At 31.1% G+C, this 72,089-nt stretch overlaps 1 protein-coding gene across 1 annotated transcript; it reads left to right on the forward strand.

Moving 5' to 3' along the window:
- Positions 1 to 251: 251 nt before the first annotated feature.
- LOC115884884 (protein artichoke) lies at positions 252 to 40,434 on the forward strand. The gene is made up of 16 exons (XM_030903596.1): positions 252 to 625; positions 2,157 to 2,451; positions 5,178 to 5,347; positions 18,512 to 18,672; positions 20,444 to 20,638; positions 20,928 to 21,174; positions 24,009 to 24,263; positions 25,405 to 25,537; positions 25,715 to 25,883; positions 29,260 to 29,569; positions 31,492 to 31,675; positions 33,851 to 33,951; positions 38,665 to 38,860; positions 38,968 to 39,234; positions 39,344 to 39,590; positions 39,666 to 40,434. The coding sequence occupies exons 2-16, from the start codon at positions 2,178 to 2,180 to the stop codon at positions 40,021 to 40,023; spliced, it is 3,267 nt and encodes a 1,088-aa protein (XP_030759456.1). The 5' UTR covers positions 252 to 625; positions 2,157 to 2,177; the 3' UTR covers positions 40,024 to 40,434.
- The last annotated feature ends 31,655 nt before the right edge of the window (positions 40,435 to 72,089 follow it).

The following is a 72,089-nucleotide window of genomic DNA, read 5'->3' on the forward strand; positions in this document are numbered from 1 at the left end:
AAAGAATACGAAATAAATATAAAAAAACTGTAAAAATTGCAACAATAATAATTCAAACTGACGAAAAGATTAAAGAAATTGCTTTTATTGCCAATTTTTTTTATTAGTCAATTTTATAACTGTTATAAAAATGTTCTAAATTAATTGAAAGTGACCGCACGTAACAAGAAGGAGTTTTTGAATTATTATACCTTAAAAATATTAATTTTTAATAAAAATACGGCACTTTTTAATAACATACATATAATACTAAACAATTTAAAGCAAAATAAAGTTAATTTTAGGTTTACTTTGTGAGAAATCCGTTTAAAATAAAAGAAACATTAATTTTAAACGGGTTTTTACGAAAACTCTCCTTTCTTAAGCGTTTCTTGCAGGCTGGGTTCTTCAAGAACCTTGATAGGTAAAAGTGGGTTCAGTTGTTTGACGTTTTGTCCGATTTCAATGCGAGGTTCTTGTAAAATATCCGGAATTTCCGTGTTTATAGTGAAATAGTAAAAGATCTGATGACAATGTAAAGGTTTTTTAATTATTGTTTTATTTAATTTGCGTGCAATATAGGATAGTGTAATAATTTAGTGCAAAAATTAGTGAAATTTATGCTGTGATCCAAAGAAATTATTTGGTAAGTAGTATTTATAGAAAGTTATTAATTTGTTGTGAAAATAAAGACATATTTTAAATGGGTTTATTATCATGAATTTCTAGAAAATCTTGTTATAATAGTTTTTCGTGTTTTAGTAATATTTATAAACATTTCTGAATAATTTGAAGTATTTTTAAGATTTTTAATAAAGGTCTGTATAAATTATACAGTGTGATCAGGAATTGTTTTAATATATTTGCCTTGTTTTATGTATTTTAAGCTAAGAAAATAATGCTTTTTGAAAATTTCTACTGAATATTTTCAGGGTTGGTAGATCTCGCTAAGATAAACACTACTTTCTTTTTAGAATTTTCTGAATAGGTCTAAAATAAACAAGTTATTTTACTTTGTAAATTAAAAATTTAGTTATACAGTGTGGTCCAAACTGTATTCCAGAAACTTTGACAGCATATTCTGCAGATAAAAATAAGTAAGAAAGTTCGTATAAAGTATAAATGTATGTCCTAAATGCTTCATTTCGGAGATACAGGGTGTAGAAGTTTCATTTTTATTTCGATTTTTTCCAAATAATTTATGAAGTAACGTCAATATTTTGATGAAAATTGGTGTGTGGGAGTTTTTTTCACATGAGAATTTTGATTTTGATGTTAATATGACTCCTATTTGTAGTGAGCGCCACCTAAATGTGTTTTAACTGTTTTGAAGAGTAATAGCTTTTCATCCGTACCCGTATAATACTACTGGGTAAAAAAATATATTCCATTTCCGTGATTTTTTATGTAAAAAATATCTCTTGGTAAAAATCGCTACGAGCAACCGTTCTTAAGATATTTAGAATGGAAATAATCAATACATGTCAATATTGGCAAAAAATAAATATATGTCGAGTAGATAGTTATTTGACTGAAATGAAAAATGTCGAAACTTTTCTTCGAAAAAATGATGATAAAACAGTTTCTGTTGAACTTTTGGCACAAAAACACTTCAAATTCATAATTTCAGTCTTATAACTATTTAGTCAACATGTTTAGTTTATGTCAATGATGACAGGTATTGATAATTTAGATTCCAAATATTTCGAGAACCATTACTCGTAGCGATTTTTAAAATTGTAAAAAATGTCGGAAATGTATATTTTTTGACTCAGTAGTTTTATACAGGTACAAACGAAAAGTTATTACTCTTCAAAACAGTTAAAAGGTTAAAACCATAGACTTAAAATAAAATATAGACTACACTATTTACATCTCAACGCGGACAAACAACCTTTTTTGTACACATGTTTACTTCTGGGTACAGTCGACCGAGCCTTCCTCATCCAGCCTATGTTGTCACGTCTTTAATATTATCAATATTTTTTTTCTTGTTATACACATATATCGAAATAAAAATGAAACTTCAACACCCTGTATCTCCGAAACTAAGCGTTTTGGGGCATAGATTTATATGAAATGTTTTACTTATTTTTATCAGCAGAATATGCTGCCGAAGTTTCCGGAATATAGTTTGGACTACCTTCTATATTAATTTTTATATTTTAAAATTTCAGAATTAATGGAAACCGACCAAAATGAAACTCACCCAACCACTCATTTCTGTCTGTCTATTCATTCTACTCACCGTTCTCCGTAACATCCAAGGAGCATATGTCCCTCCAGGACCTCAATACGCCTGTCCCAAGGAGAAGCTTCTGTTACATCCTTGCAGCTGTGATATAGAGAGCGACCAGGGCATCTACGTCAGTTGCAACAACACCAATCTGGCCAGCATGAGCCTGGCCCTGAACAATCTGGCAACGTTTCAACTGCCTATCGAAAGATTGACACTTAACACTTGTCACGTTGGTAAGATTCGCACATTTATTCAGTCATATTATGTAAAAGATACAGGGTGTCCCAGGCTGAGCGTGCATTAGAAGCTTCTAGAGATCTACAATATTTAGATCGGAGATTTTTTGCACATCATTGTTTCACAACGAGATCTATCGATTAAAAATATTTTCAATATGACGGCACTTCCGGAAATACCGGGAGTTAACAGCAACTTTCTTATTTTAAATGGATCCCCCCCATTTTTTATTACATAGTTAAATTCTCTGTAAAATTTTATGAATTTTGATATTAAACACACTATATCTAACATTAACTGTTTATTAGAAAAAACTATTTAAAATTTTTGGACAAAAAAAAACTGTCTAGAAGCTAGGGGACAGCTTTTATTGAAAAATTTGCCTTACCTTTTCGTCGACTATAAATTTTAAAGAAAACTAGTAAAAACACAGTAAAATCGTATTCTAACAATGCAAATGATCAATCTAACCCGCTTACAGTGCCTCTGGTATCAAACCGAGAAACTTGCTTTAAAGTAGGGACAGAAATTTCAAATATGCCCATTGTCGATTCGCCTCCTCCTTCTAGCCTCCATAGGCATTTATATATCTTCAAAATATTATTAAGGTTGCCTACCTCTCAGACAAAGATTTTCCGAGATATTTAAATTTTTATGATTTTGCGTCAATAGATCTTTATTATTTGAAAAATTTAGGTGGCTATGATATAATAGTTGTTAATTTAACAAAAATTAAAGGATGTAGAGTAAAATACTCAACGGTAATAAAAATTTTCACATTTAAAACATATTTTAATTATTACAGAATTAAACTAGATATAAACCCATAATTATATGACAAAAATTAGCTAGATGAAATCAAATGCTCAAAAAACTACCTTTCCTGCTAACTGCATAAAATGATTGTCTTTTCAAAAGATCTTTTCATTTTACAAGGCATATGTGGAGTTCTACTTCGGAAAGCAGCTACATGTTGTCGACAATAATTGGTCGAGTTTTGAAACACTGTCTTTAACATATCCCCATAAAAAAAGCTCAGACTAGATAAAATCAAGAACATTTAAGTATTCTATTAATTGGTGAATGCAGTGCGCATATCAGGCACTAAAACATAAATTAATCCATATGCCTGCAAACATGTACTAATAGAATCATATCAATTCTCTCTGATGTAGGTTAAGTTTGCATTTTCGGCAAATTTCTGAGAAATTTTTGTTTTTGTTTTAACTGATACAAAATGATAACTAGTTGTTAAAGTTGAACTAATTAGACAGCTATGTTGAAGTAACGTCAGACATATCACCAGCCATCTAGATTTTATCAAATAATAAAGGTCTAATCAGATCAAATCATGTAAATGACAATATCTAGGAAAATCCTTGCTTGAGGGGTAGGCAACTTTAATAGTATATTGAAGAGACATTAATTCTCTATTGAATATCGGAATAATATATTGGGTGTTCCATTTAAAATAAAAGAGTAACATGCTTTTAAAGGTGGCCAATGTTCAATATTAATTTTTTCTCACCCTGTATAACTTTTTGGATCAAGTGATTTGATTTGAAGTACAATAGTTAATTTAATTATATATTAGGCTATACCGGGTAAATTCCAATTTAGGTAGCTTTTATTGTAATTTAAAAATTGTTCTTTATTTTAAGAAAATGTTAAATATGTCAAAAACCTTATATTTTAGTCATATACTTCTCTTATAAAACTCACCTTTATTTTTCTCCCAGAATCCGAAAATCAATTAATATAGAGAGTGTTCCGTTACAAAAAACACAACTTTGATTTGTAACTTTTTTTGGGGACACCCTGTAGAACTCTTTATATTTTTAAAAAGTGCTTTAAATTAACCTACATATGCTCACAAAATTTCATTTCAATACAAACTGTCGTTCTCCTTGGAGCCTCCGCGGCGTATGAGAGGCGCCACCCTGTATATGAATCTTCCAGCAACTTATATTTTTTTAAATTTTTTACTATCATCCCCTAGCTTCTAGCCACCATATCTCGGTTAATTTTGATTTGAGCAAAAAAGTATAGATATTATTTCTATGTAAAATTTGCCATTCCACAACTTTTATTTGAACATTTTTTTTCTAGTACTTACGAAATTTTGAAAAAATAACTTTATTTATTTCTTTCACCCTTTCTCGGGGGCGAATTTAAAAAAAATATTACACAATTCGGTTGTAGATCTTTCAAAGTAACTCATATCAAAAATTCAAGTTTTTACCAAAACTTCGTTTTTGATGGCCTATTTTCTTGAACTATACAGTCTTAAATAAGTGCAAATATTTTCAGGGTTGGTAGATCTCGATAAAAGAAACATATTTTTTCTTTACAGGTTTTCAAATAAATCCAAAAAAAATGAGTTATTTTACTTTGAAATTTTTCCAAGAAAATAATTTTTTGCTTAAATTTTTCTAAACCACTGGATCTTTTCTGGGTTGTCTTTCTTGTAAATTTAATCTACTACCTATGTCACCATATCATCAAAAATTTATGTTTTTTTAATTAAAAATTAAAAAAAATCAAAAAATTCCAAATTTTCCGAAAAAAAATTTGTGAAAAAAATATTGGCATTTATTTAAGACTCACCCTATTACCCCTCTCCACTGGACTTAACTAATACTTTTTTCTTTTTAACTAATAATCCCACTGCACATACACACCAGCACACCGGAATTAAACAATGACATGTTTTGTGTTGCAGCCCGATTGTTCGGCAGCCTTTTGTACAAGCTCAAACTGAGGATTTTAAGGATAGAGGACACCCCCTTGGAAGCGGTGGAGGATTTTACCTTCCTGGGGGTGAACAACAGCCTCAACGAGCTCCACATCGTCAATTCCAGTTTGGCCGAGTTTCCAACAGAGGCTTTTAAGGTAAGAGAAAAGACAAGGGGAGCCGTGTTTGTTTTTTGTTTAAAACTAACTGGAATAGTAGATTTTACTTTAGAATTGTTGTGAAGGGGGTATTTTTAAGACCGTTTTAAGCCTAGATCATATATTATACTTACATGGATAAATCAACGCCATAAGTTTAGCATTAAAAAAATATGTCTCCAACATCCCGACATGCCATTGTCAAACCTTCTTTATTGTACTTCAATTACTATACTCTGTTTTTTTTCTCAGGTAAGATTTCGACAGACGATGACAGAAGAAAAGCAGATGACGTCCCATACCAATCAATTTATTTTACTAAAAAAAGTTTCTAATAATTTTCAAGTTAACTATGGATGGGTTTAAATATAAATCCGTCATGCGTCGTCTCTTGTTGTTTTTAACCAGTTTTATTGATTTATTTCAAAAATGACAGATCGTATTTCAATTTTATTGGTTTGCCCTTGGTTTGCCGGAACGATGAACGACAAACGGACGCCGATGCGTATGAACTCGCCTTTAGATTTTTGACGCTTGTCAAAGTCTTGCCAAATTAGAGGTTATAATTTTGTGTCAACTTTTGTCAGTTTTGTCAAATACCCTGCGTTTTGGAAGATGATGCATTTTGATTCGTGTTATTACGTATGTTTTGTGTCTTTTGAGTTAAGTGGAGGAAAAATCAAGTGAAAATTAACTGTAGACCCAGAGCACAGTTCATGGTTAATACTCGCTGCCCAGGCAAAAAGTCTTATACACCAATAAAGTTACCATCTTAAAAATTCGTATACCATCTCGTCGTAGATAAGTGCATCTCGAATATGGTAGAAGGACCATACTAAACACATACTAAAAACTGGAGTAGCTGTAAAATATCGACATCAAACGATAGGTAAATAATGGATTTTAGTATTGCACAAGAAATATAATGCCAAAGGTACTGGTTTAAAAAAATTAAGATTAAAGTTAATTAATCAACCTTTAAGGTACCTATAAAATTTGGTAAGTGTTATTAATAATAAAATAGCTTGTTTTATTTATGTTGTTTTATTTATTCCTTCGGATCACATTATTTTGTTACTTTTTTATGAAACTAAATATACTACAGATAGCCCAGATAGGTTTGTCCTAGACTCCTTAGTTCCTGAAATACAGGGCGAATTAGTGATGGATAAACGCGCATTTTTCATCCAAAGATATTTTCAAGTCACATCAAACGTATCACACCGTCTTCGATATGCCTTCGCTGGCCGAATTAGAGAAAATAAGTAAGTGTTTTATACGTTGACCGCAGAACGTATGTGTCTCCACCTTACAGCACTTGAGACGTAAGGGAAAATCAAATCAGCAATTTCACGAATTCGCCTATTAGGTTGCGTATCTTCCCAATTCTTTCAATCAACGGTACCATTTAAAATTCAAAGGATTTAGTCATTTCCGGTGAAACAAAAAAATTATAATTATCAATTAATAATTGAATATGTCAATCAACCCCGATTTATGTTATAAACTAACCTACAAAATTTCGTTTTATTATCTGAAAAAATAATAAAGTTATATGAATGAGCCACTTCTGAAAAACACCCGGTAGATGCCCGGTTTAAATTAATGAAAATTTAAAAAATTAATAACTATAAATAACACAATAAGGCGGCAGTATTTTATTATTAAAGGCGATCATAAATTTAATAATTGAAATATTTCGCGTAAACTGCTTAAGTCGAAACGATGAAGTTTGAAAGATGAGAAAGGGAAAAGCCAAACGGGTGGAGGGAACAGATCGGGGCCCTTCCGAAGGCGGAAATTTGAAAGATATTGCGAAAGTTGGAATAAATTTGCCGATAAACCGGCCGAAATAAGCGTAGGAACAAGGTCCGGAACCTTTAGAAACTTAGTTATCCGGAATTTTTTACTTTTATTGGATTTTTGGCACAAGCCATATTGATTTCGTTCAATACAATTGGTATTTTTTGTTTTATAAATTAAAAAAAAACTCCAGAATTGGACGTCGACCATGAAGTAAATGTCAGATTGTCAGATCAGGAGCTTGGAACCACTTCTCCAACTCTCAGTAGATGTCTACCAAGAATCTATAATACAACTTTGAGAAACACTTCACGGTATAGAATGTACAGCCATCGATCAACATCACGTCATATATTGTCGAACTCTCTCAATCACTTGCCAATCAGATGAAAGAGATTGGTAACGTCATTACGGCATTTCGTAAATTACTGCATATTCTTTTTAGTAATTATCCCTAGATCATATTTTATACTTACGTGGATAAGTAAATCACTATGGAAACTGTCGCAAATCATATCAGCGACTTCCATTTATCTTCTTTTTTTGTTGCACACGTGGTGCTTCTACTCTATCTGTCCTTGTCGAGGACCTATCGTCCGGGCGCCAAATTTGAACATTAATTTTAAAAATTTAATTTGTTAAATGCTTATGTTTGAACAATAAATAGAATGGTTACTGTCACAAAAATTAAATTATATGAAAAATACATTTAGCCACTCCGTACTAGTGATAAGCCAAACCGTGATTTTCTGTTCACAGGCTTACCTGTGACAGCGACTTTGTATTATCTGTGACTCTTAACTGTGACTGCGACTTTATGATTATGAATCCGAAAGCACAATCACGGCTAAAATATAAGATACGATACGAATGATACGATTCTGTTGTTGTTGTTATACTAATTTTTTTTTGTCCTTTATCCAAGGCCGCTGAAATAGAAAACACTAAACAGTGGGTAAAAGGTATATTAAAAAATAAAAATAAAACAATTTTTTTATTTAAAGAAACCAACGGGTAAAGAATAAAATATGCAATATGCTCATAACCATAACGAACGAAACTTAACAACACGAGATAAGTAATACATTAAACAACAAATATTTTCCTTTGTATTAAAATAAACGAAATATATAAAAAATAAAGCTTCTAAAAAAAATAAACAGTATAAAGGTAAAACTTTATGTTTGCCTTTAAAAAAACCTGCTAAACTAAAAAGGGACCAAACCGATTCGTAGTGATAGAAAATAGTAATAAAATATAAAATACATAAAAAATTAAATCACTTCTAACAGTCACCGTCTTTAGATCACTTTCTCAGATATCTATCCTATGAGACGTACAGCTGGTTCCAAAAAAATGAATACGACTACACATTTTTTTTCGAATATTTGAGCAGTGTATATTTATGTGTCAAGTATTTTGACATGTTAAGGTAATTGTGATATTGTGTAAAACAACTTTGCTTCTGACAAAGTGGCAAATAAATTTTTCAGAATGTCAGAATCATAGATACTGCCCGAAATAATAAAAATGTGTAAAGAGTCGTATTCATTTTTTTTGGAACCAGCTGTACGTCGTGACTCGTGACTGTGAACTGAGTCACGACCGGCGCCATCGGCAGCTGCGTTCGCGACGCGCGACGTCCCGCTCTGTGAAGTATTTTCTCGTCACCAGAGAAATTACAATTAACTGTGATCGTCACGCTTTAGCAAGTCACCGTTTATTTTCAAATCAGTCACAGGCCGTGACTGTGATTATAGAATATCAGTGACAAAGTCACAGTTACCGATAACTGCTCATCACTACTCCGCACGAATATCAATATTCTTAGGAAATCTAACCAGAAAGTATGCATGTGGTTTAATATAAATAAAAGAACAACTGAATACTCTACTTGCCTATGAAAAGATAATTCGGGGACCTTTATATTAGAACTTCTACACACCAAACACTTTCTAGTCATTTTTACGAGTATTTAGAAAGTCAAACGAAAAAAAAAATAGAAATATAATTGCACAAACTTAAAATTAACTTCTCAATGAATACACTTGCATCCTTGGTTATATAAAAGTGGTCGATAAAAGAGTAATTAATACAATTTTTAAAATAAAAAAAAACGCAAAAAACAAGCGTCGTTACACAATGGAAATAAGATTATGACATATAATTATGACAAGATTATGACAATATGATGACAATGAAAAGTTGGTTTCCATAACAATGTATAATTTGTACTAAGAATTTGAACTTTCTAAACCGTATAAAATTGTGATTATTTTGGAAAGATGTGCAACCAGAGAATAGGTACATTAAAGAAATGCTAACTTCATGTTAAAAAATGGAAACAGACGCCACCTGGTGTCGCCTGGCAGTACTAGCTAAATTGAGGGGAATTGGAGGGGCGGGGTTTAAAAGAGGGGAATTGGAGGGGCGGGGTTTAAAAGAGGGGAAATTTTTAAAAACATATTTTTATAAGTACCACTCACTTACTGTTTAAAGTTAATAAACATATTTTTTATTACTTTAATATAATTTAATGTATTAAAAAATATGTCTATTAACTTTACACAGCAAATCATTGATAATATTAAAGACTTATTATTTTCAGAGAAAATTCATAGTAAATAAATTACACATTATTATAGTAAACAATATCATTTATTTTTTAGAGCTGCGATTTATATTACAATAATATTGAAATATATATATTTTTTTAACAATGAAAAAGAATATCCCGGAACCTGAAAAAGAAAGATGATCAATTAATGACTTAAATTAGTTCAAAATACATTTTGCAAATAACTAGTGAACTGGAAAGATAAACATACTATTAAAAAGACATTTTAGTAGTATGTTATCATTTATTTACTGATAATACATAAGTATATAATAGGTAAATAACATGCATAAGGCACTATGATACAACTACCTGTATCATGATAACACACTAATACCACAAAAAATATATGCTAATTTAAATTCCTTTAATGATCTAATGAAACACTATCTAGCCTCAATGCATGCCATTCCAAAGGCAAAAAAAACTGTTATACCAAATAAATATAAGCTGAATAAAACATAAACCAAGCCAACGTGCATAAACAACCAAAAAATGCATCAAAAAATACTTTTTTGTCATACGCTCCCAAAAACAGCTATTTTACGGACTCATTTCAGTCCGTAAAATGTTTCTTTTTCGGCCTAGGCCGTAAAGGTCGTCATGGCAACCTTTATGGACTAAAATGTCTAAATTCGTTATTTGGTTGTTTTATTTTGTCATTCGAAATTTGTCACAAAATCACATAAAATTATACATATATTTATAATTAAATTATTAAATACTAACAATATCAAAAGCTAAGTTATTTGTTTAAAGTAAGTACCTAGGTACCTATTTAAAAAGAGGCTTTTAAATTAAAATATTCTTAAATTACAGTCACAAACATTCAAACCATCGTCAATTTGGTCGAAATATTCCATGCTGAGAGCAGTGTTAAGTGTTAAAGAAGATATTTATATTGACAAATTTCCAAAACTTTTGCTTTTTTGAAGAGGAATTCGGTTGGTTACGAGCCTAAAAAGTCTAAGGTTTTGTCCATAAAAGAGATCGGTGATTTTTTGGCCACGGCTAGTGATGAAACTTATTTACTTACTAAGGTAAGTTTGCGATAATGATTTTTAAAATATATAGATGGTTTCTTATTCCATTGTATTTGATTTTTAAATTATTAAATACTAACAATATCAAAAGCTAAGTTATTTGGAAAAATAAAAATGAAATGAACAATTTTGTGCATTTTGAAAACTTGCATCTGCAATCGAAACGACTCCTCCATTGGCAGGTAAATTTACTTTCTGATGAGGTGGAGTAAATGCGAACGATGATGTACTTGGTAATACATCCGTGGAAGTGGTCGCGATTTTCTTTTCCCCCATTAGCAGTTTGCAAACTTTCTTCTTTTTCTCAATAGATTCTTCTATGTAACCTTCGGCCACTGTGGACGACCTAAATAATTATTGTTGTTTAGAACAAGATCGGAAAATATTAAAATTTTTACCTCCAACCTCCTAGGCGTTTCAGCGATGTAAAATCCACATCTGCATCTGCAGCAAGAGTAGCAGAACTACGTCGGAAACAATGACCTGTATATTCGTTTGGGTTCGACAACTTTAAAAATGCTGCTACAATCGATGGCATCTTCCCAAATGAATGAATGCCGACTCGTTGCACGGTGCATTTTCCTTTACGATAAGAGATGAAGACATAATCATGTGGTACATTTTTTGGCCTAAGACAAGCATATTTTCTATACAACTCAACTGGATTGACAACGTTCCCTTCGTTCACCACCGGAAACACTCTTTTGATATTAGTTTTTGTATCCGCAAGGGTAACTAAAAGGCAGCTGTTGTCTTTTTCTATGATGTCTTGCACTCGTAGAGAGTACAATTCTTCTCTTCTACATGCTCCACAAAGGCCAATGACAAGAGCTACCTAAAAATCAAATACAATGGAATAAGAAACCATCTATATATTTTAAAAAATCATTATCGCAAACTTACCTTAGTAAGTAAATAAGTTTCATCACTAGCCGTGGCCAAAAATCACCGATCTCTTTTATGGACAAAACCTTAGACTTTTTAGGCTCGTAACCAACCGAATTCCTCTTCAAAAAAGCAATAAGTTTTGGAAATTTGTCAATATAAATATCTTCTTTAACACTTAACACTGCTCTCAGCATGGAATATTTCGACCAAATTGACGATGGTTTGAATGTTTGTGACTGTAATTTAAGAATATTTTAATTTAAAAGCCTCTTTTAAATAGGTACCTAGGTACTTACTTTTTTCGTGGAAATAATTTAGCAATACATCTTCATTTACAACGAATACGCCATTTTTGTCTTTCCATTCATTAAAAACATCATATTCTTTCTGGTAAATGGCACGAGACTTCACAGGAAGTAAATCCAACACGATTTCTTTGGCCTTATTAGCAATATGTTCGGGATTTTGGAACATTTTAAAATTGTTGATGAATTTGTGTGATTTTGTGACAAATTTCGAATGACATGTCAAAATGCGATGAAATAAACAAACTCGTTACTAAGATATGAATTTATAAGCCAACTTTTTCAAACATTATAATTTCAAATATGGAAAATTTGCAAATATGCGTTCTAAAAACTGTAAAAGCGTATGACAAAAATAGTGTATGTAACACGTACCTAAATTATGTTTTTTAGGACTCATCTACTATTTCGGACTCGGCTAACGCCTCGTCCGCAAACAGTAATGATTCGTCCTAAAAAACATCATTTTAGGTACTAGTTACATAAATAGCTATTATCAGATCATACCCTTGGATATATTATGTATTTTATATATCGCACATCCCGTTCAAAAGTTTACTAACTCAAAATAGAGAATATAGAGAACATTGTCAGGAGAAGTAAAAGAAAATTTAAGTTAAGGCAATATGCTCCTTTTTGCATATTAATGGCCAAATAATATAATGTTGATTTAATAAAATTTTACTGGCATCCTTCTGAAGTATAAATCAGATTAAAAGGACATTGTTTTTGTAATAATTGTTTGTTTTGTAAACATTTTTTGAAGACAATACAGTTTTGAACGGGCTGTGCGATATAAACAAGGATCTTACTATTATTTGAGGTTAGAAAGTATTTAAATAATATAAAACATAATCAAAATCACTTTTCATCATAAATTATAGAGGTACTTACGTGTTTTGATATTATTATCAGGAAATAATACGTTTAGTTAAACAGGTACGCTGCCAGGCAAGTTCTATCGGCGGGTCTTTGCAAGAGTTGAAATCTAAAAATACAAAAATACGTTTACATCTTAATTGTATTTACGAATAAAGTATTTGTGTGTAATTTCTGACTTACCAGTTAACTGAATAATCGCATTAAATACATCCAAATGGTAATTTAATATTGTAAAAAAGCAAAATTGTTTTAAATCACTTGCCAGGACAGCCCGGCCAGCTTCTTTGTTGGCAAAATGGCCGCGGTATCATGATTTAAGCAATGTGAGTAACAAAGAAAGCCAATGCCTGGCAGATGTAGCTTTCTTTGTCGTTGGTCCTGGCACGTTTAAATTTGACTGTTGCCTGTTTTCCCATACAAGTGACACACCCGTGTGTGCAACTTTTAATGCGCATGGGGGGAGGGGGGGGCGCGTAAAGTAAGATCCTCGGAAAAGACAAACTATTGAACCTTTCATAAGTGCAATAAAGAAGGTTTGTAAATGGCATGTCGTGATGTTGGAGACATATTTTTTAATGCTAAACTTATGGCGTTGATTTATCCACGTAAGTATATAGGTATGATCTATGGTAACAAACTATTAGCTGTTGACATTGATGACGTCACTTAGGAAGTGGATGTCGACACCATAGTTGAGGTGACATTCCTCATTTTCAGGTGTCTTTATAACTTAATAAAATACATCACAGTTCTATATGGGGACCAAGTTAAAAGCATAAAAGAAAAAAAGCATTTTTTCTGACATAAAATAGCATATAAAAGGCTGACAGATATGCGAATATATGAAAAAATTACATGATAATACATTTTCTAATATTTTTTATCACTACAATAAAAAGGGGAGCGAACATGGTAAACAATGTCGTTGCCAAAAGACAAAATTGGGTACAGAAGGGAGAAAACAGTTAAGTTTAATGGAGACTACTATATTCGTAGTAGGTGAAACGGTGTAGAGATAGGGAACTGTAATTTGCAATTTACGGTAATTGCCTATGTTTGTGTTTGCGTGGGAAGTATTTTGAGGTAAGGATAGGTTACGGCAGGCTATAATTTGAAAGTTAGATGAAATTTGTAAGAAACTAAGCGAAAGATGTAAGAGGTTTGGCTAAGAAATAGATCTAATGGTAATATGGAGAAAAATAGATTACAGGATTGATTGAAATAATTGGGAAGATACGCAACCTAATGGGCGAATTCGTGACAAGGCTGATTTGATTTCCTCTTACGTCTCAAGAGATGTACGATGGAGACACCAACCATTCTGCGACCAACGCATAAAACACTTATTTTCTCTAATTTGGCCAGCGAATGCATATCGAAGGCAATATCTAAGGAACAGTGATGGCGCATTACGATTCTTTTCAGTGAATCGAATCACACGATTCAATTTCGAAGAGTACGAAAGAATCGTAACTGGCACCAGCGGCGATAATTTGGTCGGACGTCGGACAATTACTTAAGGGACCAGAAAAAAAAATAATTTTCATTTGTTTTTCAACACTTTATGACACTGGCGTAATTGGATTGATTATTTTACCAGTAATATTAAATTATCAATCCAATTCACATATACAGGGTTGTCCACCACATACGACACGGAGTATTGTAGCTAAACGATTAGATCTTTACAAATTGTAAGTTTTGGGTTCGTTGAAGGACTATTAGAGCTACAATTTAAAAATATTTTTACAAGATACAGAGTGTCACAAATAAATAAAAAATATCAAAGTTGTATTTTTTTAAATGAAACACCCTATATATTATTACATTTTTAGTTTCTACGATTAAAATAAAGGTAAATTTGATTAAGGTTTATTACACTTAAACCTTACCGTTTTTGAAATATTTTCAATTTTATGAAATTGCATAAATTTTAAGGCTTCATTTCTCCGAGGATATCAAAGATTTTAATACTAAATATTTACTGAAGTTTATTTATTGATCAGTTATTGTGTTGCAATAATAAAAATTATACTACCTTATACAGAGTGTCTAAAAATTTATTTTAAATAATTACTAGCTTTAAACGGCAATAACTTATTTACTTTAAATAGAACACTCTGTATATTTTATGAGAATCAAATGCACAATTTAATTGTCTATCAAATTGTATTATACCATTTCTTACCTATACCTTCAAGTTTTCGTAGAAAATGCATTTTCTTATAATTTAGACCTCATTTATCAATATACCCATGGAATATTGACATTTTAGATTGTTTTTATAATAACAAATGTACAAAATGTACAGACTAGTAATATTATCGTTTTTACTAAAACGATAATATTACTAGCCCATTTGTATGCTAAAAGAAAACTATTTAAATCTTTATAAAAGAGTATACCATTAATTAAATATACCACCAGTATTTCCGCCCAAATACTAATTAACTACATACTTAATTGTGTTCGTTAATAAATTATTCTAAATAAATGTGGATTTGAATCAGAAATCAATATAATAATAAGTTATGAAAATGAAAGTCTCTGTTGTTATAAATAAGCATTTGTCAACAAATTAAATATAATTTTTAAGATGTTACTTTTTACCACACTGTCTAATACACATACATAATTCAGTTTTTTAGTATTTGGAGCAATTATTATTAATCAACGCAAACAGTCAATTAATGTAGTTTGAATACTGAAATCATATTAATTGGTCCTCTTTAACAAATATTTAAACAGTTTTTTTTATTTTTTAATGAAATAAACGAACTATATCGACAATATTAATATCTGTACTCTTTAAAAATTTGGTACATCTTTAAAAATAATCTAAAATGTCAGTATTCCATGGGTATATTGATAAATGAGTTCTAAATTACAAGAAAATGCATTTTCTACGGAAACTTGAAGAGATAGGTAAAAAAATTTATAATACAATTTGATAGACAATTAAATTATGCATCTGATTCGCATAAAATATACAGGGTGTTCCATTTAAATTAAACAAGTTATTGCCGTTTTAAGCTAGTAATTATTTAAAATAAATTTTTAGACACTCTGTATAAGGTAGTAAAGTTTTTATTATTGCAATACAATAACTGATCAATAAATAAATTTCAGTAAATATTTAGTATTAAAAACTTTGATACCCTCGGAGAAATAAAGCCTTAAAATTTATACTGCAATTTCACAAAATTGAAGATATTTCAAAAACGGTAAGGTTTAAGTGTAATAAACCTTAATCAAATTTACCTTTATTTTAATCGTAGAAACTAAAAATGTAATAATATATAGGGTGTTCATAATAATCGAAAAAAAAATGGCTTCCAGTTGGCTTGGAAATGAACATCGATGACATTCCCCATATAATTATACATATAAAATGACAGCGATCGTCGTTTTATAACCATCGCTGATGCCATTTTTTTATCATACTGAGTAGAGGCCAACATTTATTTGCAGTTGCATAAAAATACGATTTTGTCTTTTAGTCCAACATTTAATGGTTTATAGTCGGTAATATTATTTTAAAAAAACATTAACGTGAAAATTAAATACCTTAATAGATAATCCCCTACTGAATACAGTATAAATTAGTTTTTTTTCTTGTAAATAACTTTTTTATCGTTTGCATTTTATGCCCATGCTGTTTGTTTAAGGCTTTTGTTCAAATCTAAATATTAGTGCCTGACTCTATGCCTATATCACCGTCACGCTCGCATTCTGATCCGATTTAATTCCCACGACTCTTTTTTACGGCTCATCGTTCAAATCTTATGGATCCATGCTGGCCACGATTCAATTAAACGAATAACCCTATGGTAAGCAATGCATCAATTCTCACGACTCTTTGTACGAACGATCGCATTGTGATCCGATTCAATTCTTACGATTCTTTTTTACGGCTCATCGTTCAAATCTTATGGATCCATGCTGGCCACGATTCAATTAAACGAATAACCCTATGGTAAGCAATGAATCAATTCTCACGACTCTTTGTACGAACGATCGCATTGTGATCCGATTCAATTCTTACGATTCTTTTTTACGGCTCATCGTTCAAATCTTATGGATTCATGCTGGCCACGATTCAATTAAACGAATAACCCTATGGTAAGCAATGCATCAATTCTCACGACTCTTTGTACGAACGATCGCATTGTGATCCGATTCAATTCTTACGATTCTTTTTTACGGCTCATCGTTCAAATCTTATGGATCCATGCTGGCCACGATTCAATTAAACGAATAACCCTATGGTAAGCAATGAATCAATTCTCACGACTCTTTGTACGAACGATCGCATTGTGATCCGATTCAATTCTTACGATTCTTTTTTACGGCTCATCGTTCAAATCTTATGGATCCATGCTGGCCACGATTCAATTAAACAAATAACCCTATGGTAAGCAATGAATCAATTCTCACGACTCTTTGTACGAACGATCGCATTGTGATCCGATTCAATTCTTACGATTCTTTTTTACGGCTCATCGTTCAAATGTTATGGATCCGTGCTAGCTACGATTCAATTGAACGAATCGTATTCTAAGCAGTGAAGCGAATCTCACGATTCATTTTTAATACTCGTTGAAATGAACGACTCGTTCAATCTTTGCCCACCTCTACTAAGGAACCACTGGTAATTTCCGACTTCAGTGTGGTTGATTTATAATTACATATTATAAACATTGTTTGTATTTATAGCTATAGGTGCCTGACGTATATTTGCAATACCATTTATACTATTTTTTTGATTTTAAAAAGAAAATAAATCTTAATTGCACAGAGAAATCAAAATAAATTATTGAAGTCTAAGAGCTTTGTTGTTTTTTGGGGCTGATGGGCTCATGTTTTTAACTTCCTGATATAGCAAACTTTTCAGCTTGATCGATTTGATAGCGATCCAGAACAAAACTTTCCTTAATCTCGTTCCAGCGAGCGATTTAATATTGAAAATTAATTAGAATTTTACTTTAATTTTCCATCAAATTAGAAAGTTTTGAAGAAAACAGTACCTATCAAATAAACTTTTAGTCATAAAAATAAATTAATTATAAATATATAAACAGTTATTATTTACATCAACAAAACTCACCTCCTTAACAGCACTTAAGGGACATAAAGAACCTTTACTACCGCTTTCTGTTCAAAATATTCTAATAAAGTTGCTATGAGTTTTTTACGGCTATTAAGCTATCTTGTACACTTCGCACTAAAAGAGGTTCTAAAAAGAACAATGTTCGACTGCAAGGTCTGCTAGTAAATATATTTAAGCTTAAAGTAGCACAACACAATTTATTTAAACGAAAAACTCGCAATAGAAAACTAAAGTGTCAAAACGAATGACAATGTCAGGAAATATATAAATAAATGTGACAACTTGACATTTTTTACAGCAGGGCTACCAGCTGAATCCCCAACGGGAAATTTAAATTCCAGTTAGTCAGCCCGGCGCCGAATATGTCCATGGTTGGCAACAATGAATTTAAAAATCTCGCCCTTGATTATGTAACTAAAAGTTTAATTGGTATCGAATATATTTGAAAATATTTTAAAAATTTTTGGTCTTTCCTGGTTAGGTAGCTGTAATTATATTAGATTCGTTTTTTTTCAGATTTTGGGAAATTTAACAATATTAAATATAGACGGCCACAACTTGACTGAATTACCGAAAAATGCCTTTGTTGACAGCGATATGACAGGAAAATTGCTGAGACTGCATATAGTAAATGGCAAATTGAATACGCCACCCATAGAAGCTTTACAGCATCTTAGGTAAATATTTAAATAGCCATTAATAGAGAATCTAAGATCTAATTTTACATAACTGTTTAAACCATTTTATGAGATTACAGTTGAAGGTTGGAACCTTTGGTGTTACACAGCAAAATAAAACACTAAATCACCACAATGCACCAAAACGCTTAGTTTATAATCATCTGCTGATGATGCTAACATGGTTAGCGAAACGCTCGTCCAGTGTAAAAGTAAAGGTGTTTTGGTGTATTTAGGGATGGGTAAATTTCATTTTTCACCTTATGTTGAAATTTCATAATGAAATTTTCACTGAAAGATTGAAATTTTGGAAATTTCAGTGAAAATTTCAAAATTTCAAATTTTCAGTGAAAATTTCATAAATTTCCTGAAATACTGACAATTGAATATTTCACCTTGGAAATTTCATGCAAATTACAATTTTGTTTTAAAATTACAAAAATGTTTTTTTTATTAACGAATTGCATTTTTATAATGAATTTCGTTACAAATAATGCACTTTACTTTTTTGGTATTATTTTGATCATTAGAGAAATATTTCCAAATACTATTTTTGGGCTTAACCATTATTTCTTTAAAAATTGGAATCAACACAGAACACAGGTCACAGGTAGGTAAACAGGTCACAGAATAAACTTTATGAAGTGTGAAGCACAAAAAATGCACAAAAATAACAAATCTAAAAATACATCAACATTTTCAACGAAAATCATAACCTCTATCTATCTACATCTACTGCGGTTTTTCATTTGTCAATGTCAAGCGCCGCGCGCCGGTCCTCTTCAGACACGCAAGTAAATCGAGCAAATCAACGATCGATACTTACGTCGATACGGTCCAAGGTTATTAAAAGGTAAGGTTGTCTCGTAACTTTTGAACCAATAAGAGCGAAGCGGAATAGCATCCCTGTGACGTAGATAGAACGTATAAAATCATAGATAAAAGGAATAGAAAATAAAATGCAACCGACAAAGAGAGATAAATGGACAATACAATAAAGAAAACACACATCAAACAACTGAAAACTATTGACGCCATACACTCTAAACAATAAAGTTCACAATGAATATCGATTCGGAAATGCACTGTCGGACTGTGGGCAGTTTTTATCCCTTTATCTATGAACGGTATCATCCCTATGACGTAGTAGATGACGTTTTCCATAATGGCGGATCGAGTTACGAGACAACCTTACCTTTTAATAACCTTGGATACGGTCGACATACGAACAGGATAAAGGAGTTCGCGAGGTTTATGAAAATTTCACTTGAAATTTCACCTGTAAGTTGAAATTTCACGATACATTTCTGAAAATTTAACCTCTATGCTGAAAAATTCGAATTGAAACTTTCACTTAAAATTTCAATGAAATTTCACTTTTTTAAAATATGAAAATTTTACATTGGAAAAGTTGCCGACATGAAAATTTCATTTGAAATTTTCAAGTGGCACATCCCTAGGTGTATTGCGGTGATTTAGTGTTTTATTTTGCCATTTTATGAGAAAAAATAATATCAAAATTATGTCCAGACAACTAAAAATCTTACCCTATACAGTGGACCAAAGTTAAGATTTAAAAATGCATCGACTTTAGAGAAAAATATTGCACGATCGAAAAAAAACGGCGTCAGAGTTGGCTTGGAAATGGACATCGGTGTCATCGATCGTCATTCCCAAGTCATTTTGACGCCTCTTATTTTCGAAACAAAATTTTCTGTATATTTTAGTCACTTATATATCTACATATTTCCTTCATGGCTATTTGTTTTAGAAAACTGAAAACTCTAGATTTGCATGGCAACCAACTGAAGGATCTGAAAAGGAACCAGTTCAAGGGACTTAGAGATGTTGAAGTTTTGGATTTAAGTTTTAACAACTTGACGAAAATTGATGGCACGCATTTGGGAGATTTAACCAAGATGTCTTGGTTAAATATTTCTCACAACAGTATAACAGAGCTCACAAGGTATAGTTATTTAAAGAAAAACATATATTAGTGTTATTCTATGACAATATTCTAACATAGAATCTTATTTCCTGATAAATAATTTTATTATACCTATTAAAACATAAAATATATTCAAGAAATGGCGATCGAAAAAAAAACGGCGTCATAGACAGCCGATGAGAGATCTAGAGCCGTCTAGAGATTGACCTCACCAAAATTATTATCGATTGTCATTACCCAGCCGTCTTTGACGCCGTTTTTTCTATTTTATGGTATTTTATATATATGATTTTTTTCTATATTTTAGAGGAGCGTTTGCTAGAAATACAGTCCTTAGAGTTCTAAACATGTCATCCAACAAAATAAAAAAGCTAGATTCAAACTCCTTCAGAGGAATGAGGTTCTTGAGACGTTTATTTCTGGCTGACAATCTGCTTACTGACGTTGGTAGAGGTACCTTTTCAGCATTGCAGAGGATAGGAACTATAGATTTAGCCAGAAATTTCTTGAAAAAAATTGACTACCAGATGTTCTTCCAGTTAAACTTTGCTGAGGTAGATATCTATAAAATATAGAGCCATTTATACAGGGTGGTCCGAACTGTATTCCGGAAACGTATTCTGCTGATAAAAATAAGTATAAAAGTTCATATAAATGTATGTCCTAAAATGCTTAGTTTCGGAGATACAGGGTGTAGAAGTTTCATTTTTATTTCGATTTTTCCAAATAATCTCTGAATTAACGTCAATATCTGGATTAAATTTGTGATTTGAGTCTGTTAGTCTTTTGAAATGGGAAATTTGATTGGCATTTTTTACGTAGAAAATCACCTAAATGTATATTTTTTCAGTAAGTAGTTTTATACAGGTACGGACGAAAAGTTATTACTCTTCAAAACAGTTAAAACACATGTATGTGGTGCCCCCTACAAATAGGAGTCATATTGACATCGAAATCAAATTTCTCATATCAAAAAAACTTCCAGACACCAATTTTCATCCAAATATTGACGTTACTTCAGAAATTATTTGGAAAAAAATCGAAATAAAAATGAAACTTCTACACCCTGTATCTCCGAAACTAAGCATTTTGGGACATACATTTATACGAACTTTTTTCCTTATTTTTATCTGCAGAATATGCTGCTGAAGTTTCCGGAGTACAGATCAGACCACCCTGTATAAAAAGTGTCTCTTGAGTATTTTAACCCCAGAAATACACCTATGATGTTTTTCGAAAATATTATTTATTAAAAATATATAATATATATTTTTAATAAAAAAAATATATATATTATTACTAAAAATAAACATTAAGCGGGCCACTCACGATACTGCGGCGCCGCACAGTAGTTCCCTCCCTTATAAAAATTTGGCCAAAACTCAATATATCGAAAAAAATTATTTTGATCATATATGATCAAATATTTTATAATATATATTTAAAAACATGAAAGGTTTGTTATAAAAATATATTTTGGAAATTCATGCACTTTAGAGCACTTATGTGATAACATTTTATATGCAATAGTCTAAAAAAGCATATATAACTGTTTTTGTATCGACAATGAATAAATTACTCACTTAGTGTTTTCAAAATAATATTAAATAGTGCATTTTATAATTAGACCATACTGCACGTATACTTTCCTCATATAATATCAGTTTTTGACAGATAAAATGAAAAAAAATAGTACTAACCATTTGAAAATATCAAAATTATATTGTACCTGTGAAATATATTTTATATACATAACTAAATCAAGGATATCGCAGCTGAACTAAGTGATTGTTTTTAACTTAAATGAAACTTCATAATGTCTTTTTTGAGAACCATGTCAAATTAGCTGCTAATATCTGCTATTCAGCATAAATTGTCTTGTAAACAAATGTCTTATATAAATGTTGCATGGTTTATAAATGTGCATTTAAAAAATTGAAGTAGAGCATTTTAAATATTTGATTGTTAGCCACGCCACAAAAAATGACCGGTATAAGATAATGTGAGTTTTTCTTCACAAATTTATTCTATTTTCTTTGGCGTTAAGAAAATATTGGTAAAGTACAGGGTATTAACATAGTATAGCATTAGATATTAACAAATATAAATTAACCTCAGATTTTAACCAATTTTCGGATATACCTACTATTATTAATGAAAATTTTAATAAATAAGAAATAGCATGGTAACACCGCATAGTCTTTCAAATAAAAATAGTGTCATATATCCACAATTTTATGCTGAATCAAATTATGTACAGAAAAAAGGGAGTTATGATTTAAAAAAGCCCAGGATTTTATCATTACTTTGGGACACCCTTTATACAACAAAATATTTTTAGTATATGCACCTTATATTTTCGTCTACGCAACGACGATATTGAACTTTCTCACACTTATGGGCTACCCTGTATCTTTATTAGCTTATCAACGATTTACCGCATATCTTCTAACCATTGTTCATTCTGTTTGTTGTTTTTTAATTTTTCCTAAATACCTTTATAAAGTAATACTTATTAATATTGGTAAATAAATTGCGCTTTTAAATTCTAATGAATCATCGTTACTTTACCTGTATAATTGAAAACGTCTAACGATAAAGAACTTTTTTTATATGTTTGGCAACTCCAAACGCCTAAATATTTATAGATTTACTAAAAAATATTAACTGATACATTAATTTTCCCCGATATAATAATATACAGGTTTTGGCCACGTACGTCCATAAGAGCGAACCAGTGTGCGCCGTACAACAGAATCGTACAACAAAATTGAACAATTTTGCAGCAAATTGACAACGCTCACTCACGATCAAACATAGTTTAAAAGTGTTGTTCAAGCAAAAATGTCGGAAAGCGAAGAAGATATTTTGTTAGCAACAGCTGCAGTATGTGCAGTGCAAATAATTGAAATGGTTACTAAAAAGATCCACATATTCACATATTAATTTACTCGAAGAATTACGGCTGTACCCAGATGATTGGCGTAATTATCTACGAATGGACGAAGACCATATTTACAGTTACTTAATTTAGTTGCACCCTTCATTAGAAGAAAAGATATAAGTAGATTGCTACACGATCATGATACTCTGGGGCTTTAACTTTCGAAAGACCCGTAAAACTTCGGTAGATTTCAAAAAAACTTAGTTAAAAATTGCTGGGAATATTTAGACATCTTTACAGAAATCGGCACGATTTTACTGCTGCAGTTAAAAGTTTCGAACTGCGATCCAATACAATTCAACTTGGTCGGTTGTGCACACACACGATACAATATTGTCAATTGCCGTCCGATTTTGTCGTATCCAACATAACCGTACTGCGGCGTAGTATCGTGAGTGGCCCGCTTTATTCAACAGATGTTAAATTAATTTTTTAACATTTTAGTTGGTAGATGTATCAGAAAACAACGTGACAGAAGTTCAAAAACTGGCATTCAAAGACTTATACCTGACTACCATCAACCTATCGAAAAACAACATCAGCAAAATTGAAAGTGGAGCTTTTGAAAATTGTGCCAACATGACCAAACTTGATCTGTCATTTAATAGTCTGAAAACACTACCAAAGAAGGCTTTTGATGAAACTACCTATGCTACTGAATTGCAGTTTTCTTATAATTATTTCACCAGTTTTGATCAGGTGAGTTTTTTCATTATAGAATCTTTTTCATTATAAATATATTCTCTATGAGTACAGGGTGTATACATTTTCTTGCGTTTTACAGGGTTTCTCGTTTATGTTTATTTGTACATACATACCTACTGCCATTACTCGCTGACGAGTATTTGACACGCATCAGAAGATGGTCACGCAAAGCGTTTTCTTTCATGAGCTTTTCTGTGACTGAAAAGCCCGATACGTGATGTTATCTGTCTACCGCACTCCGGACATTCAAAAATCTCATTGCTTTGTTACCTTTTTACATTTTGGTTGTCGCTGTTAACTGAGTTTACAATTCTTCTCCATTGCCATCTGCTTCTTCCCAATCATGCTGCATGTTAATCCCCTTTAAGTTTTCACGGTTACTCATAAGTGACTAATCATTTGAGTTTATTTGTAGAGGTACAAAGATATGCGGATTTCACATCACTGTGTTACATTTTTATGAAACTAAAGATGCTACGTACAGATTCGTCCTAGCCCTCTTAGTTTCTGAAATGCAGTGCGAATTTGAAATTGTTGCATTATATTAACTTCCTTTCGTATCTTGGTTATTTTTTTAGAATTTTGTAAGTTATCGAAAAGGTGAAAGTTAAAAAATACATTTTTACCTTATTTGTCGACATAATATACAGATTATAGAGTATATTTTATTTTAAGAAAGCTCATATCAAGACAAATACAATAGAAAAAGTTTGAGTCATATTTAGAAAATGACAGCTTCCAGCGAAATATTTGTTACGCCACTGGATTCTACGTGAATAACTTTAACAATAACTATGGGACACAATTTTTACCTTTTCGATAAGTTATAAGATAACTGAAAAATGCAACGTTTTAAAATTCGCCCTGTATTTCAGCAACTAAGAAGACCTGGACAAATCTGTGTGTAGCATTTTTAGTTTCATAACAAAGTAGGAGTGATGATAATCGCATCTTTGTATATTTCCTCATAAATGAAAAATGAAAAAAAAAATACGATCGAAAAAGGTCGTCACAGATGGCTTTGAAATTAAGATCGCTGTCGTTTTATATGTAAATTTATGCGGGTAATGTAATCGATCGTCATTTTTAAATCCACAGATCATATGATACATTTTAGTAATACAATATTTTTCAGATTCCTCTACATAATATGACAGGTCTGAAAATCTTGAACGTGTCCCATAATCTTATAGAAAACGTACCAAAGAAGACTTTCCCTAAACTGTACGAACTACACACAATAGACATATCCTACAACAACCTTTCAGGTAATCAATTTCCCCTTCTGGTTTTAAAAAATTTCAGGTTTTTCTATTTTTTTTTCAAGAAATATAAATTATAAAAATATTGTATTTTTCATTGTTCCGATTAACAAGGGTCCACTGTATTTCTGAATTCAATATTCTTAACAATTAACAGAGACTAATTTGTACATTTTTTGTCAGATATCTTCAATGCAGTGTTCCAGACATTATTCTCTTTAAGAACTCTGGATTTAAGTCACAACTCTATGACTTCGATCAAGCCAAGTACCTTTGGACCACTACCTACTTTATTGAAACTGGATATGAGTTATAACCAGTTAGAAAACATTGCAAAGAGTGCTTTCACAAGGTTAGTATTCTTGAAATAACAAACTTTAAAAAAAACTGTCAAAATAAAGTAGCAAAATAAGCGTTCTTCATTTAACGTTTTATGTAAAACTGGCTAGGTATTTTTACACAAATGAAGAAGGAAATGAAAGATAAAGGATGTAGAATGTAGAATGTAGAATGTAGAATGTTTAGAAGGGGAGTTAATCACCGCGACCTTATAGATCTATTGTGTGTTCCCCTTTCTTGAGTTATAACGAGTTATAACTCATCATACAGTCTCAGGGCTTTAAGAAAAGCCAGTATCTGAGACGGCTCCACAGAGGCCAGCTCTCCATCCTCGACATCAGACGTGCCAAGGTTCATGGCACGAATGGTCGTCGTCTCGGCACTCAGTGATAAGGTGTTCTGGTGTTTCCCCATTTTCCCCACAAAATCTGCATTCGCCGTTGTTTCTCAGTTTCAGCCTACTGAGGTGTTCGTAGAGGAGACAGTGTCCTGTTAGAAACCCCGTGACAATCCGAAGATTGTTTTTACTTAAATCAAGGAAAACCTTTGATTTTTCTCGGTCATAAGTTCTAAGGAACTTTTTCGAGTGTCTTAGACCGTTGGAGGACACCCATTCCAAGTTACGGATGGAGTCTTCCAGATTCTTCAGTTCCGCTTTCAGTTGGTTCCCGTTTGGAAAACAGAACGGTTCTGGTCCAGTTAGTGGAGTGTTCGCTCCTTTCCTACTAGATCATTTGCTTTTTCATTGCCTTCTATCCCTTGGTGAGCAGGCACCCAGAGTAGGAGGACTTTATTTTCTTTGCCTAATTTGTTGAGCTTCTCTAGGCATTCTTTGACCAACTTCGAATTGATGGTTACTGAGTTGATCGCGTTAAGTGCTGCTTGACTATCGGATAGGATGGCAATTTCCTGTTTTCGATAGTTCCTATCCAAGATAAATTGTACGCATCTTTCGATAGCGCAAATTTCTGCCTGAAGGATACTGGGGTAGGTGCCCATTGGTTCGGAGTATTCAGTTTTCGGCCCAAATACTCCTATCCCTGTCCCTGCTTTGGTTTTGGAAGCATCAGTATACCACGTGATGGTATGGTCTTTTATATGCTGAGTAAGCGTTTCTTTCTTCCAATCCTTTTTATTACTCAATACTACAGTGAGGTGTTTCTCAAAGTTGTAAATTCTTGGTATGTCATCCACTGGGAGTTGGAGAAGTGGAATTTTCTTTTTGAGGGTGTTCCAAGCCCCTGACCTGAAAATTCTCCCAGTACTGTTTCCGTCAATGACCATTCTAATCATTGTCGCATTGGCATAACTACCGACGACAATATGCAGTGGTGTTAGGTCTAGAATGACCTCCATTGCTGCTGTTGGACATGTTCTCATGGCACCTGTGATGCAGATACATGCCAGTCTCTGTACTTTGCACAGGGTTTGCCTTGCTGTACGTTGCTCTAGTTTTGTATACCAAGCAACTGCTCCATAAGTAATCATGGGTCTTACTATCATGGTATACATCCAGCGCAAAATGTTAGGGGCGCAGCCCCACCTATTTCCCGCCAGTCTTCTGCATATCATGAGAGCCTTTGTGGCTTTGCTGGTAATGTTCTTAATATGCCTGTTCCAGAGAAGTTTACTATCCAGGGTTATTCCCAGATATTTCACTTCCTGTGATGGCAGTATTTCCTTTCCATCTAGATGGATTCTTTTCAAGTTTTTCAAACTTCGCTTTCTGGTGAATGGCACTACTGCGGTTTTATCTGAGTTAATACTCAGCCCGACAGTCCTGCACCATCTCTCAGCGATGCGGAATCCTCTTTGGATAATATCACACAGGGTGCCTTCATGTTTCCCCTGTGCAATGATGACTATGTCATCTGCGTACCCTATGCAGTGTATTCCAGCTAGAGTTAATTCTTCCAGTAGTTCATCCACTACCAAGCTCCACAGTAGGGGGGAGGTCACTCCACCTTGTGGAGTTCCTTGCGTTGTTTAAGATAAAGGATTATACTATATCCGTATAGCAGCACATTTTTAGACAACTTCTTCATTTTTAAGATTTTGATGGTTAAACAACAACAAAATATTTCTTATGTTTGGACTAAATTTTCTCAAAAATAAAGAAAAAATTTAAAATTTCGTTACAATACGGAAATAGATTGAAGTTTTGTGATTACAGTGATATATAATTTATATGGTTTTGTAACAAATTTCTCGCTATTTTATGGCAAATGCTGAAGCTCTGCAAACCTTAATCAAACCTTAATCAAAGCACGTGTGTTTGGAATTTTGGGAAAATCAGTTTTATTGTTTTAAGGCTGATTCATGGTACACCGGGCCGTACCCGAGCCGGGCACGTTCCGTAAAGTAGACACCGAGCCACGTCCGGGCCTTCAATATATGCTACACCGAGTTGACAACGGGGATCATGTCCGTGCCGATTATATTCTAGAAAACAGTGTTGCCGCAGTGGTACATTTGTACCAAATTTGATACTTTTAATTCTATTTGGTACAGTAGTACTACATTTTCAAATCCAGGATGATTTGGTACAATAATTATTTCCCACGCGCACCGAAATTGAATAGATATTTAATAATTATTGTCGTTGATATTGCATTAAACGCGCTTACCGATACCATTCGGAGAAAATCCGCATTAATTAACGACGTATTATAAACGTTGTAATGTCTATAGCGTTGCCTATATTAAATAACCCGAAGAAAAAACTTGAAAATTTACTGTTTCTAACATGCTTCTATATTTGCGTTTTTTTTAAATAAAATTTAAGTTTTCCAAGTATTGTGTGTAGTATTAGAATTACTTAGAATTCTTCAACCTATACATACTTATAATTGGGTTTTCTGAATTTCTATTTCATGTTTTTCGTCTCGATTTGTGTCTTTCTCCAGGAAGTTTTTTTATGTAGAAATTTATGAAGAAATTCACAGCGACCAAACCGGTTAAAGTCATTTGCAGATGTATTTTGTTGTGCTTTAAAAAATTGTACCAAAGTGGTACATTTTTAGTTTATAATGTGGTACGCGCTAAAAGTTGGGTGCGGCAACACTGCTAGAAAACAGTCGCTATAGGCCCGTAGACGAACGAAGTATTTAGCCCGGGCGACTCATTTATGTTTGCCGCAACGGGGCCGGACCGTAGCGGATCCGAGGAAAAATGTACACCGACATTTCTCGGACGGGGCACGGACGGGTTCCGGCGAAGCTCGGCCCGTGCTCGGCTTAGCATGAATGCATAGGTATAAATAACATTTGACAATGTTTGGCCGTGCTTTCACCGTCGCACGGCCCCGGCCCGTCACGGTGTACCATGAATCAGCCTTTAATCTTATATTGTTTAGCTATTCGCCTTATAATTTCTGTTTTTTTTTTCAGATTGGCTAGTACCAGGGAGTTGATTCTACACCACAATAATATCAGTTCCTTGTTTATCCTTCCAATATCAACCTCCCATTTGGATCTATCCCACAATAACTTTGAAGAACTGCCTTCAAAATTATGGCCTTCGATGAACTCACTGTTAAATCTGGACTTGAGTTTTAATAATCTCGGGGATAGCTTGGAGCCGGGCAGTTTTATGAACTTGCTAACGTTGCAGAGGTTGAATTTGAGTTACAACGGTATGACCCAACCACCTTGGGCTGCCATAAGTGAGATGACGTCTTTGCAGTACTTGTATATGCAGGTAAAATAGGCTATTGGTATAAACTTAGACAATCAAAATTATTTTAGGGTATAATTTCAGGGTAAAGTAACAAGATTATTAATTTTAACAATTCTTTTAGCTAACAGAATTTCTTTATAATTAATTTCAGGGTACTTCAACTTAACAAAATTATTTAAGGGTAACAAATTTTACAGCATTTCAAGGGAACGAAACTATTTCATGGCATATTAAGGTAAAAACATACCAGGCCAACAATTTTTTAGATAACATTGAAAAAAAAATTTCAAGATAAATAATGTACGGCATTTGAAACTGACAAAACAATTTAGGGTAACCATTTTAGGGTATTTCAATATAACAAAGCAATTTTAGGATAAAAATTTTATTTCAGGTTAACAATTTCTTTAGATAATATAATTTTTCAAGATAAAAATTTCAGGGCATTTTATGGTCACATCTTTATTTTAGGGTATCAATTTTTTAGATAACAGAGTTTTTCCAAGAAGAAAATTTTTATCTATTGTATAATATAATATTTAAAACAAAAAAATGTACAAAAAATGGCTCACAAATGGCTTATATGACATAAATTAGGTTTGATTGACGAATTCAATTGTTTTTGGTCACTTCCTGTTTCATCGGAAATGACTAGAACTTTTGATTTGTAAATGGCACCCTTGGTATTTCTTTACTTTATTCTATAGAAAATGACACTAATGACACTCTGAATAGAACGGCATATCATATGTCAACTTTTAACATTTTCGCTTTAAAAAAATCGAATTTTTAATTTCAATCTAGAGTGCCTGTACTAAAAACACTAATTTTTAATTAAGGAGCCTTGGAAAAATAGTTTTGATCGTCTAATGTTTTTCGTGTCTTGTTCTGGCCGGTTAAAAGATACTCAAATCGTATTTTTGATCATATCTCAATATTTTCAAATGGTACGATGGTGGTTCATTAGCATATTTGGAAAAAAAAATTAGGAATAATTTGGTACCACACACTTGGTATTTCGAGTCAAGTTGTTATGAACCACATGTTACAAAAATTTCAAATAAACCATATGTAAAAATGTCAAAAGTTGATATATGAAATGTCATTCTATTCAGAGTGTCATTTTCTATAGAATAAAGTAGAAATATAGTGCCATTTACCGGGAGTGCCATTTAAAAATCAAAAGTTGGCGGTCAAAAATCCGGTGAAACAGGAAGTAGCTAAAATCAATTGAATACTCCTAGATTAAAAATTAGTGTTTTTAGTACAGGCACTCTAGATTGAAATTAAAAATTCGATTTTTTAAAGCGAAAATGTTAAAAGTTGACATATGATATTTTATGCCGTTTTATTCAGAGTGTCATTTTCTATCGAATAAAGTAAAAAATACCAAGGGTGCCATTTAAAAATGAAAAATTGTAGTAATTTCCGGTGAAACAGGAAGTGACCAAAAACAATTGAATTCGTCAATCAATCCTATTTTATGTCAAATACTAACATACCAAATCTCGTTTTTTTATCTGAAAAAATAAAAAAGTTATAGGGGGGTGAGCCACTTTTGAGACGCACCCGGTATTAAAACTATTTTAGGGTAACAATTTTACGGCATTTTCGTTACAACATTATTTCAGGGTAACCATTTTTTTAGATAACATAATTTTTTCATAATAGACATTTCGAGGTATTTGAAGGCAATAAAACTATTTTAGGGTATTATAAGGTAAAAAAATCAGGATAACACATTTTTTGGGGCAACAATTTCAGGGTAATAAAATATTTGAGGGTAACACTTTTTTAGATAATCACAGAATATTTTAGGGCAACAATTTTAGGGTATTTTAAGGTAACAAAATTATTTTAGGGTAACATTTTTTAGAGAACAAAATATTTTTTAGAAGCAAAAATTTCAGTTGATTTTAAGGTAACAATATACTATATTTCAGGGTAACAATTTGACGAAACTGAACCGCAACGCTTTCGGCAAGATGCCCGTCATGTTCGAGCTGGATCTATCGGACAATAGCATCGACAACGTGACCGCCAAGGCGTTCGAGGGCTTGCTGCAACTGATAAAGTTGAAATTGAGTCGTAACGATATTACGGCCATTCCGAACGGAGCGTTCCAAGGTAAGTTTCCGCCGTATTAAATAATATTTCCAGGGTTCTGGAAGGAAATTGGCCACAGATTCGGGCGATTGCGAAGTTATAATAGGGGCGGTAATTTTGTATACGACCTAAATAGAAACTTTAGTCAATGTGGTGAATATGGTGAACATAGGAATATTATATTATCCAAGAGAGGAAAAAAAAGCATTTAAGCTTTATTCAGGACCTTAAAATTATGGTTTCAATTAGCGTAGAAGTATGTTCTTCTAATTTCAACGTGAGCAATTGGGACGTCAAAATTAGTGGTATTACTAGGTTTAGTAGGGTTCAGAACCGGGACTCGAAATTATTAATTCCCGGTTCTTTCGGTACTTTTGGGAGAGAATAAAATTTTCTATAAAAAAGGTTTTATGAAAATTTTGGCTAAAGTCAACCGTTTAGGCACAAAATCCCTGGAAATTTTACAATTTTGATATTTTATAATAATTTTGATATTTTACAATATGATATATTATGTATAGTCGATTTTCCGAAATCAAATGTCGATTAGAGTTCACTAAAACTAGTTTTAGTTTAGTTTCTTCAATTTTGTCATGAAACAGTGGCGTATCATTAATTCGCTTATTAATTTATGAATAATTAATTGTCGTGCTGGACAGCATTCATTGCGAACTTACATACCACCAGGTTCAGCATTGGTCTGGTTGTACCAAAGATGCCGAAGAATGGGGTTGGAAGAAAGGATTAAAATGTTCAATAATTTGTGCATACTGCAATGAAAAATCCTGTGACAACGTCACTGAAGTGTCACTCGACGTATCCGATGAAGAGGAGTTGGACTTGTCTGTAGATATCCCTCTGGTGGCTGAAGATGAAGAGTTAGACGTATTGAGAGACCACCCTGATGAGCCCAACACAGCAGATACGATCGACTTTGACATCAATGAGCCAGATCCGTCGGGCTTGTGCAGATAAGATTTTAATTTATCTAGTGGAGTAGGCCTCCGGGGAGACAACGTTAAAATAAACGCGTCATATACTTTACCTCTTGGGTGGTGTGGAAACAAGTACACATTTTCAATAATTAAAATTAATTATTCATAAATTAATGAGCGAATTAATGATACGCCATTGTTTTATGACAAAATTGAAGAAACTAAACTTAAACTAGTTTTAGTGAACTCTAATCGACATTTGATTTCGGAAAATCGACTATACATAATATATCATATTTTACGCAAAATTGTAAAATTTCTAGGGATTTTGTGCCTAAACGGTCAACTTTAGCGAAAATTATCATGAAACCTTTTTTATAGGAAATTTTATTCTCTTTAATTTTACTCTTCTCAAATTTTTGCGAAAAACGCATAGTTTTCGAGATATTCACAAAATACCGATTTTGGGCGCCATCTTGGCAAGATGGCGGCGCCGGCGGCAAGTCTGGAAATGTGCGTTTTATGGATTTTAGGTAGGGACCCCAAAACCTATAAACCTGCAAAGTTGCAAAACTTCCGGACTTTGTTCCAAGCAAAAATCCCCAATGACTGAACTATATACCTTTTTCTTTACTTGTGTTCATGTTTGTGTCCATGTTATATTTTTCATGACTGATTACGTAATAGTTTGATATTATTTTTATTAAAAATTTCAATTTTTTATTCGTTTTACTTTGAAAAACCATCTCTTGTTTTCTGATTGATGAACTGCACCACCACTGACCAAAAATTAGTCAGTACCGACAGTAGCGAAAAAAACGGGAAATCCCGGTTTCTAAGAGGCGCGGTACCGAAATTTCCGGTTCCGAAAAACAGCTCCGGTTCCGGAAACCCATGGTAGTACTTTTCAAATAATAAAAAAAATTAACAAACTATTAACTTTTTCTGAACGGAGGTGTTTTATCTTTAGGATTACCTAGTAGCTGTTGAAAGTTGTTACAAAAGTTTTAGCAACATAAAAATTGAACTAAACGGTATATTATGATTTGAAATACATCACTAGAGCGTTTCGTACTTGAGCTTTCCAACCGAACAAATCCAAACAAAAGACTATTCTCTCTCTACTTTCGCACAGTGTATATCCCGGATGGATGTGGCTAATCTTCCAGAAGAGACGGGTCGATATGCGCGTATAACGAACGATACGGGATACGGGAATGGGAATAAACGGGAATAAAAGACGAATTTATCCGTTTTTCAGGCTTGGTCGCACTCACCGATCTGGATCTGTCCGGTAACAGACTGGTCAAGCTGGACAACAAAACGAACGGGGTGTTCGAGGAGTGTCTGTCTCTGGAAAGGGTGAGTTATTGGATATAAATAGACGTGAAATCTGGATAAATAATACTATACAGGGCGTATAATAGAATAATGCATACTACAGAGATCTCGTAAATCGTCACCCTAGAATAAGATTGTTCTATAGACCATTTCGATGAAACTGAGAAAACAAAGTTTAAAGTTTAAACTGGATATCCGTGAAGACTATATACCAGAATGGTTCTATTAAACATATAAATTAAAGGTAATATAAAAACCTATCAAACATATGTATTTATTTTACTTTTAGAAGCTTTATTTAAAAAATATTAGTGATTTTAGATTTGGATATAGAACAAATGTGTCTATTAGCTGTGCATTGAGCCGATTTTAGGGATATAGAACAAAATAAGGGGATATAGAATAATATAATACTCATTTTAAGCTGATTTATTTGTATTTCAAAATATTACTTCAACACAAAATAACTGAAGTGGGGACCTTTCTATTAAAATTAAGAGCTCATACTTGGAGATAATTTTTTTGAGATGCCTACTAACCTTTTTCTTATATACAGGGTTGTTCACCACATACGACACGGAGTATTGTAGCTAAACGATTAGATTCTTACAAATTTTAAGTTTTGGGTTCGTTGAAGGACTATTAGAGCTACAATTTAGAAATAATTTTAGAAGATACAGAGTGTCCCAAATAAGTAAAAAATGCTATAGTTGTATTTTTTTAAATGGAACACCCTGTATATTATTCTATTTTTAGATTCTACGATTGAAATAAAGGTAAATTTTATTAAGATCTATCACACTTAAACCTTACCGTTTTTGAAATATTTTCAATTTTGTGAAATTGCAGTAAAAATTTTAAGGCTTCATTTCTCCAAGGGTATCAAAGTTTTTAATACTAAATATTTACTGAAGTTTATTTATTGATCAGTTATTGTGTAGCAATAATAAAAATGATACTACCTTATACAGAGTGTCTAAAATTTTATTTTAAATAATTACTAGCTTTAAACGGCAATAACTTGTTTAATTTAAATAGAACGCCCTGTATATTTTCGGAAAATCAGATGCATAATTTAATTGTCTATCAAACTGTATTATACCACTTTTTACCTATCCCTTCAAGTTTTTGTAGAAAATGCATTTTCTTATAATTTAGACCTCATTTATCAATATACCCATGGAATATTGACATTTTAGATTGTTTTTAAAGCAGCAAATGTACAAAATGTACAGGCTAGTAATATTATCGTTTTTAACAAAATGATAATATTACTAGCCCATTTGTATGCAAAAAAAACTATTTAAATCTTCATAAAAGAGTATACCATTAATTAAATATACCACCATTATTTCCGCCCAAATACTAATTAATTACATACTTAAATATGTTCGTGAATAAATTATTCTAAATAAATGTGGATTTGAACCAGAAATCAATATAATAATAATAAGTTATAAAAATGAATGTCTCTGTTGTTACAACTAAGCATTTGTCAAAAAATGAAATATCATTTTTAAGGTGTTACTTTTTACCACACTGTCTAATACACATAAAAAAATCAGTTTTTTACTTTTTGGAGCAATTATTATTAATCAACGCAAACAGTCAATTCATGTAGTTTGAATACTGGAATCATATTAATTGGTCCTCTTTAACAAATATTTAAACAGTTTTTTTTTATTTTTTAATGAAATAAACAAACTATATCGACAATATTAGTATCTGTACTCTTTAAAAATTTGGTACATCTTTGAAAATAATCTAAAATGTCAGTATTCCATGGGTATATTGATAAATGAATTTAAAATTACAAGAAAATGCATTTTCTACGGAAACTTGAAGCTATAGGTAAAAAAATGGTATAATACAATTTAAGAGACAATTAAATTGTGCATCTGATTCTCATAAAATATACAGGGTGTACCATTTAAATTAAACAAGTTATTGCCGTTTAAAGCTAGTAATTATTTAAAATAAAATTTTAGACACTCTGTATAAGGTAGTATAATTTTTATTATTGCAACACAATAACTGATCAATAAATAAACTTCAGTAAATATTTAGTATTAAAAACTTTGATACCCTTGGAGAAATGAAGCCTTAAAATTTTGACTGCAATTTCACAAAAATTGAAAATATTTCAAGAACGGTAAGGTTTAAGTGTAATAAACCTTTATCAAATTTACCTTTATTTTAATCGTAGAAACTAAAATGTAATAATATACAGGGTGTTCCATTTAAAAAAATACAACTTTGATATTTTTTATTTATTTGGGACACTCTGTATCTTGTAAAAATATTTTTAAATTGTAGCTCTAATAGTCCTTCAACGAACCCAAAACTTACAATTTGTAAAAATCTAATCGTTTAGCTACAATACTCCGTGTCGTATGTGGTGAACAACCCTGTATAGTCGATTTTTTTGACCCACCCTAATGAACAGTGAGTGGAATGACGCTTCTTTCTTAATCACTTTACGTATTTGTAAGATATTAATTATTAAATTTATTTTCATAATTGCAGATATATAAATATACAGAGATATACAGAGCGAGTCTTAAATAAGTGCAAATATTTTTAGAGGTGGTATATTTCGACCCCAGGAACACGTCTACGAGTTTTTTTTTCGCGAAAAAAACGTTGAAAATCGTGCATTTTCTTTTAAATTTTTCTGTATGTTTTATAAACCTTTTTAGTACTGCCTGTTCCTCGCAAATTTTCCCACGGTATAATTTCTTAATGTCTGTTATTACCATGGTTACGGCACTAAAAGGGATGTAAATACAAAAAAAAATCCGGTGGTTTTCAAATTTTTTTAAAAATAAATCTGTTTTTGTAAGTTTTCAAACTTGAATAACTCGGTTATTTTGCACTTATAATAATTGAAAAATATGTTTCTTTTAGCGAGATCTACTAGCCCTGAAAATATTTGCACTTATTTAAGATTCACCCTGTATAATAATAAATGATAAAAATATGTTTTTCAGTTTTTTTAATAAAATTATTAGAAATATAAGATGCGTCTTGAAATCAAAACTATGCTAGGTACTTACTACTTATTCTTGGTCTGTATTTGCTTTATGATAAACATCGTAAATTACGATTCGTAATCTTAAGTCATACAGGGTGGTCAAAATTCCATTCCAAACTTTCTGAAATATAAAATAATTTTTCTTAGTATTTTTGATTAAAGAGGTAAGAAAATTAATAAAGATATTAATTTAATTTAAAGAGATAATAAAACAAAAGTCTTGCTATGTACGGTACCCTCTTTTTTCTTAAAATTATCTAATTTTCAACCAATACGTTCCAATTTTCAAAGGTTTCCTTTATAAGAAAAAAGAGCAGGAAAAGGTTTTTCGATAAGAACGATACGGTTTTAGGCCCTATCTCGTCTGGAAAATTGCTTTTATGAGATAAGAAATAAGATGTTTCGGAAAAAATGCCCGTGGGTACGGGAAAATAACCCTATAAGTGAAAAGAAAGAAAAAATAAGAAGGAAACTTGGGCTAATCTTTAATTTTCTAATACAACACACTCTGGTCTGTGAGGTATTTGGTAAATATAAACAAAAATTAAAAAATATTACTAGAGACTAACAGAATTATCGTATTTTTGAAGCATCTTAAAACAAGAACAAATTATAAATAAATGAAATTTATAAAAATTTATCAAAAGTTTATTTTTTTATTGGGATCGAAACATACTACCCCTAAAACCCCTTTATCTTAGATAGGAACTATCGAAAACAGGAAATTGCCATCCTATCCGATAGTCATGCAGCACTAAACGCGCTCTACTCAGTAACCATCAATTCGAAGTTGGTCAAAGAATGCCTAGAGAAGCTCAACAAGTTGGGCAAAGAAAATAAAGTCCTCCTACTCTGGGTGCCTGCTCACCAAGGGATAGAAGGCAATGAAAAAGCAAATGATCTAGCTAGGAAAGGAGCGAACACTCCACTAACTGGACCAGAACCGTTCTGTTTTCCAAGCGGAAACCGACTGAAAGCGGAACTGAAGAATCTGGAAGACTACAAACGCAACTTGGAATGGGTGTCCTCCAACGGTCTAAGACACTTGAAAAAGTTCCTTAGAACCTACGACCGAGAAAAATCAAAGGTTTTCCTTGATTTAAGTAAAAACAATCTTCGGATTGTCACGGGGTTCCTAACAGGACACTGTCTCCTCAACGAACACCTCAGTAGGCTGAAGCTGAGAAACAACGGCGAATGCAGATTCTGTGGGGAATATGGGGAAACACCTCATCACTGAGTGCGCCGAGACGACGACCATTCGTGCCATGAACTTTGGTACGGCTGATGTCAAGGATGGAGAGCTGGCCTCTATGGAGCCGTCTCAGATACTGGCTTTTGTTAAAGCCTTGAGACTGTATGATGAGTTATAACTGGTTATAGCTCAAGAAAGGGGAACACACAATAGATCTTTAAGGTCGCGGTGACTAACTCCCCTCCTAAACATTCTACATTCTACTACCCCTGAAAATATTTGCACTTATTAAAGACTCACCCTGTATATATACCTGTGTATACTTTTTACTGAGTATACTTCAGATTTTTTTCTAATTCTCAAATCAAATTCAAATATTTCAAATGAAAGAGTACTGTCAAAAATGGAGGTTCATGATATTGATTTCTCTTCTAATGCATGAATACATGTATGGCATTATACTCCTTCCTTAATCTGTTTATTCAAAGGTTTTTAATATTTTCAGCTGAATCTCAGTCATAACAAGATCACTTTCATCACGAGGAAGATGTTTCCAAGCAACCCCTACTACCCCTACAAATTAAACGTCATAGATTTGTCCTACAACTCTATTCCAGTGATTACTCATGATCTAACATTCGGTACTGGAAAACTGGAAGTACTCAATATGAGCCACAATGCTATAGCGGATATCAGAAAAAGTAAGGCAATATTTTTAATTTTCTCCTAATTAAAGTTTTTTTTATACCAATCATATTTTTTATCAAGATGTTGTCAAGACCTAGTATAATTATTCCTTTTATTTTAGGTGTTATTGGTAATTTAACAAGACTTAGGACACTAGATCTGTCTTACAACAAGCTCCATGACATAACATCAGATGTTGAATTCTTCCGGTTACCAAAAAATGTGTCTACATTATTTTTGGCCATGAATGAGTTAACTGAACTGCCATGGAATCACATTAAAAACGTCTCAAAGATGGATTATCTGGATGTCAGCAATAACCAGCTTCAAAATATTGTTCCTGAGATGACTGAAATGATTATAAAGGGTGCTAAAGTGAATTTTGAAGGTTGGTATGGCTATATTTTAAGCTTTGCTGCCTACTTAGTTCCTTGTAGTTTTTGCTAAATTCATTTTGAAACCTACTGTATTGCTTATTGCTTTATTTGTGATTTTAGGGAATCCATTGTATTGTGACTGCTTCCTTCGGCCACTCTTACGTCATTTCAAAAGTCAATTGACCCTAGATCCGGTATTCAAGACTGTCAAATGTGTATCACCACCATATTTGGACTCGAAGAATTTCTACGAAATATCCGAGGAACAGCTGACTTGTCCTTCAAATGTCAACACTACCAGACTACTTGATAGTCTTGAAGGAGATTTTGGTGTGTTGTCTGACTTGAAATTTAGAGAATTGAGCATGTAAGTATTTTAATATACACTGAAAAAAAATTATAGGACTTATACCAATCGTCATTTCTTTTTTTTTAATCATAGCAAAAAGAACATCCTTAGAGTAAAATGGCGCATCTTAAAACACGATGACATTGCTGACACGGCGGTCTACATCCGTCAAAGCAACAACTCAGTGAACATCCCCTTCCAAGCGTCGTTGCCATATTTCCAAAGAGTCCTGGAAATTGACGTAAAGAACAAATCTAAAATAAATTTAGACTCAGGAACGGATTACGAGATTTGTGTTTTGGCCAAAACTAGTCGAAACTTTTTGAGGAAATTTTATCCTGACCAATGCAGAAATTTGAAGGATACGTTAAATGGTGGGAGTACTTTTAGTACCGATTTTCTTCTGTTTTATATGTCTTTGATTATAATGTTTAGTAGAATTTTTTGCTGATCAAAGCGTCAGTTATTTTTCTGACGTATGTCGAAAAAAAACGGCGTCATTGTGGCTTTTGAAACTATATAATAATTCTAGGCATTTTTCCATTTGAATATTATATGTATATTGGAAATTATTTATGGTAATTTTTAATAAATGATTCTAGTAGTTGAAACAACAGGAATTATCAACATAAATTTTAATTTCAAAAGCCACTTGGACACTTCTTTTTTCATCGTTTGACATTTTAAAAATTATTTAAAAAATATGTCTATTTTTTGTGTCTTGAGATCGTTTAATATTTTTTTTGATAAAATACTTATATGTATTTCATAAATAATTCATGATTAGAGATATGAAATGTTAATTTATTTTACCAAAATTGTTATAAATAATGATAATAGCCAACTTGTGTGATAAGTAATGTTTATATAAATTAATAATAGAAGAAATTCAATAAATGTTATTGTTACTTATTCTTGTTTTTCTTTAGTTAAATGCTCAAATGGCAGTCAAAGAGGTACTGTTCGCATGGTTTAAATCACGATTTAAATCGTGATTTAAATCAAGTGATTTTTTATTTTAATCATGTGATTTATATAAAAAAAATCTACTTTTTTAAAACTTTATAATAAATCGAAAAATAACTGCAAAAGTTATAAAAATGTGTCCTAGGAAACCATAAAAAATATTTTTATAAAAGATATACCTTATAAAAATATTAAACTTGCTATTGTAACGTCTAAATACTTCTAGAATTTTTGATTTTTGAAAAGTTCTCACAGAAAAAACATGAAAAAACTGGGACACAGCGAACAGTTTGAATAATAGACATATTCACTAATTTCTAATTTCAATGAATTTCGATAGCTACATATGAGTAAAAAACATGACACTCAAAATTTTTCTTAAAAACTATAATTTTCTCACATAAACGCAAAACAAAATTGAGAAATGCAGCAAGGCTAGAAAACGTACCCGGCTCGAGGCTACCTGTTTTTGACGTCACTGCTTTGATCGATCGATGACGTCCGTACGTTCGTGCATTTGCCGCATTGTTTTTGCAGACGTTCGCAAAGTGTATTGTTTATTTTCATTGTTTTGGTGTTTTGAAGAAGTAAAATGAGTTCAAATAAGTGGTGTTTTGTCCCTGGGTGTATTAATACTTCAAAAAATAATCCACAGAAGTTTAAATCGTTACTTTGCGCCCCTTGCTTTTAATTCATATTTTCTACTTTTAAGTGCATTTAATTTTAAGCTTGTTTTTAAAAAGTTTTTTTTATGAATTTTTTCACTTGTAAATTATTCGCTTAATATGGGTCCTATAGGGTGTCCAATTTAAAATGAGGTACATGGGGATCTTGGAAACCGTTGAAGATACAAAGTCGGTTAAATGTAAGCAAAGTTGCGTATTTATGTGCCCAAAAATAATCTAGGTCTATTTTATTTTAAATCCATACCGGTTACGTAGATACAAGGTGAAAAAGAAAAATTGAACATTTTCGAAAAACCACCATATTTTCTTTATTATTGGAGCTAAGGTAATCAAAATTTCAATATATGGCCAAAGCAACATGGCAATTTTAAAAATGATATCAAAAAAACCTAGGCCTTCTATGTTGCGCACGGCCAAGGTTACCTTTTATTTTTCTTATGAGCGCTATATTTAAATTTGGCATTTTAAAAATCCTTATTAAAAATGTTTTCAACCATGTCAATCAATATGGCGCCCATAGGAAAAGCAAAAGTGCACTTCGGCCATGCGCAACGTAGTACGCCTAGACTTTTTTGGACATAATTTTTAAAATTTCCATATTGCCTTACCCCAATGTTAAAATTTTGATGACCTTAGCTCCAATAATAAAGAAAATATGGTGGGGTGTTTAGAAAATGCACATTTTTCTTTTTCTCCCTGAATTTACGTAACGGTATATGAATATTAAATAAAAATAGACCTAGATTATTTTTGGACACACAAAAACGCAACTTTTCTTCTATTTAATCGATCTTGTAACCTTAACGGTCTTCAAGATCCCTATTATTCCCCATGTAGGTACCTCATTTTAAACTGGACACCCTGTATACGTGTGCGAATTTTCAGGTCAATACAATTAAAATTTAAGATTTGGCTCCTTCTCCTTAATACGGCCCTGTATCAGATCAACAATACGATAATTTTACATTTTCTTAGCATGTAAATTATGTAAAGCATGCAAATATTCAGTTTAATGTGATAATTAAAATTTAAAATTTGGCGCCCTCCTCCTAAATACGGGCCTCTGACAGCTCAAAAACTCAATAATTTTGTATTGTTAAAAACCAAGTATTGTTTGTTATCGCTTTCAAGTAAACCCGTCCTCCATCTCACTAAGAAGCTTTGTTTTTAAACTTGTAATAAACTCCAAATATTAATCACAATAAACCAAATTTAATATACAAAATACATCCGAGCACAACGCGATATGTCGTATTCTAGCTTGTTTTGTTAGAAATTCCACAGCGTGCAGACAGCACCGTTTACTCGCGCGGAAATACTTATCGAAGCAGTGACGTCAGGCCAATAGGTGAGCGTTTAGCGGATTCAAACGATTACGATAATTTCGCACAGATTTTTGAGGCATAAGCCTTATACGGAATGTTATGAAACTTTGCATACTGAGTTTTAATGTCATAATGAATGATTTTATGAGGAGTAGGCACGTTTTAATTTTTTTGTGAACGTTTCTATTCTTTCACCTAAATTAAATGTAAAAATCTCTAAAAAGTACGAAAATCCAAGAAAGAATAATAAATTACCAATGATTTATTTCAGTTTATTTTTTTAGTGCCATCATCTTTAAGCAGAAATTTCGCAAAGAAGCACAGTTATCTACATAAAATTAGATATTCAAACTTTGTCTCATTGGGTTAAGAATATTTTAAACCTACTATAAATCTGTTAGTACAAGGCATTAGCAATAATTTACCGTGATTTATAACACAAATATAAAAGAACGACTGGTAAAAATGAAGGTATGAACTTTGGAGAGGCATTTTTATGACGAGATTCCCAGTTATACGAGTAACAGTTGTCACAGATATAACTTTTTTAATATCTGTATAACTCGGCTCAGCAGTATTTTCCTCCATATTCTTTTCAGCAAATAAAAACTTTTTTGCATGTTCTTCAGATAAGAAAAAATGGAGGTAATCACATACCGGGTGTTTATCAAAAGTAGCTCACCTCTATAACTTTTTTATTTTTTCAGATAAAATTGGTATATTGTTTTATTAGGTTTACTCCTAAATGATACTTTTTATGACGTTTTTAACATTACAGGTGAGGCACAAGAAGTCATTTTTACTCCGAATAGAACATGCTATTTTTTTTCAAACGTCACAAATAATTTATTAAATAATTTAAACGTTCCAAATAATACAGGGTGAGTCTTTAATAAATGCAAATATTTTTAGAGGTAGTATATTTTCCCCAGAAACACGATTAAAAGTTCGATTTGTTTATAGTTTTTAGTTAAAAGCCATAATTTCTTTATACTATGACAACATAGGTAATAGATTAATTAAATTTAGAAGAAAGAAAACCCTGAAAAGATTCAGTGGTTCTCAAAATTTAAACAAAAAATCCCTTTTTTTGGAAATTTTGAAAGTAAAATAACTCGGTTATTTTGGACTTATTTGAAAAAAGGTATAGAGAAAATATGTTTCTTTTATCGAGATCTACCAGCTCTGACAATATTTGTACTTATTTAGGACTCGCCTTGTATAAAAATATTTAAAAGTAATACGTTGTATGTAATTATATATCGAGAAACTATGGTTACGCTCGTTGAATTTGACACTTTATAATAATATATAATTTGACACGTCTAATAATATATTTTCATACTTTTGTGCATAGATAAAGGAAATAAATTTAGATTGGAAAGCCCGTCAAAATATATAATTGTTTTCGTCGCGACCGCTGTACGCGAACTCGCGCTGCTATAGCGGTTGCTAAGAACAACAGCCCAAACAATAACAGAAATAATTTTCTCTTGTGAAAGTCAGAATATTCAAAAATTATAAAATATCTCAAAATTTAAACAGTCCTCATTGAAAAAATACCGAGAGCGTCCATTGTCAAAGTAATTAAAGCTATCTTGTGAGTTTAATTTAAATTTTACTTACTCAATCCCGTGATAATTGTGAAAAAGTGGCATTAAAAACTAAAAAACTGTGTTGTAAACTGTGAACTGCAAAAACCATCGTGGATCGTGGCATAACGTCGGTTTCCAATGTTTCATAGGTATTTCACATACATGTCCTTATATAAAATAAAGTTTCTTGTATGCAACACACTGTATTTTATTTATAAAATTATAACGAAATAATAATAAATTTAAATAAATAACATTTGGGGACATAATTCCGGAAAAAGCCGAACCAATCCGAAATTATCAAAAGCTTTGGGTCGCGACCGTTGCAAGAATAGCGCCAAATAGTGTTTACATTGTACATGGGCACTTTCCAATCTAAACCTGTTTCATTTATCTATGCTTTTGTGCTTAGGCGTAAAAGTGCTCCACTTTTATGCCGATATATACAATGTGTTTCTTAATGACATGCTAATATTTAAAGAGGTGATTCTTGGACCCATTCTGAGAAAAAAAAGTTTTATATGAATATATGTCCTAAACATCTTAACTTTTCAGATACAGTGTGGTAAAATTTTCTAATATTTTTTTTCAAAATATCTCGAAATGTTATATCCTAAAAGGTTATATTTTATTTGATACACGTCTTCTATGTATCAAAATACATTTTTTGATATACAAAAAAAATGTTTTATTTCTTAATTTCCTTCCAGCCAATGCAGAAATGATTTCCACACAACAGTCACCGCATCAGATTTTCAGCGATTTGACCCTGAAATAAATTGATTTTAATTTTTTAAGCAAAAACTATGCGGACGAAAAAAATCAAAAGATAAAAAATATTTAGAAATGAATGGAGATTTTGAAGATAATTTTTAAGTCAGTGGGGTACCACTTTTCTCAAAAATATTCAATATAAACCCCTTATGGACGGCACTGGCCAAAATAAATAAGATTCTTTGTACACCAAAAAATGTATTTTGGTGCATAGAAAACGTGTATCAAGTTTCATAAAGATATCTATAATAAAATAAGAGTTATTGTGAAAAAAAAGTTTGTTTTTAGAAAATTTTACCACCTTGTATCTCAGAAATTAAGATGTTTAGGACTTAGGTTTAGGACATACATTCATATGAAGTTTTTCTCTTAGTATAGGACCAAGAATCACCCTATTAAATATTAGCATGTCACGAAGGAACATACTGTATATGTCGATATTGCGACGAAAAAATAATAATATTTACAAATAAGTTAAAATTTGACACGGTACCGAGATATTCAAGTTTTCTTTCGACTGCAACTTAAAAAAAATATATTCATGGCTATAAAAAATGTATAAATAAATAATACTAATATACGACTAGAGAAAGTAAACAGTACAAGACAAAATCACAGTTAGAATGGAGTTACCCATATATCTACTAAATTATTAAAGTCGTAAAATAATATAACGTTAAAACTTATCGTTATAATTCAGGATCCGGTTGAGAGCGATACGTAATTGAGTCTGGGGCCGGCCGTGCTTTCCAGAGTTAAAGTGAAAACCAAACTAACTAAATTAAATCATCGTTTAGGACAAACTATCCCACATATCAAAATGGTCGAATTTAATCCCCGTCGCGTAGTATTAATACGGTCGCTTGGCGATCTTGTTAGTGCCCGTCGGATTTTAGAATATATCAACAGAGATTTGGGGACAAAGATAGGACCGTCCTTTCATCAAAATATAATAGGACCGAAGAAATTAACCAATTTTTCTATAGGCCATTTTTTAATTTATAATGACATACAAACTCTTAAACTATAAACAATTTAGACTATACGAATACCATACAGGTACTATATATATATAAAATAAATTGTATTGCTTGCGATATTTTGGTCCATAAACGTGAATTAGTAAATGATTATCACATATTATAATAAAAGTTTAAAAATTTTAAAGTTAATTTAAAAGAAAAAGTAAGTTTATGATAAGTTATTCTTTTTTTCTCAAATTATCGTTGAAAAAATCTTATCACTCATTAAGATTTCAGGGCCATGAAATTGGTCATCTTTCTATGCCTGATATTCTCCGGTAATTTATTTCTACATAATAACCTTCAATTCTTGACAGCTTACTGTTCTTGAGTATTCAAATTTATAATTTTTTACTAATTAGAACTCAGATTTCCCAATAGATCTTCCATTACATCAAAATACGATATTTTACGTATCTTTCTAATACTCTTCTAATCTTTTGTCTTCATCATACCTTCTGTTAGGGTAGCAATTTGTAGACTGCACAGAAGAATAGCGAATATATAGCACCTTATTATTAGAATATGTAGCAGATTTCCAGCTCCAGTTATTGACCGCTATCAAAATAATTATTTTATTTTTACTAATACACTTTTATCATTATTGATTATTTTAAATTTCGCGAAATAAAATTTGAGAAAGAATACATCCTTGCCGAAATCTGCACAAAATATTAATATATAAATATTTTTCGTCAAATATTTTTAGTAAACCTCCTCTATTTCTTGACAGGGCTAACCTGGGCAGATGATTCCCAAAATTCTTAAGGCAAATTCTAAACTTGTCAGTCCTGAAAAATGTCAGCTATGTAATGACAGGTACTAAATTAGCTAGTGTCATCAGTTCTTCATAAGTACACGGGACCTAAATTTTATTGCTGAATCTGAACAGAGCTAATTCAGAGATTAAAATAGGTAAATATAATCAAAATAGTTTGCTACTTCCTACCTTGATGCGGCGCGCGACGTCATTACACAACATATTAATATTAACCTCAATACAAAAGACCTCTGCATAAATAGCTAAATTTAAATGGGATATGTAACTGTAGACATCCACGACATCCACTAGATCCAGCATAGTTTTACTCAGCATTTCAACCCAACTCTATTCTCAACTGAGCAGGTACATATCCTGTGCACCATAGCTTTACACTTGGTCATCTTTTACCAGTTCAATTCTCTGCATTTGTAATCTCAGGTTATAGTGGCACATTTATAATGTAGTCTGCGTGGATATTTTGGAGTTTCGATGGTTTAGAGTATTTTGGTGTTCAGTTATAGGACTGATATTAAAATCTACTGCATGTATGTATGTTTACTAATATAATTATTTTTTATAGTCTTGTAGCGTTTTTTTTAAACATTACTACTGCGAACGGCAGCTTTTCATCGGAGAGCAGTCGTGGGTAAGGTATTTCACTAGAGAGAAAACTAATCAATAACAATAAACAAAAAATACAGATATTGGGCGCCAGGCATGTACAGAGAACGAAAACACAGTTGTATATTACTTAAAACTGATGACTATATTTATTCAAGATGGACTGTGATGGTAAATAGCATTGTACAATTTTAATAATTATTATAGTGGTTATATGTCAAAGAAAGTGGTGTTAAGAGTTGTACTAAATATCTATAAAAGTAATAACATTACAAGACATAATGTAATGAAACCTAAGATCTAAATCATATTTTAAATACTAAATCGACATAAATGTTCTTAATAATCTAACCACTAAATATAGTCTGTACGATATTATTTAAAATGTACGTTAAGTTAAGACTGAAAATCGACTGAAAACTGAACCTAAATCTACACTTAGCTGTTCTTGAGGCAATCCTGTTTCGAAGAGTAGCAGTGTGAGGTAGGCTCATATCTCTGTACTGTCTGTCGGCGATCCTGTTGGCCAAAACAATAATAGAGGCCAGAATGAGGACACCATGAATCAATACAGCCGTAGCTACTGACTAGGCTTAGAAATTGGAGCGAAGCAGCACGGGGCTTACGCTGTATCCATACTGTGGCCATATGGGGACACTACCCGTACCTTGGAACACTACTAGGACCTTGGATAATGTCCGTAACTTGGACCATAACCCTGGACACAGTCCGTCCATAAGATAACGGTACAGGGGAACACTACCCGTACCTTGGATACTACTAGGACCTTGGATAATGCCCGTACCTTGTAAATAGTCCGTACCTTGGACCCTAAAAATATGAAACTCTTGTTTAAAACCAAACAAGGTCTAATAAACAAAATAAACCTACCTCGAATTACTTCCGAGGGCTCAATAATAAACAAAGAAACTGTCCTTTCTTCCATGTAACATTCTGGAGGACAAAAGCAAAAGAACACCAATGTGCCAGCAAAATACAAATACGAGTTAAGGTGGGTCAATCCGAAACTCTACCCTAAAAATATTCAATAATAATAACGAATCTAATAAAGATAATATCTCATCTTTACCTGTTGCTTCGAAATGGCAGTTGATTCAGATTTTGCAGCAAGATTTAAATTGCCATTTCTAAAAGCAGGATTTGCAACCGTGGCCAAAAACAAAGTGAGGTTAAGCACGGAGAGAGTTGACAGAAGCGATGTTGACAGCGCCTCCTCAGAGCGATAACAGGGTTGTGTCAAACGATTACAGGGTCGTGGACTAGAGAACGTAAAAATTCGTCAAATAAATTATCCGGCCGGAACGATAGGGAATCCGGTGATGATACGCCAGACATCATATATCATAATCAAAGACATGTAACGAACTAAAAACGTTACAGTCTTTAAATGAAATCTCACCTATAAAATCTCATTTTCATAGTTTGCCATTTTGTTGTCACCATTAATAAACTTAAAACTTGAAGAATGATTCCTTACTTACATTAAAAACATACAAATAAAATTTATTTTTATTCGTCTTTATTAAAATGTCCCTTTAAATTTACGTATTTCTATTATTAGAGCACATGTTTTTCAGAAACACATTTAACATATTTGTATATTCAGAAATTTACCTATCTATCTGGAATATATAAACAATTAATACTATTATGAACACCGACAGAATATAGGTAGAGTTTTTGTTTATCGGTATTATAATTATATTAATTCCACAGTAATTATAGTAATAATTATAATATAGCAAAACAATAATTATTTAAATAATTACTATTTACATTTAATTTCTCCCGAAACCCAATGTTGCCAAATAGGATTATGTTCAACGGAGAATAAATTTGGTTTATCTAATTATTATCACAGTTTTGTATTTGTATTTGGAATAGTTAAATACATAAAGTTGTGCTTATTAGAAAAAGATAATGAGATATATACAAAATTATACATTTAACAGAACGTCAACGGTTTTTATAAACGTATTTGTTTAAAAAAAATTAAAGTGTTCTTCAATAGTGGTATTTAGATATTTTAAATAGTTTTTTTTATTTGTTCTTTGTGTTTTTTGCTTCCGACGACGGGAAAAGATATACTTCCCGAAACGTTAAGAATTTTTTCTGTTAGACAAATTTGTTCAATAGTTAATCGTTGCTGACAAGTTGGTTTCCGTTCGATTAACGCAGCTTAAAAATATAACTATTTTATTTTTTAGATTTTCTTAAAGTACAATGGCCAAATACCCATAGGACTTTTTTGAAGAGATAAATCAACCACAGAGGTATAGACATTTTTTAAGGTTATACATGTTTTCGATAAAAATAAAAATTACATGGAATTGTAAAAAATATAATTGCAATTGGCCTTAAAGAAATGAAAAAATAAGATCTAACAGTATCAGAGACAGTGTAGTCATCTGTAAACTATAAGCCTAATTAATGGGAATTGTACATATTGTACATTTGCAAAAAATTGCAGATTTTATAATTATTCCTATTTTTTCGTATAATATCACTGTAATAGCATATATTAAAAATACATACCGTGCTGGCAACTCTTACTTTTAGGTCGGATTTACATGTGTGGAAGTGAATCGCTTAGGGATCTTATTAAGTCGGAGTGAGAAAAATGCGACTGTGTGCAATTGCAGCGTTGCCACATTCTCAGTGAAACAAGTACGCCTTTCTCCGTCTAGTGTAGTAAAATCACGGTCGAAAAGCGCTTATTCTTATTTTTTTTTCTGAACGATAACTACATAAAATTATTAGATGTGTTTCTTGACATCTGAAATCAAGTTATAGAATATCGTTAGAGTGACCATTCCTTTTATAATGAAAAAACGTCAGTAATGATGATAATTTAAAAACTCTGTGACTTTTTTATTTGTAAAGATTTTCACATACTGTACGAAGAAAATATAGCGTACGCAATACATGTAATTAAATGGAAAAACATACACATAGATCTTCATGACGTGGGGTGGCATGGCGTGGCGTGATGGCTAATGGGGTCCCAGCATTACTCGGTTTATTTCATACGTTTGGTAATGCTTTTACTGTTCTCTCGTTGTTCAGTACATTATAATTGCATTGTATGTACTCATACGGAACATACGGAAATCTCGACCCAAACATAAAGCTTACCCAGCAGGAGTATATTCAAAATACATAACATTAAAAACTTCTTCCTTTAGAAAGCAGAAACTAGATATTCTAAAACATCAAATATTTTTGTTAGGTAGGAAAATTGGTATACAAATAAAAGCTATTGAAAAAAATATTTCCATAAACTCTAAAATTATTAATATTCTATACAAACCGTAGTTAGTAAATTAAGATTTTTTTTTTTCATAGAGTAATTTATTTCGTTTGTGTCTTTCACACTAGTTTGTAATAATAATAAGTTTGTAACAATGGACAGTTTAGTAGATATGATTATAATGATAGTTGATCACTATTTTGGTTGGTGAAAACTTTATTTTAATTTTATTTTTTATAGCCATCATATTTCAGGATTTTAAATCTAAGATTAATAAAGAAATACTTTCATCATAATAAATAAACTAAAAGATCTATCCTGTTTCAAGAAAAAAATATGTTCTCTAAAGGTGATTACGTCTTTGATACTTTTTTCGTGATTTATGTTAGAAAATGAATTGTCTAATAAATAAATATCATGTTTGCTACATGCCTTCAACTCGAAAATAAAAGTTCCCCTAAAACATATTTTCGACACATACGACAAAATGTGTGGGATTAAAGACAAATTGAACTCTAATTCGACCTGAAAAGCAAAAAGAATAATCCAGAAAAGAAATAATATGATATCAGTTCAGTCATTTGTAACTTCTGCCTAATTAAACGATATTGTGTAGCAAATTTTCTCAGTCGAACTTAGGTTTCTCATTTTTCCTTCTGTTATTCGGATTCAATAGGCGTTTTTTTGGAAAAATAAATGTATAAGTTTATTATAAATGTGTCGTATGATATAAATAAAGAATAGGCGTACAATAAATTAACTATTTCTTAGAGATTTCCTTACGAGTTAAAAATACAAAAAGGAACCTAATTTTACAAAAAGCGACTTATGGCAGTTTTTTATACCGTATAATCGAAAAAAAAAAACAGTTAGCGATGTCTATGAAATGAAGATCGCTGTCATTTTATAGATATGTAAAATTATATGGGAAATGTCATCGCTCGTCATTTCCCAGCCAACTTTCTCGCCGTTGTTTTTTTTTCATCATACGGTATAATATCATATTTTATCTAATATTTCAGATATTATTTTTCACCAGTGTTCTTTCTTTATTTTCTTATATTATTTTTCTTCTAATGCTATTCTCAGTAAAAAGTGTAATATTCCGCTCGCATATACAGGGTGTGCCATTTTGGTTGAAATCATACTGTATCTCCGTTATTAGTGAAAATAGAGGGATGCGGTTTGCACAAACCTGTCCCACTTTATTGTCAAACGAAAAATGCTGTAAATTAAATTTTCTTAGCCATCTTTGTTTCTGAGCTACAAGATCTTTTTGAAAATTTTGCAATTTGGGATACACGCCGTATCTCTGTTATTGCGAAAGCTATCGAGTAGGTGAAAACTGTTTATTATAGAACTTTTTATGTAGAATATAGTGGTGTAGTCTGTTATTCTTCGAAAAGAATATTTTTGAAGATATGAACAGCAACAACCTGTACATATATAAATCATATGATCTGGCTTGCTATGAGTTTGTCAAAAATATATAACACTTTATATTTATTATTCCACTATTTAGTCTTCTTCATTTAGTATTAATATTTAAAGCGGTGGCTATATGGTAGCGACTTGCCTGCACGGGATAGTTTGCGCAAAATAGAAGGAACACTGTGACATGATACGAGTAAGATCGTACATTCATCATTATTTTTATTCAGTTCCGTTCGTGGAAATATCAAGTGATGATTGTTTAACACACAACCCACAAGAGTCTCAAAACTGTAGCTTGAACTCGCTCATAACCGTTTATACGTTTGATATCACCGCACAAACTGGTTTGCGTAAACCAAAAATCTTCAGCAACGCAATGTTTACACAAGCCGCGCTTTGTGCGTGCTACCGTTTTACCATTTTACACACAGCGAGTTCCTGATACAAACAAGTTTGTGCAGGTAAGTTCGTGGTAAAGCTTGTACGTGTAGCCGGCTCTTGAAATCGGGTAATTGTTTAGTGAACTAAATTGCGTCTTTACACTGGATGAGTAATGGGAACGGGGAACGATTGTTTAATTTTTTTATAAGAGTTAGTCGGGAGTCAAACTATTTCATCCTTCATTTTTAATGTATACACTTTGAAGGTTAATTTCATTGTTAAAACATCAGGTAGATAGAAAGTATTTATTCAAAAATTTATCTGGCAAAAAAGGGCTTTCCGACTGAGATTGCCTAATTTTCATAATATTTATGTTCTCAAGGCCGAGAGGGCAAACCTATTACGCTTTATTGGCTAATGCAATCTTCTTTCTTTTTACGTTTTAATAGCAAAAAATCTCCCTCAAGACATTTTCCTTCGTTTAATATGCCATATATAAGACGTAGCTGCCCACTCAGAAAATGAAATATTAAATATAATATTACATGTATAACCCTAATATATGTAAATAACGTAAAGGTTATATTAAAATGCAAATATAATTTTTATAGCAAGCTTTATTTTTAATATTTTATTCTATACCTATTATCTGAAAACAATTTCTACTAGTGAATGGCGTTATAGGAAAATGTAGATTCTCAAATATAACTGAACAGAAATTATTATATATATTTAATAATTTCTGTTCCAGATATGTCACAATGTTGATGACACTTATTTTACCTCTTCTAATTACTGTAATAGACGAGGAATCTAAATATATTAAAAAAATTGTGCAAAAGAGAGGAACAATGCCTAATTTTTAAAAATAACACTTAAACAATTTGATATAATTAATTTCGATATGTTCAGTTTCATTTAACGATGCCATTCTGCCGAAACTGTGATACTTAATAATATTTGACATTAGTTCCCAAGTTAGCATTTATATATGTATAAAATGAGATTATACCAAGTCTGGAAATTACGAAATTTTCGTTTAACATTTAGAAATTCATTCTAAATGCAATAATATACAGGGGATTTCATTTAAAAAAAATAAAGTTTGATGTACCATAACTTTATGACCGACCCTGTATACTTAAATTTACTAGTAGCTAGTAGGCATTTAAAAATCCATTACAACAGTATCACAGTTTCGGCAGAATGGCATCATTAAATAAAACTGAACATATCGAAATTAATTAAATCAAATTGTTTAAGTGATATGTTCAAAAGTCAATAACTCGGAAACTGTTGGTTTGAGGTACATTGTGTGTATTTCAATTTTGCTTAGAATTGAAGGAAGAATTGAAATATGCAACAATATACAGGGGGTTCTATTTAAAAAAATGAAACTTTGATGTGCCACGACTTTATGCCCAACCCTGTATACATAAATGTATTACTCGCCAAAAGACATTTAAAAACCACTTAATTTTTGTATTTAAGTTTTTGTGGTACCTTATACAGGGTAGTCCGAACTGTATTCCGGAAACTTCAGCAGCATATTCTCCTGATGAAAATAAATAAAAAAGTTCTTATAAATGTATGTCCTAAAATGCTTAGTTTCGGAGATACAGGGTGTAGAAGTTTCATTTTTATTTCGATTTTTTCCAAATAATTTCTGAAGTAACATCAATATTTGGATGAAATTTGGTATCTGGGAGTTTTTTGATATGAGAAATTCGATTTTGATGTCAATATAGCTCCTACTTGTAGACGGCGCCACCTACATATTTTTAATTGGTTTGAAGAGTAATAACTTTTCGTCCGCACCTGTATAAAACTACTAAGTAAAAAATTATACATTTACGACGTTTTTAACGTAAAAAAGATCTCTTAATAAAAATCGCTACGAGTAATAGTTCTCGAGATATTTGTAATCGAAATTATCAATACCTGTCATCATTGACATAAATTAAACATGTTGACTAAAGAGTTAGTAGACGGTAATCATAAATTTCAAATGTTTTTGTGCCAAATGAACACCAATCATCATTTTTTCGAAGAAAATTTTATGATTAATTTAAAAAAATAATAATTTTCCGAATTTATCTTCTTACTCCAATAACTATATCTACTCAACATGTTTATTTTTTGTCAATAATGACATGTATTGACTATTCCCATTCTAAATATCTCGAGAAGGGTTGCTCGTAACGATTTTTACCAAGAGACATTTTTTACGTAAAAAAATACGAAAATGTATATTTTTTAACTCAGCTGCTCTATACAGGCACGGACAAAAAGTTATTACTCTTCAAAACAGTTAAAACACGTGTAGATGGCGCCCTCTACAAATAGGAGTCATAATGACATCAAAATCAAATTTCTCATGTCAAAAAACTATCAGACGCTAATTTTCATCCAAATATTTACTTTACTTCAAAAATTATTCGGAAAAATTCAAATAAAAATGAAACTTCTACACTCTGTATCTCCGAAACTAAGCTTTTAGGACATATATTTATAAGAAGTTTTTTACTTCTTTTTATCTGCAGAATATGCTCCCGAAGTTTCCGGAATACAGTTCGGGCCATCCTGTATATTTTACCTAATAATGGACCGTTTCCATACATAACAACGACCCTGTATAACATTTGCTATGAAAATACACATTTGTCAAAAAGTGTAACAAAGATATAACTAATAAATAAACTATATTATATCTCTTGGTTAATTCGGCAAAAAACACAAACTGACAATACACAAATAGTTAAAAAAAAAAATAGATAGGGTTCTTACGAGTCAGCTATTTTTTAGTTTAATATGAAAATATCGCCTTTATGTCAAGAGCTATATTACAAAATATCTAATGTTATATGCAAAAGAGCAAGGCATAAAACTTACTTTTACCATCAAGATAGCTAGCTCCTTAATCTAAAAGCAAATAAGATTATAAGAACAAATAAGATTATAACAACAAATAAATTAAACTTTTTTAACTTTGTGTAAAAACTTTCGTCATTTTCAAAAAAACACATATTAATTGTGATTAGCTGTTGTTTGGTTTTTCTCTAGTTCATTTATTTTCCAATCATATAAACAAAATGCTCTAGAAGTTAGTGTTATCTTTAAACAATAACAAAAATGTAAACGATTTTTTTTAAATAGGAATATATATCTCTCACATACCTTTCACTAAACTGGTATAGCGGATTGCTTAAATTCTTCTATACAGCTATCCTTTAAAAATTACCATACTATTTCAGTTTCAAGTTAAGTTGAAAAATGGATTAAACTATTTTTCTGTTTCCGTTTCAACCGAGTTGTTCGCCAACTGGGTTAAACGAAGTAAATCTTAAAAAACAAGTGATATATCGCAAGTACACTGGTGGAACTGTTAGTGGCAATAACAAAACCTATTTTTCTAGGAAACAAATAAAATAATAAATATTAAAAATAGTTCAATAACAAACACAAAAATAGTGTCTTGAAACATTTAAGATTGTATTAGCATTATCAGAGAAATTTACATTATCGAACATTATCGAGATATTAAAAATAGATCAAGTCAACTGTTTCAGTGACTTACGAGTTCACTTATCATAAAAAATAGTGTGTTTAGAAAGCCAGTTTAGAAATCAATATTATTTCACACATCTACACAAACAAATATTCATTTAAGTTATATTTATTTTATACAACTATCAGTTTGTATACACTAGCATTTTTTAGATAAAAAAAATGTACACAACGTCTGCGGATGTTAAAACTTTTGCTCATTTTATATGTGATCTTTGCTTAAAACGTCGTAAAGTTTACAATGGAATTTAGGAAACGCGGATCCTAAAAAGACAAATTATGTTAAATATTATTGTGAAAATTATAACATATTCCTATAACATCGTTTGAAAATTTAGCGAACAGAATAAACAGGCACTCTTTAGTAATAAACAAAATACACTCATCGGCACAATGCAACAAATACGGGCACCTTAAAATTTTGATGTATTTTAAAGTTTACTATGTTTTGTTCTAATGGGCCGATTTTGATCATATTTTAAGCAATTTGTAGCTAAATTATTTGAGTTTTTAGTACATCTTTCTAAATTAAAAATGAGAGTTTCCATTTGTCAATTATAATAGGGAAAACAAAATGTTGATATTTTGGTGAAAGTTTGAAACACCTTGTGGAATATGTTAATAAAGAAAGGAATTTAAAAATTATGTTATCATCTAGGTACGTTTTTTCTCTATAGTTTGTTTTTTGATTCGTCTCAATAGCTTCATTTTTGTTGGAGATATTCGCTTTTGAATAAGACAGTAACGATTTAGCGCAATTTTAGCATTGATTTTGAGTCCCCATCAACACTCTTATAAAACAGTGTTTATTTTTTATAATATAACTGTCATTGAAAAATCATATTATTATTATTATTTACTGACGGTTACTCTAGTAGAGAGGCTTTTAAGTTCTGAGGTATCGGCTATTGCTGCTATAATTGATCACGGTAGAGATGAGCTTTTGGAATTAAAACCATATCTGCTAGAGTAACTGCCGAACAAACAATAATAATATGATTTTTCAATATCACTGACATGACATCAATCATAAACAGTATTTCATAGGTCTGTTGACTAGTCCAAAAACCAAAGGCATGGTTTTAATGTAAAAAATACGAAAAACTGTTAGTGTCTTCTTCAAAAGCAAATGTAAGTTCGTTTGATCATATAATAAAATTATTTTTAAATTCCCTGCTTTGTTAACGTACTCCACAGGGTGTTTCAAACTTCACCAAAATATCTACATTTTGTTTTCCCTCGTATAATTGACAGACGGCAACAGAAAATTTAGAAATACTACAAATTCAAATAATTTAGCTATAAATTGCTTAAAAAATCATCAAAATCAGTCCACTAGAATACAATATATTAAACTCTAAAATACATAAAAATTTTAAGGTGCTCGTTTTTTTGTGCCGATGAGTGTATATCAAATAAGAAAATTTGTCAAAAGAGTCAGTAAATTAGATAACAAATAGAAAATACATCTAACAAAAAAGTAACAACCTATCTACATATTTATTATATCTATTCTCAAATCATATTTTTATTGCAGGAAAGGTTAGCTAAAAGAGCGTGATAGTGAAAATATTGACTCAGGATCAACTTAAAGTGCACGGAAGCCCCGTACTCTATAATAAGTCGATGCAATAAACGTGTTACTAGACGTCGAATTTATAGAGGTTTCTCGACCGGTTCAATATTCTCTGAATATTCAACCTCATGTTCACTTTCGCCATGAAATATAGGAAGTCATACTGTTCGTTTATTAGAAGCAAAAATTTAGTAAAATTTGTAACGTTAAATTTTAATTTCACCTGAAATGGGAGATTAATAAATTAAACACAGTTCTTACAGTTATTTGCAAATAACTTACAACTTTATATCCGCTAGAACTTACAAAATTTCGAAGTGAACTAGAACATGCGGATTTAAATCAAGAAACAAATTTCCTGAAATGTATTAGAAAATGACTGACAGCTCGATGTTTTAGGGATATAACATATTAAATATCAATCACATTTTCTGTGTTAGTAATTAAATATTTTCTAAGCAGAGTTTTATTGCCTCCCCTGAATCGATTTATATTTCATACTTGAAGTACAGGTAGTTTACAGAACTACTTATAAAACAGGAGTATATTAGAGAAACAAAATAAAATTAAAACTTCAAAATTAATTACTAATATACTTATTACTTGTTTAGATTTAGACGCACTTGTAAATTTATTAAAGGTAGCCAAAAACGTCTCTACAAAATTATCTAACAGTATTCTGTTAACAGTATTCTTCTCAATACGTCTCATGTTTTTGTTTACTAAATATTCAAGTTTGACTAGTTTTAACGCATATATAGTAAAAATTACTTAAATCCAACACACAATTAATTATAGACATAATTTATTTTTATTAGCAATTTATTTTTATTAGCATATTGGAAGTTTATCTTTGTAGTGCATTTTTTGAAATATAAACTATTTTATTAGTGTGGTGCATTTATTTGGTGCTTGTATCTATCACAACGGTTATAATAATCACAATTCAATATAATTTTCTAAAGCGTTGTATCTCTAAAATATTTTTTAATATTGTATCTATGTGCCAAATATAAGACAGAATTAGCAAAATTTAACCATTTAAGTTGTTTTTTCTATTTTTTTATTGTACAGATAACATGCCACTGGGAAGGAAATTTTCGTGCGATTTCTATCCCGGTGGCATTTTATAGAAAATAACTATTTTTTATCTTTATTTTTAGTCTTTTTTAGACCTTCTTTTTCCATAAATTAAAACGCAACAAATGTATAAATCATTTTGTAAGTAGTTCATCATAATTTAGGGCACAACACATTGAAAGCAGTCATGTCAGACTATCCTTCGTGATATTCACCCAATACCCAACCAATTAAATTATCTACCTATACAGTGGCTTAGAGATATATTTTAACAAATAATTTAATTACACGTTTGTTTATAGATAACGGTAATCAAGTTAATGTAAGTTACCTAGAGCCTAGAGTATAACATAATAAAGAATTTTTGTACTGAAACAGAAAATGTATCAGAAATGTTTAGTAGGTATATAATAAGGTAAAATATCTGTAAAAGGCTTAGTGATTTGGTGACATAAAGAAGTCAACCCTAAAGCAAAACAGAGTCTACAAAAATAAATGCAAAATGTTGAGATATATATCGTACAACTTCAGATATAATATATTATCCTATAACCCAATATAGGCTTAGTGCATTCTCCGCCAGTGCTGCCACAATAGGAGAATATCGTAAACAACCAGCATATACAAATATACGGGTTTAAATAGCGATTATATGAAAAGTTTTTATTATATTCTAAAAGTGTTAAAAAGTATAATTTGTGAAAATTATAAAAATAAAAATAAAAAAGTAAATATTTCTTCAGAAGGTCTAACTTGTACTATAATTCATTATTCAAGCTAATAAAACTTTTTAGATGAGTTCAACTACGGTAGCTAGCATAGTTTAATGCACATATTGCTAGCGGAGACACTATTGGGTCTATTTCGATTATACCGGATTTTTTTAAAGGTATAATTTTAGAAGTTGTTCATAAAAAAATTAAGCACCAGTTCATTAAAACAAGTATATAATTAATATATCAAATTATAATTTATCCTCTTGTTTAATAGTCATTCAGTGTTTTTATTGTTTTCTGTTTTCCTATTTTTATGTGTAAAGTTGCCTTTAGTTATTGTACGTGTGGGACGACCTTAAGAGTCTGTCTGTCAAAAGAAGATGAAAGAAGACGGCGGAACAATAAAGTTATCAGTAATACGTCCGCTGTTTAAATACAAGTTTTTAATTGCAATAGTAATACCTCTGAGTAATACTATCAACAAAGAAAAAGTTGAATCTTCAACACCTCTCATATTCTATGCCTATTTATATTTTCTCTCTCGTACCTGAGTGTTTTATAGTTTCAATAACAGCACTATTAAAAACTAAAATACTTAAATATTATGACAAAGCCACGATTTTAATATTAATTCAATGCCATCAACATTCTGAATACTGAGCCGAAACTTCTAATTTCTGCCGTATCGAGCGCTGCGGTCGGAATTTTTAAAATCAACTGAAATGTACCAAGCCTAAAATAAACTTTAGAGTGCCTTATACGTATATCAACAATTGTATACATTTATCATATCTAATAAAAACTAAGAATAACTCAGATATAATTTTTTCTCAACAAAAGATATATTTTTACAAACAACAAAAAACTAAATAAAAATGCACTCAAATGTCCATCTTTCAAATTATTTTCTTTTGAGATATAATGTTTTTAAACTACTGTGCAGAGAAGAGCTCAACGAAAAACGTAAATAAAAGTAGAAACAAAGTTCGCTCCCGGGGCGCTAAAAATTAATTTAAACCCGAAAAAAAGAAGACATTCCAATTGCAGCTGCACAAGAGCCGGGGCAAATTCATAAATTATGTCCGCAACGAGAACGGGGAACGTTATAAATGAACTTCATTAATATTCATAGTTGCTCGAGATTTGTTGTTCTACCTCAAAGTAAATTCCTAGCTACATCTTCGTCGGCATAGGCAGCTACCTCCTTGTTATTCAAGGTAATATAACAATTTAAAACTCGCAAATATAACGAATCTTCAAGGAAAATACCTTGACAAGAATATTTTAATATTATGCAATCAAAATGAATAATTCTAATTTATAGACGAAATAAACCTAAAAAATAGTAACAATACAGCAATTTTTTACTTAGTTCATTATTTAAACATCAGTTGAATATGGACATTGAATAAAATTTGAATATAAATATTGAATATACATTTCTAGTTTTATATAATATTAGGAGGTTTCATCCTTTCAGGTAATATTGCCACCATCGGAGAATATCGTAAACAGCTAGTATATACAAATACAATTTTTTTAAAATTTATTATATAATTAGTCTAAAAGTGTTAGGAAGTATAATTTGTGAAAATTTAAAAAAAAAAAATATAAATTAAATAATTTAATATTTTCAGAAGGTCTCACTTGTATTATTATTTATTCTTCCAGCTAAAAAAACTTTTTAGATGAGTTCAACTACGGTAGCGAGCATAGTTTTAATCACCGATTTTGCTAGTGGGGTCATAATTGGGGCTATTTTGGCCATAACAAAATTTTTAAAAGCGCATAATTATAATTTTAGAACAGGTTCATGAAACATTTAATCACTAGTCGATTAAAAAAGTATACCATTAATATTGCAAATTATGTTTTATCCTCACATATGTCTATTTAATTTTTGATCATGTAACGAACACTTTGTTTACTCACTTGTTTCGTCGAACTGTTTGAATCCATTTTTATTATTCATCAAATCGGTGTGAGAAACTATGAAGCTATAAATAATATATGAATGAAGCTACAAAATGTTGTTTCGGGAGAGTTGACCTATCCAGGAAAGTTGAGTTATTGAATGTTATTAATTGAAAAAATTTAAGAAAACATGAAAACAGTTGAATTTTTTCCTTGAAATCCTAAAAATTAAAAGGTGTTTCTATTGTAATATCATTTCGATTTCATTCTTTGATAGATTGTTATTAATAAAACTTTAAGTAACATCATATTTTTTTCTGTTTTAAAATGTTAAAGAAGTACAAAATTTATTTAGTATATTTCTACAGAAAGGATGATAATAATAATTATCAGAAAATGTGATACTTTAACAACAGTAAAAAATGTGACGTTAATGGAAATAACCATCTATCAAAGAATTAAATCTAAATGGTATTACCATAGAAACGCTTTTGGATTTTTAGAACTAAAAAAAAATTCAACTAAATTTTCATGTTTTTTTTTCCCTAAAACGATATGGAAATTTGGAAAAGTATAAACGGAATTAGCCATTTTAGAAGAAGCAAATTTTTTAATAAAGAATGTATTTTTTCTCAAAATGTCAATAAAAAAGTTTTTCCTCTTATAAAGACAATCCGGGGACATACTGTATAGCTAACATAATATTTTAAATAACAATTTTTAAATTTGAATAAAAGGTAATAAAGTAGTCTACAAAACAAAATTGTGTAGTCAATTAAAAATACTTAAAAAAATCACCAAAAATAAATTGACTGAAATATAAATAATTCCAATAAATATCTAAATAACGGCTAAATACAATTTCAAATAGTATATTTGCAAAATATAAAAAAATCAAATTTATTTCAGTCATGAATAAATATATTTTACAAATAAAACCGGTTAAAATTTTTAGGCAAATAAGAGCGAAAGAATTTTATTAAATTATTTTCGTCCATTTTAATATATGGCGCAAAATTCGTCAATAGTTTATCTCGAAACTATTTCATTAAAAATTCTGTTCCAACGACTGATGAAATTTATTACGTTAATATGTTCATAAAACTAGGACACAAAAAGAGGAAACGTTTCAAAAATTAATATATGAGCGAATTTATATTAAAAGCTGACAAAAAGCGATGTCAAGTATGCAATTTTAATAAAATCCAGATTATATTAAACAAAGTGAACACAGTAGCATGATAATATTAGTGAAACTATACGATGCTAGATTAATCAACTTATATTTTCTATTTGAGAAAAATAATATGTTATTATCTCTGATAAAAACAGGATAAAAACATTATTTAAAATATTGCAGTTATACATATACAGAATTTGCAAAAGTCTTAAATAAGTCTAATTGATTCCTCATCAAGTTTTTTAGAGTTACAGGATGTTAAAATTTCTTAAAATTATTTTTTTTGTAATTATTTTAAATATCATAATTTTTTTTATATAAAATTGCAGTTTGTTGGACTAATTTGCGTTTATCTCATCAAGGAGGTCAAATTCGACAAAATATTAAAAGTTAACTTCTAAACGGCATTAGACGGCCTACACAATGTTGATATCAAAAGAAAAAAGTCAGTGGCGCACATTTTTTTCAATATTCCAGTGATAACCCATATGTACGTCCCTGATGAATTTATTGAAACTTTTTTAGCATTAAAATATGTAGCAGTTATAGTAACTTTTACCCTCAAAAATTTCATTTAAATCTTGCTCGAAGAAATAATCTGCTTGGAAGAAAATTATAATAAATCGAATGATTATTAAGACTTTAACACCCTGTAGCTACGAAACAAAGCAGAATCGGACCTATGTTGATAAAAGAAATAAATCGTATTTTTACGTGAGGAATCTCCTCACGAGAGATGGCACATGTTTTTTGAAACACCCTGTATATACGATGCTAGACTAACCAACTTATATTTTACATTAAAGAAAAAGAATATTTTATTATCTTTAAAAAAACAGTCTAAATAAAGTCAATAGTATAGACTCTATAATAGTCTCTATAAATTAAGTCTAAATATTTAGAAATAATATTTCGCATTATATTACTGCCTTATTTATTTCACAATTCTTTTCGTAATTGTCCTATTCATTCTCCTTTAAAAAAAAACGTTTATCATCCAGATAAAGTTAACGGCTTTTACTCACCTACCTGCAATATTATTATGTTTAAATACAAAGAAGCGAGAAGATACATTCGTCCTACGAGACTTAAACTTCTAGTTCTCTAAATTATTTTTATCATTTAGCGTGGGTTAGATACACGACTGCCTTATTGTGTCAAAATTTTATTTATTTGAGGGGTGAAATTTTCCATTCCAAGTTTTCTCAAGTTTTATTCTCAATATTTTAATAGTGTACAATGTTGCAATACAGTTCAAAATAAACATTTATTTTCTAAAAAATTCACAGTCCTTTACAAAGATGCAACCGGGGGGCATTGAAAATGATGAATAAAAACTTAAAAATATGATTAGTGTTAATATGAGTGTATTACATACATATGTTTAAATAACGAACAAAAAACAACAAATTTAAACATTCCTGAAAAAGTAGTAATGTTAACATTAAATAAAACATTATCAATAATCAATAATAATTATGCGATCGCACCTATCCGTAAAACAAACAAGCAAAAAACAAAATAACATACAAAACATCAGTTTAACATGATGACAGATCATGATCGATGACAGATAAAGAATTCTTATACGGAAGGTTACACTTTACGATATAATTTTTTAACTGTTAAAGGCAAACCCCATTTAAACACAAAACTTTTTAATACCTACTACTGTATCTAAAAGACATTTTTTTAAATTACTAAATTATTAGCCACGCTTCTGTTTTTCTTGAATGTTGTGCGTCACGTCACAGATTAACAGGCCCACGTTTGCACCACAAGGCGATGCTGCAGACCACTAGGTAGACCGGTCGTAGAAATTTATGTTATACAACTTGTAGTCAATCTACACAAATATTATCAAAAACTTTTTTAAAATGTGTTCCGATTGTGTTAAAAGTATAGGTCAAAATCGCAAAACTTAAATTTGATATGAGTTTCTTAGTTTTTATCTAATATAGTGGCGAATTGCAAAAATGCCTTTTCAATGAAAATTAATCAGTTAAATAAAATAATTTAATAAATTATTAATTATTTTTCCAACATATTTTACTTTGCAATTTTTTATAAATATTCAGACTCGCCAATATCGTAGTCCACCGTGTCCAGCCTGTTTAACCAAACGTAGGCCGATTCCTCTTCGGCGGCGTCGTGACCCTGGCCGATGGAAGAATCTTGAAGACGCTCATCCGCGCATAGGAACAAGTTGACTGCGTAGCGTATTGCGTATTAATCGATTCTGAAACTTTCTATCTCGTGTATAACATGTTACGCAAGTTTATTATTTTAATCTCGATTTTAATAGATAAATGTGTGAAATACCACCTGAATATCTTCCGCCATGACATGTTGTTACTTTTTTGTTATGGTAACATGATTTGTATAAACTTTATTCAATAACTTATATTTTTCTCCATTTGTAATTTTTTAATTTTAAGTGAAAATTAAGTATAACATTTTAGGAAAAAGAAATACTGTAATATTTAAAAGAATAAGAAGAAATTAGTTTTATTTTGAAAGAAAAATATAGAAAGAACTCTTTCTATAGAAAAAAGTCTTTATACTAACCAGAATCCGGTGACATAATACGCGGTCTCACCGGAAACATTACTTGTTACTTCGCATAACTTGAAGAATGTCTACATTTAATATTGAACATTTCAGAAATATTTCGTTCATATTATTGATGTCACTAAATAAACCCTTGTATAAAATTTTATACTTCTAGATGTTATATGCTGTCCTCCATTCGCGAATTTTAAGTTCCAGAGCTTTACGCCCTGGGCTACTCAGAACGGTTCTGAAAGGAGCTGAGCGCGATAGCCTAGGATATGGGTGTCCATATGGCGCGGAACAGTTCTGAACTTTATGACTCAATTGAATGGAGTGAGAGTATCGCGTTCTTGAACAGTTTAGAGCTGCACAACTGCATGAATGGAGGACAGTAATAATAATGCATTTTTGTACAACAAACTTTCATTCCTTATTCTACTCCCTATGGGTATGAATTTCATAAATTCTCTATGTCCAAATAATTAACCTGACTTTTAAATGATCCTTATTAATTGATAATTAAATGACTTTTAATTATCAATTAATAAGGATCATTTAAAACTTAAATGACTTTTAAATGATCCTTTGTGCAAATTTTTATGTGTATAATCCAGAGGTCGCGAAGGTTTATATAAATTTTTACGAACTTTACCCATTTGGTTGATGAATTTCAATAATCTCTTCTAATTCTTTCTGTAGAATTTCATTCTTCTAGACCAGATAGTAAGGAATTTTCATACAACAAATTGTTCGACATAATTTTACACTCTAAGAGGATGAATTTCCTAAAATCGCTTTGCGTAGCTAATTCACTAATCACTAATGCCATTTAAACGAACATTTGTGCTAATATTTATGTTTCTAAAGCTGGCGGTATTAACTGACCCCTAAAATATCTAAAAACTTGATATATAATCTAACTAACACAACACTGACAATGACAAATAAATAATTTATTTCTGGAGGTATTCTGTATAGGTGTTTTTCAGGTATATTTTAGTATTCAGTCGTTTTACACAAAGAAATAGCCATTAAACAATATAAAAATACTTCATAACAAATCTATACATACATACTTTTCATTTAAAAAAAGAATCAAGATTGGTGAAGCGGTTTCGGCGGGATGGATATAACAAAAAAAACCTTTGAGCTTTTATATGTATGGATATGGATTATGTATGTAAGAATATCCGAAAATTTAAAAACCGTTTTTTCATCCCCCAGTATATGAATTTAGGACACACTTTGTATATCAAAAATAAAACTTTTAATTAGACCCGTCTGAAATAAATAATCTTAATAATTCTAGAAGTTATCGAAGTCAAAGTATTTCATAGAAGTTCAATTTTGGCCCCAAAATGATTTTGAAATCTTACTTTTTAAAACTCTTTTTCAAATTTTTCTAACCACTTCCATTGACTGAAACTAATTATGTATGTTTGGATAGAGGGCTTATGGCGCTCTTCTGTGGCGGTTTTATATTTCTTAATAATTATATATAAGGTGTTTTAGAACTCGAACCAAAGTCGAGATTTTGCAAAATCTGAAAAAAGAAAATCTCTCGAAAATAATAAATAGTGAAATGACATTTACCCTCTATGGATAGAACCCTACCTATGGTCCCATATAAATTGTATTACTAAAATAAATAGCTTTGACATATAAAGTTTCTAATTTTAGCAAATTTTCATTCCCTATTCTACCCTATTCCCAATTCATACCCTTAGTATGAATTTTATAAATCCCTATGTCCAAATAATTAACTCATATTTTTTAAATGATCCTTTGTGCAAATTTTTATGTGTATAATCGAGATGTCACGAAGGTTTATATAATTTTTTACTAACTTTACCCATTTGATTGATGAATTTCAAAAATCTCTTCTTATTCTTCTTTCTGTAGAATTTCATTCTTCTAGACCAGATGGTAAATGATTTTCATATAACAAATCGTTCGACATAATTTTACACTCTAAGAGGATGAATTTTCTAAAATCGCTTTGCATAACTAATTCACTAATCACTAATGTCCTTTAAACGAACCTTTGTGCTAATATTGATGTATCTAAAGCTGATGGTATGAACTGACCCCTAAAATATCTAAAAACTTGATGTATAATCTTACTGACACACCACTGACAATGACAAATAATTGATTTCTGGAGGTATTTTGTGTAGGTGTTTTTCAGGTATGTTTTAATATTTATTCGTTTTACATAAAGAAATACCGATTAAACGATATAATAATACTTCATACAGATCTAGACATATATACCTTTCATTTAAAAAAAGAATCATCAAGATTGGTGAGGCGGTTTCGGCGGGATGGATGTAACAAAAAAACCCGTTGATCTTTTATATATGCATCCCACTTCGGTGTCACAAGCTGAATTTTTCAGGGAAAGAAGTACAAGTACGTGATATGGGGACCCTTATTCCAAAAGTAGTACAAAATTAGACCGGGAAAAGGGCACTATCATCAAAAATCGATATATTAATACCACCGTATAGAGAAAACAAATACTTATTTTTTGGTCCAGTACAAAATAAAGTCTTCGTAGGGAGTAATTTTTTATAATTATTTACAAAAAAAACATTTCCATTATGACCGAAAAAAACTTTAAACATGAATAACTCATTTCAATCATGCGAAAATTTGGTTTAAAAATAGATTTTTTTTTAATATAACTTTCATTTAACGAAAAACGAAGGCCTAAATGAAAAAAAGAAACAATTTATAAGTTTCGCTTATGTCTTGACAAGGTAACAAAGCAAACCCCATATTTTTTGCTTTTAAACTAATAAAGATATATCAATAAACAATTAGCGATGTAATGGTTTCTGCGCGCGCTGGCCGACTGCCGCCGCTGCGTCGAGATTTCCTATACCCTTGTATATATGACGTCATGGTGTGGCAAATGTAGCATTTTAATTCGATTTGGGCTCCCTTATATAGGATAACAGAAACATTTTCAATGTTAAAACGGAACATTACGTATTTATCTAAAAAAAAAACGTTAATCCATGAATTGCATATTAAAATATGTTATATGTTCACTGTTGACTTTGTTATACTGTGTGGTGCATCGGAACACGGGACATAAGAAATCCCATACTAAGGGCTGGAAAAGGTTAGACTTGGGTCGAGATTTCCGTATGTAAGAAGAGTACAATGGCGTTAATAATGTACTGAACAAAGAGAGGACAGTAAACACGTTGCCAAACGTATGAAATAAACCGAGAAACTGTGCACATCGCTAAGAGACGCGGAAGGGGATATAGACCGGTCGACCCAATCAATACCTCGTCAGTACTTAAAGTCGAGGGAAAGGTGTACGTCATGCGTAGTAATGGGAATAATCGAATTATTTTCACCATCGAATAATTAGTAATAATTCATATTTCACAATCGAATTAATAATTCGAGTTATTTAGTAGTATTATAAATTTAACCTAAAAATAAATTCGTCCCAGCTAGTGCTCGTCTAGGGGCTATTTTAAACAAATCTGAATCATTGCCATACCTATATTCTATCACTGAATAAAAAATAAAAAAAATATTCTTTATTCAATGTATTCTATTAACTGTGCCGAAGCCGTTTAATAAATTAAACCATAATTTAAAGTTTTAAATTTAAAAGTGCCGAGTATCGTATTTTTTCGTATTTCTTTTTATTTTATCAGTTGCAATCAATAATTATTTAGATAAAAGAAGAAAATTAATTTTAGTGTTCGGCAGGTGTTCGGTGAAATTTGGGTGAGATGGAAATGAACCAAATAATAGTAGTATTCTTTCGTTCTGAACGAAATGAAAATTTTCACTTAAACTGATTTATTCCTACGTGGTATAGGAAATAACAATGATTTCTGGATTTGTCTATATCGGATCGTTCCTTTCTTTGTCGATTCCCTTTATAAATCAGTTTAAGTGAAAATTTTCAGTTCGTTCAGGACGCAAGAATACTACTAATAGTACTATACTAATTACTAATATTCGTATTCGTCCATAGGAGGTTATGTTTTATGTTCATTTGTAATTCGGTTAACCACAGATATAATATAAAATACTACTAATTTTTATCTCGATATATCGAAAAAGATAATTCGAATTAGTTAGTTTTAATTTACTATCGAATTAGTCGTATTATTTAATTCGAATTTTCCCAACACTAGTCATGCGTTCAGCTTCACGATTTAATTACGTCTCGTGATACTTAATTTGTTTATTTATTAACGACTCGTGGTAATTTTCCCTATAGCTTGATTTTTTTTAAGTGCAAGCTAGAAACACGTGCATTTTTGGTAAAAATAAGTGGAATTGAGTGGGTTTTCGATAGTGGTCGCGCTATTAGAACTCTGAACAACAAAACTGTATTCAAAAATCGATATCTCGAAATCTATTAGAAATAATAGATTGTAGTTTTTTTCAAGAATTTTGTTAATATTTCTGCTGTATTTTCTTTGTAGACAGTATGTGAAAATCTTTATCAATAAAAAAATTACACGACTGCTGAAAATTGCTATGTTCTAAAAGTAAATGGATGGATTGTTTACAATTTTTGAATGGAAAAAACAATCTTATCGAATTTTTCTTATGTAAACATATTGTAAAATATCCGATCTTGAAAATAAAAAAAAGTTTCAATATCTGAAGTGGTTCTTGAGTTATGGCCTGTTATGTGTTAAAAAGTTGAGTTTTTAAATTATCGCGATTACTGACGTTTTCTCGTTATAAAAAAAAATGACACTATAACGATATTCTTATAATTCCATTTCAGATGCTCAGAAACATGTATAATGATTTTATCTAGTTATCTCTTGAAAAAAAAGTCTCTTAAAAATAAGCGGTTTGCGATCGTGATTTTACTTTACTTAATAGGGAAAGGCGTATCGGCAAAGGCGCAACAGCAAACCGTCGCGCGTCGCGTCGGTCGGTCGCATTTCTCTCACTCCGACTTAATAAGATCCCTATGCGATTTACTTCCACGCATGTAAATGCCGTCCCAAAAGTAACAGTTGCCAGCACGGTATAAATTTTGAACAGGTCAAACATTATCTCCCCAGATGATTTTATGCAATAGTTGTATTAGAATTTTTTTAAGAGGCGTTAAAGTTCTACTTTTGACTAGATCAGCAAAACTATGATTTTGTCATTGTCAAATTCGATGTCACGTTTTTTTTTTGTTTACAAGGATTTATATGGTTTGGAGTCGGTTGTAACTTTTTCTGGGCCGTATTATAAATTTTATTAATTTGAAGGTAGATTTTTGCAAATAACTTTTAAATGACTATTCCAAATGAAACGAAATTCTAGACAAAAGTACAACTTTAACGCCTATTCATAAAAGTCTAATACACCTTTTGCATAAAATTATCTGGGGAGATAATGTTTGGAATTTTTTCAAAATTTACATGGGATTTTCTGTCCCGTGTTCCAATGCACCACACGGTATATGAAACCGGTAGTTCAAGTTACGGAAGTAATTGGCGTTACATGCTGAATCGTTACAAGGAAACTATTCAGCACCTTCTCATCTAACTACCTTACCTCTGGGCCCTTTTAAATCCAACTTTGATAATTATCTTAAGTTGGACTTTGATGAGGCAACGCCAAGAGTTACGTACTAAGCTAATAATTGCCAATTACTATCTACTAAGTTTGAAATTAATTCCCGTTTGATATACAAGCTTTCGTTGTTGACCAATCGATAGACTAGTTCTATCTTATATACGTGCGTGTATGTTAAAGCGAGTTACCTCGGGAGAAAGTTAAGGACTTTATTAGATTAAGTAACATCTTTTTTCAGGACAGGTAGATAAATTTATGTTTTTATTATTAAACTTCAGCCCTGTTATTATTAATATTTGATACTGACAAATTTTTCTGAAACTTGAGATATATTGAGTTCCCAAGATAAAAATATCAACATTATGATCACTTCAGTCACTACAACTAGTGTTGTGGTAGAGAGAACTTTCTCATTTGTAATAGGAGAACGTTCTCTCATATACAGGGTGTTTCAAAAAACATGTGTCAAAATATTTTGTAGAGATTCCTCATATAAAAACGAGGTTCATTTTTCATATCAACAAAAAATTGAATTTTTTTTTTAGTTTTTAGTTAAAAAACATAATTTCTTGATAATATGGCATTATAAGTAGTAGATTAAATTCACAAGAAAGAACATCTAGAAAAGATCAAATGGTTCTCAAAATTTCATTTTTTTTGGAAATTTTCAAAGTAAAATAACTCGGTTATTTTGGACTTATTTTAAAAACGATAAAGAGAAAATGTTTCTTTTATCGAGATCTACCAGCCCTGAAAATATTTGCACTTATTTAAGACTCACCCTGTATATAGGCCGCTTAATTTAATAATATTTTGTCCATTTCGATCTTCTCGATGAGATAAACGCAATTTTATTAATCACATTTAATAAAATTATAATAAAATTAATAAATGATTTGTTTAATCTATTATTAAATTTTATTAAAATTCACAAAACTGATATAACAGTGCTACCTACAACAAATTGGCAGAAAAATAATGGTAGTTAAGATAATTACAAAAGAACTACCAAACAACCGTTCAGTTAACCTTGTATAATCAGCTAAATATTAAATTACCGCCAGTTTGCTAAAAGCATCATAAAAATAGGGCTAAAAATAAAAAAATACAACAGTTTATACTTGACGAAAAAAAATTTTGTTGCATTTTTTTGCATCTGGGTGTAGAAACTGTAGATACATATATATTTGATATCAATTTAAGTTTTAGTTACGTAATCGAGGGCGCGATTTTTAAATTCATTGTTACCAACCATGTTCACATATTCGGCGCCGGGCTGACTAACTGAAATTTAAATTGCGCGCTGGGGATTCGGGTGGTAGCTCTGCTGTAAAAAAATGTCAAGTTGCCACCTTTACTTATTTATTTCCTAACATTGTCATTCGTTTTGACACTTTAGTTCTGTATTACGAGTTTTTGATTTAAATAAATAGTATTGTGATACTTTAAGCTCAAAAATGTTTACTAGCAGACCTTGCAGTCGAACATTGTTCTTTTTAGCACCTCTTTAGGTGCAAAGTGTACA

Source organism: Sitophilus oryzae, unplaced genomic scaffold (genome assembly GCF_002938485.1).
Source record: "Sitophilus oryzae breed Bouriz unplaced genomic scaffold, Soryzae_2.0 scaffold_358_pilon_pilon, whole genome shotgun sequence".
NCBI classification, from domain to species: Eukaryota; Metazoa; Arthropoda; class Insecta; order Coleoptera; family Curculionidae; genus Sitophilus; species Sitophilus oryzae.

What these genes read in the sequence shown, in the direction of transcription:
- LOC115884884 (XM_030903596.1), top strand. Translation starts at nt 2,178, where the DNA reads ATGAAACTCACCCAACCACTCATTTCTGTCTGTCTATTCATTCTACTC. An exon ending in GCAAAGAGTGCTTTCACAAG is followed by an intron (nt 25,884 to 29,259) that starts GTTAGTATTCTT and finishes TTTTTTTTTCAG; the next exon opens with ATTGGCTAGTACCAGGGAGT. An exon ending in AGTGTCTGTCTCTGGAAAGG is followed by an intron (nt 33,952 to 38,664) that starts GTGAGTTATTGG and finishes TAATATTTTCAG; the next exon opens with CTGAATCTCAGTCATAACAA.